The sequence below is a fragment of the Acipenser ruthenus genome, chromosome 27, assembly GCF_902713425.1.
Source record: "Acipenser ruthenus chromosome 27, fAciRut3.2 maternal haplotype, whole genome shotgun sequence".
NCBI lineage: Eukaryota > Metazoa > Chordata > Actinopteri > Acipenseriformes > Acipenseridae > Acipenser > Acipenser ruthenus.
The window spans coordinates 8,426,909-8,498,997 of NC_081215.1; the positions used below are offsets into that span (position 1 = coordinate 8,426,909).

At 38.0% G+C, this 72,089-nt stretch overlaps 2 protein-coding genes across 5 annotated transcripts; both read left to right on the forward strand.

The window, feature by feature from the left end:
* Window positions 1-18,705: 18,705 nt before the first annotated feature.
* Window positions 18,706-37,136, forward strand: LOC117432262 (claudin-19). 3 transcript variants are annotated; one of them, XM_034053929.3, is made up of 5 exons: window positions 18,706-19,517; window positions 27,349-27,513; window positions 29,205-29,289; window positions 29,663-29,809; window positions 33,374-37,136. In XM_034053929.3, the coding sequence occupies exons 1-5, from the start codon at window positions 19,295-19,297 to the stop codon at window positions 33,420-33,422; spliced, it is 669 nt and encodes a 222-aa protein (XP_033909820.1). In that variant the 5' UTR covers window positions 18,706-19,294; the 3' UTR covers window positions 33,423-37,136. The 3 variants fall into 3 exon arrangements, with proteins under 3 accessions (XP_033909820.1, XP_033909822.1, XP_033909823.1); XM_034053931.3 differs by having other exon boundaries at window positions 36,118-37,136; XM_034053932.3 differs by having other exon boundaries at window positions 18,708-19,517; window positions 32,928-37,136.
* Window positions 37,137-43,794: 6,658 nt separating this feature from the next.
* LOC117432223 (claudin-16-like) lies at window positions 43,795-62,626 on the forward strand. Of its 2 annotated transcripts, none has more exons than XM_034053813.3 (6): window positions 43,795-43,955; window positions 48,900-49,029; window positions 51,494-51,596; window positions 57,323-57,487; window positions 58,791-58,982; window positions 59,274-62,626. In XM_034053813.3, exons 1-6 carry the CDS (start codon window positions 43,930-43,932, stop codon window positions 59,360-59,362), a joined length of 705 nt encoding a protein of 234 aa, XP_033909704.1. In that variant the 5' UTR covers window positions 43,795-43,929; the 3' UTR covers window positions 59,363-62,626. The 2 variants fall into 2 exon arrangements, with proteins under 2 accessions (XP_033909704.1, XP_033909705.1); XM_034053814.3 differs by having other exon boundaries at window positions 43,796-43,955; window positions 48,908-49,029.
* Window positions 62,627-72,089: the final 9,463 nt, after the last annotated feature.

Here is a 72,089-nt window from a genome sequence, read left to right on the forward strand (position 1 = left end):
AGGACTAACAGATCAGCATTCTGGGATCTTAGAGGGTGGCTGGAAACATAAGGAGAAGCCACTGATCTTGAACTAAACCCTGACAAAGCTCAGTTAGAAAGGCATACAACAAAACCTTTGTGCAACATTGACTGAGCACCCGCTGGGGGAAGGGGGGTGTATGTGAGTTATTACATTGCCTGTCATATTCATGAAATGAACAGAATTGAAGCACACATGCTTTGTTTGTTTTGCACACAAATGTAAATACTGTATAGAGCCGCGCGGAAGTCACAGTGGAAGGATCCTGTGGCAGTGACAGGTCCTCTTTGTTGCAGAAGAAGAGCCGCAGAAAATCCTTCACACTCTGCTGTCATAATACTGGAAGCTTTGCCACTGGGCAGCAGTGTTCCACACAATCAAAACACTTATGTCACCTAACATCTGCAGATGCTACTACAGTGCCTCAATGCATTTCTAGTGTATTTACCAACCAGACAAAAACACCAGGGACACACACAGTGCATGCTGGGATTGTCTCAGCCGGTGAGCAGCTTGTCTCATATTAAGAACTGATTTGTCAGATTTGTGAGACATTATCAGATTCGTTAGACTTTATCAGATTTGTTGTATAGAGAAACAAAAAGTAAATTCGTCACCATGGCTTTAGCAACTCAAGCTGTATAAGTCTGGTTAAAGTTATTAGGCAATGAATTGGCTACCGGCACTACGTTCAGTGTCTCCAGTATACGGGACACATTTTCTTATTTAATTCAAGCATAAGTTAGATATTAAAGATACCAATAACTGTGCAGTGTTCTGAGGCATTATCCTCATATCTAACTATGTGAAAGAACCCTTTTAACCCTCAGTTCAAACCTGTTTATTGCCTTATAGAGTTAGCACAAGTCCTTTGCAGATTTGTAATCCACTCCCATTTTCTCTTGACCCTCTCTTAACCAGCTTCTAGCCCGATTCACTGACTTGCGTTCAGCCAGTAACAGGCTTTGACCCTGAAGACATTGCTGAGATGAAATGAATCAGGAAGTGTTTGAGAATTTTCTGCAACCTAGACACTATGTTTTAAAATACAAATAAGTGTTTGCTAAAACATGTGTTTCTTTCAAAACTTCACATTTGAGACCTATGTAGCTAATGGAGGTGCAACACAGAGAAGATGTATGGAATTATTTCATTATCTACAGTTCAGTCACTTTAAGCTTGGGATAGGGTAACTCCTGTTTCCTATTTCCCAGTAAACTGAATACAATGCATTGCCAGGGCAATTATAACAGCTTTGCTGGTATTGATTGGAGTTTTTCAGAATCTACCTGGTTTACAAGCCCCAGGTTCTTACTTTCTTCATACTGCCCATTGCACTGAATAGCTGTTTATTGCACTTGTCTGTTTGTAGACAGAATGAGAATTGTTGAGAGGCGTTTTTTGGAAATCTTATTTTCAAAACCAACAATCCATAACCCTGTTAAATGTCACCTTTGAGGGTGGATTATTCTCTCTACTCAGACCCACGTTTACAGATGAAAGCAGCCATGACTGGTTACCACAGAAACCAGCCCAGCATGTGCTTTCACTCCAAGGATTAGACCAAACTCAGCAGGCCCCAGTCTACAATCATTCCAGCTTGTCAACTGTGGAATGTAGTGGAAAAAAAAACAATGACATGGGATTTGGAGCACACAGCAATCACTTACAGCCATACTAAAAAAAACAAGTCTTCCAATAAGTATTAAAGGTGAAAACCAGACTTGGTGCACTATATCAACCAGATCTTTGTCGCCTTTGTCTTATTTGATTGCATATTTTTTATTTTTGAGTGCTGCAGATATGTATATATTGGCAGGTCTTTCTGAGAATCTGCACAGCCGGGGGGTCAAACAAGCTGTAGCATGTGAGGTCTGATCAGTGAACACCCTTCTTTTCATTGTCTAACAAAAAACTGCAGTTTCCCTTTTAAACACAATGACAGCCACTTGAAATAGAGGAATTGATGCGTGGATCATGACTCTGCCAGGCACTGGAATGATCTGTCTTGTTATTCGACCGGTGTAGATCATTTTAGTGCCTGGTGGAGTCATGGACCAGATGTCAAGTCACTGTGCTCAAGTGGCTGTCATCGCTGGATGAGAGCCTCCGGGCACAGGCAGTGCAAGGAACAGCTAGCCATGTGAGAGAGGAACAGTTTGTGGAGCCCAGACCCTAACAGGGATTAGAGATTAACAGTTTCAAAATGTAAAACCTTGCATGATCAAGAAGAATCCTGACAATAATAACACTACTTACGCTTGTTTGACAACTTGGTTTTCTTTTACCAGTACTTATAATGAAGGTAACAGGGTCACGAATGCCTGATTATTTTCCACTGGTTTATATTGCACTTGTATGTTTTATTACATTATTTTAATTGAACGTTGATTTAATTAGTGCATGTCACGATGTGTTTCACTTTAAATGGACTTCCCCATTCAGCTCCCATTCCGATTTTGGATTATTGATAGTTTTAAACTTGCAGAAACAGAAAATGAGTCTGACCCAAGCTAAGGTATGATTGATAAACTGTACCACTGGGAGATATGTTGTGGATTTCCTCTCTCTCCTTCTTCCCTCCCCTGTGTGTGAGCGTTTGTTGCTTTATTCTCAGGGCTTTAATATTGTGTATGCCTTCTTATTAATTTCCTTTATTACTATATTAGATGCATGAAGCACTTTATGCTGAAACGTTAATACTTTGCAGTATACACTTCATTCACATAGTAGAACCTGTGTCTACTGTTTTGCTGCACACGTCATTTTTGATTGTCTATTGTCTTTCATGCTTGTGAATACATATGTACACACCACTAGGGATTGATAATCAATACATCAATTAGAACCTGGCCACATTTCACACCTGGTTTAGCAGGGATGGGAGTCTAACTCTATCTCTGGCATATTTTACAAAGCTTTTTTAAAACAAAAGCAAAACCAAACAAGATACTCTATTTACAAGCCATTCAATACAAACATATTATTATGTCCTATTGAATTCGAGCACTGTACATAGTTAAAAACATGTTTTTATCACAAATCTTTTGCGAATCAGGACACTGAAGTATGGCACAGAATTGCATTACCTTAGCAACACAGCAGGGCACAGTGAACTCTGTAAGCCAGTCGCTTTTTAAACAACTTCTGCATTATGTGGCTGTCAAATAAAGATGTGTTTATGTGTTGTCATAGAGATGGCTGTGAAAAGATGGCTCTACGCTACTTGCTTCTGACTCAGTGTTGTAGGGTCTGTCCAGCTGTATTTAAATGTTGGCACTAAGAATATGTCATCACTAACAGTTTCAAGATAGAATTCACAAGTTTGTAAATTCTTTCGGCTCTACTTATAAGGAAACCCTAACAACAGTTACAATGTAGAAGCTGCAGGAAGCATGCTGGAGCTGCAGCTGAACACAGAAAAGCACTAAGGCAGGTTCGATTTTGAACGTGAGGAATGTGACTCAGAATTAACTGGCACACCTGACCTTGGCCTACAGTTATCTCTAGTCAAACACATCATTGTGAATCAACAATCACTTTTTCTTCAAGGAGCATAATGTTATTAGTCTGGTATTCCTCAAAGATAGGATCTATAGATCTATAGAGCTTGAAATGTTCATGATATTTTACTTTTGGTTGAGAAAATGGATCCTGTTACAACACGTTTCATACACACAGCGCACAGGGATTTAAAAGTAAATGGAGAGTCAACAAGATTTATTTTCTTAGTGTGTTGCAAGTTTAAAACCTTTCTTGGGCCTATCCTTTCTGATGAAATGTTTTTACCAATAAAACATGATAGTGTATATCAGAGGTGATCATTTGAATGGCAGATGTTATACAGTAAAAAAAAACTGTTCATTATTCAACAACAACAACAACAACATTTTATATATATAGCGCCTTTCATAGCAAGTATCCCAAGGCACTTTACAAATTTATGTAATTTAAAAGAAAATTGAACCAAAATAAAAACTCCGTAATAGCAGATTTCATTGCAAACAAAAATCAGCTGGTAAGAGTGTTTTAATGTAATATTTTCCAGCAAACCATACAAAATGTGATTAAATGTTCTGTCAAAGTGTCATTTGCCCACAATAGTAAAATTAGCTTTTACATTTCAAAGAAAATACATCAGTTGTGCTGATCCATTGTGTACAGTTCTGTCAATGTCACACCATGGTGAATAAGCAATTGCAGATTTTTTCAAATTCCTATACAGAGTATAAAAATACTTCTGCATACCTACATAAATAAATGGATAAATGAAAATGTTTGGTATCCTCATAACTTCATCCACCTGAGTTACTGGCTGCATTCTGAACTCTGAATGCAAGTGTTTAATTAAAATAATTTAATATTTAGAGATGGAAACATGGGTGCTACACAATAGAAATAGTTCTTTCAATTCAGAGTTTCTACCTATTTGTTTTAACATAGCAACTGTATTCTGGGCTATTGTACAGAACATTATAGTTTTTCATGTTATTACTAATAGAACAAGTTTATGTTAATGCAGCAGCATTATTCTGTTTCAATGAACAGATAGTTGCTGGTATTGCACACACTTACAGCAATTGCATATTTTTCATTAAGCCAGACATCTAGTTATTTCTGCATACAACATGTTTATTGTCTGAAGATTTGATGGAAGTAAGGCTGGGGTGATAGGGGGTGCTTAGAGCTGGAGAAACAGTGTGGCACAGTTAACTCCACGTTTATATTTTAGTTAGGTTGTATGCAGCATGCATCAGTGAAAACAAAACTAAACCCTGTGCTCCCCTGACTGTATGTCTCACCCCATGGGCTGTGCCATTACCAGGTGAGCCTCTCGGGGGCCCCTTAAAACAATACTTTTTTTATCCCACACCTGTATACAGTGGCACCCAAACCGACAAGCAACATCACTGCACAGTACAATGAGAAAGGGTCTTCCTGTAGAGTGATGCAAAGCTTAGTGGGTTCACAGATTGGCCAGGTAATTAAAAACTCTAACCTCTGCAAGAGAGGGCTAGCTGGTACCCTCTTTCTAAATGTCACTTATTACTGGTGCGTACTGACACTGCCTGCACCTGGATTCTTTGAACATGCCATTGAAAGGAGCATACTTTGTGGTGCCATGATCCCAAACTGGATGAGGTTCCAGAGAAGCACAATCCACCACCTCCAGGCTGGTGAAGGTTTTTTTGAAAACGTGTAATCTACATTGACTGCATTTTTGGAAAACAAGCAAGTCTCCAGTACATCCCACACACGAGTCTCAGAATATTCATTTGGCAGGAATTTGATAGAGCCCTGTCAGGTGCATTGTGGAGTCTGTAGTTGCTTAACAGGTTCCTGTATGCATAGATATACCAGAGCTGGCTTGGCAAGTATATATATAAATGACTACATGTACAGGCAATTATTTCACAAAACTAGGCCAAGTTGTTTAATAATGGATCGGGTTGTCATTGAGTCAGTATGCGATTGCAATGCAATACAAAAACAAAACGAAGCTGCTCAATGTTATTATAGCTTATGGACTTTCTAAATGTTTATTAAGTGTAAACGGTCTACATGTGGGCAGCCTTAGTCACCACTATAGTCACAATTGACAAAGGAAATATTTCATTGCAAAATTACCTCATAACCAAAATGATCCTGCTCCCACTAAAACCATTTCTTCATAATAAAGTGCATTAAAAATATTTAGTCCCACGCAGATATGTCCCAGGCAGGACGAGGCCTGTTAACGATGAGACAGTTAAAAAGGCCACTGCCTCTTTGTACAGTACTGTGAACATGTGCGTGGCTGTGCATAGGTATAGGGGTGATGCAGGTGCTCCAGACAACGACAAACACAAAGTTCACAGTTTAAGGTATTTTCTTTTTCTTTTTAATGATCTCCTTGACTGTATGAAATAATAATGCTGGCTCTACCCAACTATGGGCATTGCCAGCGCATAAACCAAGGGGTTGCAGTCCCGAAATAATAATACAAAACACAGACACAGAACACAGATACAGACACGTCTCCGGACAGTGCGTGCTCTTGGTGCAGGTGCAGTGATTTAAACAGTGGTGCTTGTTTGTAGACAGGTGAAGTGCAGTCCAGGCTTTATCGCTGGCTTGAAGAGGCTGCTCCCGGATTCGTATTAGCCGTCTGGTCAAAGACAAATATACACAGTTACAAAACAAACAAAAATACTTCACTCACGATCTCACAGTCCTTGTTTCCTCCTATTAACCACAACAAAGGAACCAATTACGGCGTCACGTCCCCCTAAAGTACCCTAAGCCCCGCCCCTCATGACTGAAACTTCGCTCACCGTAGTAGGGCGAGGACTCCTGGTACTGTGACGCTGCCCCCTTCCTGAATGGCTGGCTTCTGACTGCCCCTGGAATGAACTGCCCAACCATTCAGTATAAGGCACACAGTTCCTGTTGTACAGCCCTCTCACAGGTCAAAAGGGAGATTGATGATTCAGATGCATTCGCTCTCTGCCACAAGTACATACCCCTACAGCTTAAAGGGATTAGGCCCCTTCACGTGGGTTATAAAGAAGAAAGTCACAGATTGTGGGGTTAATGATTTCAATAATCATGACCTCTCCAGTGTTTCCACTGGGAAGTCTCTGCATTTACAATAAGAAGCTGCTCACTCAGCTCAACAAAGCTCCATACTGTGAATGACTGAGCAATGAGTCTTTTTACTCTCTGCTGTGGATTAAAATGGCATGCTGTTATGCTTGTGTGCCCTTGCACAATACCGCCTCAGGGTAGGCAGAACCGAGAGGAACCTGTAGCTGGTCATGCCTATTTATCCACTCCTCGATTGTTTCCTCTCTCTCTAGCTGAACTCGTCTGCAGTCGTGGTCATGGAGCTTTTAACCTCATTTTGTCTCTCATCTACCAGGGCACCAGATCCATAACAGCTGTGCATTACACAACACAGCCTGTTGCACTATGTTATCTGTGTTTTTGACTAATGTGTATGAATTCTTATTCATTCTGCAACGCAATAATACTTAATTTGAAAGTTTGCATAAATGACAATGTGTTGTTTCAAGGAACCTGCATACCTAGAAAAAGGCTGCTACAATCTTTAATAAAACTGCACCAAAGGGCTGAAACCTGCCCAGATTAATGACCTGTAAAGACCCATATTAACACACTGGCCTTCTAAACCGACAAGTCTCCTCAGTCTGCAGTATTTTATGATGGGCATCTACCCAGAATTGAGCACATACTGTATGGGATGGGATGCATCAGGTGTAACTCCCCTTTTGTTTTGTGTTTGATTTGTTTTGTTATTGTGTTTGGCTTCTGTGAAAAGCAGCTGTGGATCCCGATAAAAGAATCCAGCTAACACACCTTGGGGCTGCTGAAAGGTCATGATTCAAGGACCAGGACCATCCATGCTGACCGGACAGCAAAGATTAAGAAGCCACCGCGTGTTTAATTGGGATCGGAGCAAATCATTCATTGAATCAAAACCGCTGAACACTGTGTGTAGAACCTGGGTCAGGGTTTGAATTGCTATAGGAACAGGGGTTAGTATAGCGAGGAGCGTCAGCAGGACATCCTTTGTAGCGGAGTAGCGCTCACTGAATTCACAGCACCTTTTGTTTGTAGTTTGCTTTCCAGGGGTTTATTTTGCCATTTTGCATTTTCTGTTCCCGTTTGTTTTGTTACATGTATGCCATGCGTTGCCATTGCTGGTAGCGTCACATGGTTTTCTTTGGTTTTCTTTAAATAAATTTTGCATGCCTGATACTGTCAACGCACCTCCGTCTCTCCTAATCTGGCAGCGGATAAGCCACGCCCCCTATCACACACTCAACAGTGTGGACAACATCCTGTTTGGTTACTCAAGTCTTTAACCTGGCATATGACTTGGAAAAATAAATCAGAAAACAAAATAAAAAACTCACTTTTATTGTGGAAAGTCTGGATTGGTTCTCCTAGCAACGGCAAGTAAGCTGACTACGGCAGATCCTGTAATTGTCATTTGGAGCTGCCCTTGAGGCCTACGCCTGTGATTGTTTAGCACTTTAATGGCTTGTTTCTCACACTCATGTTAGTTATTAACACGTATGTCAAGGTTAAAAAGCTGCTTCATTAGCATTACAGCTCTATACCTGGACCTTAGTGGTTTGTGTGCATTAATAAACAGGACTGTATTCAAAAAATGATGTTAAAACAGCCAGTGCCGTCTGTATCATCATGTTAACAGATTGTGCAAAACTACTGTTAACAAAGTCCCTTACCAGCAGGATTATAAAGTGTAGCTCCTTTCTCAGAGCATCGCCAATGCTGTCCTCATCATAATACATTGGTTTAATCTCAAAGCTGATTCAACCCTCATATTAACATAGTCTTTAACTAGGTGGTAAATTGTCTCACTCCACAATAATACTTGCCGACAATTGGAAAATCATTAAATTTACTTCCTTGGCTCCCTGTGAACAGGATGGCTGCAGGGGTGACATCAGACCAGAAAGGAACACACACAAGCAGGTACTGGCGGGGCAAAACTGAAACGCTACGGCGTTAAATAATAAAACAAAGATTTAAACAAACACAAAACAAAAGGGCATGTTGGCCAAACAAACAAACAAGCAATAAACAATAACAAGTATCGTGCTGGTTTAGCAATTGTTTTTTCTCTGATTACTTTATTACCTCCTCTCCCCACTCGTTCTCCACTCTGAACCCTCTTCAATAATGTATTGGAGTGGGTCTTTTATATATGTGGCTGGAGCCTTAATTACCTATTAAACAATGACCTTATTAAGGCTCCAGCCACATTCCCACAAGCTTTTCCGGGATGGGGATTCAACCCCATCCACACCAGGTACACTTTATGAGAGCAGCTTTTTCGCCAGTCTCAAATAGTAAATAACAATGACGGACGGCTATCACTACTAATAATAATACAATACAAATAATATTGTCATATTTACAGAAATTATATAATACAAATAAATCATAAAAATAGCACTCAATATATACATGGGGGCAGGGCTCCCCGTCACACTCCTGTAATAATAATAATTATTATTGATTTTGTTTGGTGCTCAGTTTAGACGAAACAATGACAATGACATAATAATTTGCTTAATCGGAAGCATTATTCATTTGATTGAATTTTTTTTAAATCTTAAAGAGGGCTGACAAAGTTAATGCTGACCAATACATTAAGATAAGTACAACATCCAGGACCAGAAGACAGCTGGATATTTAGTGGCGAATTGGGACAGAGGGTAGGAGACACTTCTTCACACAGAGAATTGTGAGGGTCTGGAGCCAACATTCCCCAGTAATGTTGTTGAAGCTGACACCCTGGGATCCTTCAAGAAACTGCTTGATGAGATTCTGGGATCAATAAGCTACTAACAACCAAACGAGCAAGATGGGCTGAATGGCCTCCTCTCGTTTGTAAACTTTCTTATATGTTCTTATATAGAGTGGTGAGGGGATGGAATGGGTTACCTAGCTGTGAATCACTGGAATCCTTTAAGATCCAACTTGACAAAGTTTTGAGATCAATCAGCTACAAGGAACCAGGCAAGCATTAGTGAGATAAATAGCGTCCACTTATTTGTAAACAGTCTTGCGTTCTTTCGTATGTTCTTAACGTTGATCTTAGCGAAGAGACTGCACGCAGATTGTACATCAGTGTAAAAACAAATGTGTTTCAGTGGATAAAATGTTGTGACTCATGTACAGTGTATAGTGAGAAAGCCTGCCCACATCTGCACTATTTGTCAAAGCGCAAACACCAGCAAGCCTTCCTTGATTAGCCTCACAGTGCAGTGTTCTTCCTCCAGCCTCAGTGCACTCAAAGACAGGTAACTGAAATACCGCAACAGGTTCTCTCTAAATTAACCAGGAATGGAGAGCAGGAAAAAAGGAACAGGTATTTTTAAAAGGGGGGGTTACTTAATATCACTTTGTGATATTTTGCTTAGTCTAGACTACTTCCATAAAATAGCTGACAGTGCCTGTAAATAGGGCCGTTTTGACATACAGGTCCTATCACCGGTAGAAGATATTTGAAATCAGATTTCTTTATTTGAAATCTTCATAAAAACTGTAATGTCCCCATTTTTTCTATATCTAACTTAGAAAGGGGTCAAAACTGGCAGTTTTTATAAATATTATTGGCCAATATATGTAAGCCACTGAAGAAAACGATCTTGACAATCATCACGGTCAGTGATCAAGCAGGAATACTTGCTGCGCTGGATACTAATACTTATACATGGACAGGATGGCACAGCATTATGATGTTGGAGAGATAGTCACCGTCCCAACAATGAATGTGCCTCCTTTGCAGTCTTTGCAAGACCTGTCTGTTTATGCAATGGGAAAAAAAGTGTTCCTTGCTTAAAGTCTCCCTGCCTGGCACCAGTTAATTCCGGTTATCGGACGGATTAGCTCTGAGATAACTAACGTCCATACAGCCATAGACAGGAGCTAAAAGAACCCCACTTGAGAGCCAGGGCACCAGGGGAGAGCTGCTGTGTTGGGCAAAGGAGCTGAAAATGGGGGATTAGAGCTGGAATGTGCCCGGCTAATCCACTTTTATGTTTAAATCCTTGGTTATAGTCTTCGGCTGCATGCAATGAAAAAGAGGACATTCTTTGGAAAGACAAAAACCCACTTGAATTCACTCAGTAAACAATGTTTAATGTGCTCATTTCAAATTCATTACACACTTGGTTTTAATACCAAAAAAAAAACAGTACCATTTTTTTTCCCTGGATGAATGCTCAATTGTTTTTCATCTTTTTTTCTTATAGTTTAATAATATTGATAAGAGATTAACCACTGGAACGGGCTGCACAGGGGTATAGGGGTCAAAGCCAAAATTATAAACCTAATAGAACGTTGGACAGCCTTAGCCAATGAGGATGCAGCATGGGGGTTGCACACTATTGGGAGGGCCTCTTTTAAAATAACACGTTTTCTGACAAAATATCAGAACAATAGGTTTGTAATCATGTTAATGAGTGAGCTCCCTGAAGTTAAGAACCTGAGGGTTGTTCATTATCTGCCAGTTAAGGACCTCCCTGTCGGTCATGTACTTTTCAGGCATTTCACAACACACTTCCTGACTCATCTTAAAGCATTGACATGTATTTATAAATACAAATTACAAATCCAGTATATTGTCAACATATACACACCTCCACACTGCTGCAGAAAAAAACACTGAAATCTCCTCAGCAAGCAGAGCGGTCTGTGTAGCTCGTCTGTAAAGCTTCACAGCATTGAATCCCATTGTTGGAAAGTATTATGATACAAAAACAATACTCTTATTATAGCAGTGATTGGCTTGCTTTAAAATGGCATTGGGTTGACGTTAAGAATCATAAATCCTTTATCAGAATTTTCTTTTTGTATTTTTAATGCAATATTGATAGTCACATTGTTTGAGAGAGGAAGGGTAGCCCCAAGTCATTTTTATAAATCAATAAACTTCAAAGGAATTAGTACTATTGGCACAACAGTGCTATGAGGTAATCTTAAGGGAAAAATGTCATAAATAATTACATCCTTGGAGATAAATAAACAAGGATGACAAATAGGACACTCCAGTTGCATCTGTTGTGGACTCATATGGCCTGTATTACGTAAATAGAATTTTGTTGTTGTAAACACCCTTTTAAACATAGGTGTCATTTACACTTTTTCATTATTTCAGATAGGATAATCTTTATGCATGCATGCATCAGCTACAGAAACTGCCTACCACCCCCCTCTAAAACGCCTAAACCGTGCATAACAATTAAACAACGCTGCAAAGAATTTGAGCATGAGGGGATGTATGCAGCTGTCAGTGATAATGATGTGCAGACTTTGTAACTGTCGACAGATACCGTCGTTAAGTATCATTAGCTGTTTATTGCTTTTGAAAATATGGCTTGTTTGCTTGTACTGTATTTTGTATTAGTATGCTAATTCTTTGTTTTATTTCAAGTGGTGCAAACTTTGCACTGGAGCAAATGCTGTTTTGGTTTTGAATGGATCTGAATGAATTAATCTGCTTTGCTGAGTGTTTAAATACTGAGAAACCCCAAGCTTGTTGTATACTGCTTTAGTGCAATTGTTTTTTTAATGGGTATATTGCTGTATGTGCAATTATTATGACAGCCCCACAATAGTAGGGCAGTGTAAATATATATATAATGAGAACTAAATTATGGTAACTAAATAATGTTTCTGTGCGAGGTCTGTTTGTCAAAATGTAAAAAAAAAATCAGATAATGTTTAATAAAAAATATGTATGTAATTAAAACGTGATGTATACTATACTATTATTGATAAACATCTATTTGAGTTGTTTTATTAATGTGTATCTGTAATAAAACAACATTTGTGAAAAATAAAACAAAATAAAACAACATTTGTGAAAAATAAAATGAAAAATTATACAAAATAAAAATAATTTCACAGGGCTCTATTTACAGTATAAGAAATTATACTGTAAATAGAAGTCACATGATACACAAACAGTAAGTATATGGTCATCAGAAAATGTTTTGCTAGTCAAATTGTATCTTTACTTTAATAAATAAGTGTTTAATGATGATTTAGTTAGAATGTGTTTAATGCATTTGGCACAGTAACAAGGAGATTTAAAAAAAGCTCTGACTGACCAATAAATAAATAAATGTCAAACTGCTTGAGCTAAAACCAGGAAAAGCAAAAGGTATAGTATGCCCTACACTTATTGCAATGTTCTCTTTATTGCATTCAGTTAACCCTGCTGCACCAAGCGAATGTGTCTTTTCCCCAGGAACACAAGCCTCATTATTCTGAGAGACTGCATCAGGATCCGTTTTCAGCCAGCCTTTGTGTTTGTGTCGTGTGAGCTGGGCTTCAAATGAAAATAAAGGACCTTGCAGTTTTTGGATTCTCCACTTTTTTGCTGGTAAATTATGAGATTTAAGCATTCATAGGCTCATGTTTTACAATAATGTAAAAATATATATTATAACAAATTTTAAATGACAAGCAGCCACATGAAGTTTATAAACCAAAGCTCAGGAGGAATGACGGCTGCTACACATTTCATCATCTAATCGTAACCTAACGTAAATCTAATCGTAATCAAAAAACATAGAAATACCCATGTAACTCACCCCTCTCTAGCGTTTGATTGATTCGCATCCCTTTTTTTCACATATGTGCTGGATTTGGAAAATTGGGAAGTACAGATAACTTACATAGCTAATTTGAATGCATGCAATGTTAGGCAGTATTTGCACACATGCAGAAACAATAACAACAAAGTCATGGCTGTTGAACACTGTTTTGTCAATAAAACTGCTTTAGATTTACAGAAACTGGACATATCACTATGCATAGGTTATAGATCATTATTGAGACTAACAGAGAAAGAAAACAATTAAGCAATAGAACCTGAAGAAGAGGGTTTTACTGTCTGGCAAAGGCCCGCCTCGTGCCGTTAAATGGCCGAGCCGAATGTTCTATTGCTATTATAAAATGGATACGTACATTTTGTTTTGTGATAAATCTATTTTTCTGATTTTATGCAGCACTAGTTTTTGATGCTAATAAATACAAAGGTTTACTCAATATTTCATGAGTAATGTGGTTTGCTCAGAATTCCATCTGTGGTCTAGTAGCCTTCAGGCTTCATTCTCCCAGTGGTGGACTATATTGAATAGCCTAATTAATACTTCAATACTAAAAAAAAACAAAAAACTTCTACTTACATGGAGCTGTTCTACCTCGTACACAAAAGCAGACATGGTTTGTGAACTGCTTGTAAAACATGTAAAAGAATAAAAGTACAACTAATTAGAAATTGTGAGTATCCATAGTTTGAACAACATTATTCAAGGTTCTTTACCAAAGATTAGGGACCTAATCCCAGTTAAACCATTACAGTTGTTGAGAGTTCATCTACACAGTAAGTAGGTTTAATCAGTGGAGGCAAGGGAGGCAGAGCCTTCCCAACTTTTCAAAGAAAAATAAATAAATAAATAATAAATAAATAAATAAATAAATACATTAAATATATATATATATATATATATATATATATATATATATATATATATATATATATATATATATATATAATAGCTAGGGCTAGGACTTTATCACGGAAAATTTGGACGTTAATCACAGAGCAGTCACGGTCAATGTGTTCAAAATCACTGAGAAAATGACAGAGGCAGAATAAAGTAACAGGGATAAAATTAACAAAAGCAACAAAAAAAAAATAACAAAATTTAATAAAAGCATATTGTGGCGCCTGGTGCGCACAGGTTCAGCAAAGAAGAGCGAGACACGCAAATGGAATTTCAATGTGTTGCTTTTTTATTTGCTCTGCAAAGGTGACTACTAACTAACTGTAGCATTTATAAGCGCTGAACTAAGCAGAGAATTAAGACGGAAACGGGAAAGGGTAAGCAGACGGGAAGCATAACACACCTTGGGGGTGAGAAATACACACACACGGATAACACAAACAGGGTGTGGGGCTGACAAGAGACATGTACATTAAATTAAGAGCAACCATACAACAATTAAACAACAAGTGGAACAATAATTCAATTAAAAAGAGAAAAGCGAATGCTGGCAGTTAGTATAGCGCACACACACACACACACACACTGAATTTATGAACTGTTAACATAACTTTCAAGAAGTGTTTAGTTTGATTCAGAATTTTTTTTCTTCTCCAAAAAAACAAAAAAAAAAAACAGGACAGCAAAAATTCAATTATTCTCTGTGAATATAAAAAGTTCAAAAACAATGTCTCATCTGCTGTGGTACAAGTTCATTGTTTTTTGTACTTTTCTTTTCATTTTATTCTGGTACAGCAGGTTGTATGTTGAGAGGTTTGTTGGCTTAATGGAACGCTGGTTTTCCCTAAGAACATTTAATAAAATCTGTTCATTTTGAGCCGGGATACCAACACTGCAGACTTTTCCCATTCACATAGACAACACTGTAATGAAGAGTTTATCTCTCCACTCCAGTGTTGTATCTTATTATTATTATTATTATTATTATTATTATTATTATTATTATTATTATTATTATTAATAATAATGTTGAATAAAATATTTACATATACTGTATATATTTTCCAATTGTATTCAATTTTCAATAGAAACCGTTTAAAATGCTGCCTAATCTAAGGCTAATGAATATACCGGTACCTACATACATTACAATTTATACTAAGAAGTGTTTATTATAACGAGTTGTATATTTCAGTCAATTAAATTGCATCCGCATTACACCTATTATATGAAGCTTGAAGCTTCGGTGTTGTTACTTACAGAAATTGTTTATGTGGTATTTGTTGAGAAAAGGGACTATTAACCACTTTCTTAATGGATAACCTGAATCTCTGAGTAATTTCCTTTTACTATTATTATTATTATTATTATTAGTTTATTTAGCAGCCGCCTTTATCCAAGGCGACTTACAGAGACTCGGGTGTGTGAACTATGCATCAGCTGCAGAGTCACTTACAATTACGTCTCACCCGAAAGACGGAGCACAAGGAGGTTAAGTGACTTGCTCAGGGTCACACAATGAGTCAGTGGCTGAGGTGGGATTTGAACCGGGGACCTGCTGGTTACAAGCCCTTTTCTTTAACCACTGGACCACACAGCCTCCTTTTAATTTGACATACTTCAAATTCAATTTCAAAACCAGCGACCTGAAAACACACCTGACGAGTTTCGTTCAATTTTTTGGTATCAGTGGGGAAGTATACATACTTCTGCAACAGTTTACACAGAGAGGGTGCAATGAAACGGACTGTTCTTCAGACTGTTGATTTATGCACCTGTATCGAGTCGCCTACCAGGTATTGAAATGATCCGGTCGCGAAATACCTTAAAGAGAGGCAAACCTGGAGAAATGGAGGAAGTGCTCCATTTCTGGAAGAAGAATGTTTTATGTTACTTTTGAGTTCATCAGTGATCTTCAAAAGATGCACATGTTTAAATCTAAAATGGGCATAAAGTTCAATATCATCGTAACTGTCAAGAGGATGTATGTATGTAGGTCAAGGTGTTTTTTTTATTTTTTATTTTTTTATTAAAAAATTAAAAAACCCTGAACCTTCTGGTGCCCCACTAGGATACAGTCCACCCCCCACCCCCCCTCCAGTTTGAGAACCGCTGGTCTAGATTAGTTGTGAGCTAAATTGCTCCATTGCAGTTGAGCTCGTAGGCCAGCTTTTTCTGAGACTCGTTTTCAGGTTTAAACCTCAGTTAAAATGGTTTATGGAGAACGTTTAACCCACGCAATGCCTCAATTCTAAGGTTTCCATGGTGATACCAAGATTTCAGGCAGCCAGTTGTTTTTAAATCTCCATTGGTTTCAGTGTTTCACGGCCATTAAAATGTCTTTTCTCAGGTCAGGGGTGTGGATTGATTTACAGTACGTTCAGTTCTGAGCCTTGCTTTTTGTTCTTGAGACACAATATTTATTGTAACAAGGCAAGTAGAGCATAAATAAGTAGGGTTTAGTAAGCCACATGTGTCAGCCACATCTGATTGTTGTCTTAATCGTTTCATTGAAACTCACAGACCCAGACTAGTGTTGGACTACCTTACCTACATGAATCCAAAATGAGTGCTTACCGGGGTCTGTGAAGACATCGTTAGTGTTAATGTCTTAAATTTCTGACAGCCTACTTTACTAGGACAAACAAATATTAAGATGGAACACCGTGTTGACAAGTGTGACTTTGAAAATGTATAATATATATAACACATAACACAATATTTACTGTGGACATTTAAAAAAAAAATACAACACAAATTACTTTTAGTCACACTTGTGCAGTTTTACAAATTGTAAGGTAATTTTAAACAATGTCAGTCTTCAGCATGCTGTTTAGCATATGAGATGTGATAAATATTAAAAGATGATACTATTTTAAGAAGGTGCACATATTGAAAAATGGATGAAAAGTAGCCTTGAATTCAGGAGAATTGCAGATATCAATAGATTTCTGCAAATATTCCCCGTGGCCGTTCTATTAAAGGTGATATGACTTCCATAGGCAAAATTCCCATTTTATAGACGTCGTCCTTTCAAAATATAGGACAATTTGGTCAAAACAGAATGAGACCCAAATCAGGACAGAAAAAAATTACTTCTCCGCAGTCTTGGGCAATGTGCCTGTCCTGCTGAAACAAAAGTGCTGTGCTGCAGTACGGGATTATGGAAGCTGTAGTTTCTCCAGCATCACCATTGAAAATGGGCAGATAGAAGAGGCATTCAGAAAAACAAAAAAGCATGCCTTAGCTGTGGCATGCTGTCAACACTAAAGTTAGGAGCTTGCAGTGTTGTTTTTAAAACTGAGCTCATTTAGAGTGTATAATAACCCTTTCAACGCTAACGTAAAGAAGTACGACCCTCAAATAACGAATTCAGTTGTTTCAGTGTCTTGTTTTATTTTATTAAACTATTATATGTGGGTTTACTCACTTGTCCAGTGGGTAGAATAGTCTTTTGCTGTGTGTTGAGTGGAGTTATCTTTCTTAGGACCCCTGTGTAGGTTGTAAAAAGTAAACTTTGAATTTACTGGAAACACTTTTTATTTTTTACCTTTTATTCATGGTATTGAAAAACGTAATCGAATATAATAAAAAACATGTTTTTAAAAATACCAACAGTGGCAGAGCTAAATACCCCAGGGATGATTAAATAAATGGAAGAAGAAGAAGCGAGAGTACGATTACATGTTTCAACACTGTTTAGAGAAATGCAATAAACACCTTGTGTTACCTGCACCTAAACCACACTGCCCACATGATGTTGTATGAGTTGAAGATGACAGTCAATGAGACACAGACACACACTGTTAACATTTGCTTCAGGTGTTTCCAACACACTGGTCTTGTAGACACACAATGGCTATGCCACAATATCCACCTGTACACAACTGATTGAACTATAAAATGACCATATCATTCGGTGAGCCAAAGAGACCCCGATATGTTCCTCTTTTCACAAATACAACAGCTTTAGTTATCCCTTTACTTTAGTATTTTTATACTTAACTTAATTGGTTGCCAAAGCACAAAGTGCTAACAAATATGTATTACTTAATGTGTATCACTTCGTAGGCCATTTTCCTATCTGAAACACAAAAGCAGTCAGCTGGTTTCACAATCCCGATTGCACTAATCTCGGACAATCTTACACCTAAAGTAACACTGGATAGTCCAAGATTAGTGCTAACTGGGGTCTGTGAAACCAGCCGCTCATGGTGAATGTGTAATTAACAACATTACTAATACTGAAGACTAAAAAAAGCCTCTCACTGGTCACATTAAGATTGAATTCTTGTAATAATTATTATAATAATTTGCAAGCATCTGTACCTTTTTTTATGTATTATTATGCCCTGACAGTAAGACTATACTACCCCAGGCCCACTTGAAAGCCTCTAGAATCCCTCCCTGCTGTGCTGTGCTGTGCTGTGCCCCTCATTACAATATTCCTGGGGTCCCAGTTTAGTAAAGGGTCCATCATGATAAATGGGATACAGTCTCTTTAATAATTCCGCTGTGTGGAATTTCTAATTCTTTCAGTGGGCGTATCTTTTCAGAGCTGGTGGCCAATCAGGCATCTCTTTAGCATTCTGCAGCTGTGGAGCACATCAAGGCTGTTTTGTTTGCAGTGAAGTTTTTATTGCTGTTCAGCCCCCCGAGTTCCCTCCAGAGCCATTGGAGTGTGACAAGGAAGCTATGCAGGCACTACACAGCCTTCTCCCCAATCCCGGCTGCCGCTGCAAACATTAAGCACCTTCCAGCAAGCTACCAGCCTGCAGGTAGGGGGCCTCTTAAAGGGCCAGTCGAGGGTTAGGGTTGGTTCTAAATGAGGGGGAATACTGTGATTTGCAGCCTTCTGAATTGCACTGGCCAAAACAAGTTCTCCAAATGACAGACAGCGGCTTAACAACAGGTTGTTTAAAAAAGGGACTAGAAACTTACTAGAAATAAGAGGTGTAGTGTTATTTTTTTTCTTGTTCACTTCTTTGGTGTTTTAAAAAAAAAACTGGAAAAGAGATAATAAATAGTAACAGAAGTGTAACACTACAAAAACACAGAACAAAGCAGAAAAGTGGATTTGCGATTCACCGCTTTTCTCTGGAGCTGAACTTTCTTTCCTTGAAGGAAGGGGGATTCCTAGCTAATCCCAAGCACCTTGAGGATCAGACCCAAGAAGAAGACACGAAGAACAACATTCTGCTTCGAAAAGAAAGAAAATGGCCAACTCTGGTTTCCAGTTGCTGGGGTACTTCTTGGCACTTGGCGGGTGGATTGGCATCATCTCCACCACAGCCCTGCCCCAGTGGAAGCAGTCGTCCTACGCTGGCGATGCCATCATCACTGCGGTGGGTCTGTATGAAGGCCTGTGGATGTCTTGTGCTTCTCAGAGTACAGGGCAGGTGCAGTGCAAGGTGTACGACTCTCTGCTGTCGCTGGATGGTGAGTATCAGTGGTGACGTGTTTGACATTTTCATGTATGAAATCATTCCACATCTGCCTGTCTTAAAATGTCACTGTTAAAGTCACAAATTGGTTATCCAGCCCAAAATGGGTCGATGTTAGAATTATCCAGCAAGCTCTTTAGAATGAACTGGATAACCTGTGACTTTCATTTATAACCGTTAAGATTATCCATAAGTAATAAACACTCAATAGTGCTGACTTTTTAAATGGCATTGAAAAAGGCTTCTAGTCAAAACGTTTGCTGTTGCATTTATTAAGTTTCACTATTATGAAATTTAACCTCAACATTAGCATATACAGAGTGATTCAAAAGTGACTGGACAAATGGAAAAATATCAACAGTATCTGTAACTTGTGTGTTTATCAGTAATAAATATGTTCATTTCATCTGTCCAGCGAATAATAACGTATATACCACATATAGATGTGCGTTCAGTGGAAAAATATTACTTTTCTGATAGTAATTTAAATGTGTCCACACCACCCTGTAACTGTATTTTTAAATGTGAGACTTTGAGAAAAACGTCACCTTACAGAAAACCCCACACCCTGCCTATATCCCTTCAAATCCTCCCTTGCTTTGCTGCACAGAGGGTCCCACAGGTTGCGGTGGAGCAGGCTCCTCATTGGCCAGTATCTGAAACTTCCAGTGTGGCGATGGTCATTTATTTGTTTATTTGCTGATTGGAAGTAGTTGATGTCAGATAGAAAGAGGGATGCAGTATTTTATATGTCTCAGAAAAATATAAAATATTCTGCACTTGTGTAAGCTACATAGAAGTTAGAGTTATGCTGACCTCTGCAAGTGTATACATATTCTGCAGTCACAAAAGAACCAGTTCAAACATTTCCAGTCCTGAATTCCTCCTCTCACAAAACCAGGCTGTAGTTATTGAACACCATTCAGTGCTGAAAGTGATAGCTCAGTTTTCAATCCCTAATTAAGGTCCCTCAAAAGCTAACCACTCAAACAACCTGCCAAATATATATTTTAATACAGTAACTTTTTTCTGTACTGATAGTGCAGTATGGATTTACTACCATCTATTTCAGAAAGGAAACACACACCCAATAAAGTGACTACACCAGAAACAAAACAACTTGATTTAGTGGTTTGTAAGTTGTTTCTCATTCGTTTTAGAATCATAATGTGTGTTCTTTCCTTTCAGAAACAAATGTGCTAATGACGATTTAATAACGTAAATAGCCTTGAGAAGCGATTGACACCCTAATCAGCCCTTATTATTCATCACCTTATTTACAGTTAATTATTGGTGAGAGGTGTTACATTAACTGTGGTTTTGCATAACTTGAGTGACGGTAATGATATTCATTCACAGCATCCTGCAAAAGCTATTTATATAGAAGTGAGGTTAACTCTCTACAGGAAATTTAACTGCACTATTACAATGGACTGGTTTCCAAACTAGCACTCGTATATTGAACACTGGCAATGTGTCACAGAGTGAGATGTACATGTGGCAGTCTGGCCCTGGGATCCCTTTCTTCAGTTTTTTTGACATATGGATTTTGATCAGTAAAAGGCTTTATGGTGGATATGCACAATAGAGTATTAAGTGGAAAGTTGAAAGATGATTGAGACTGATTTGTGAGCACTGGGCTGTCAATATACAATAGACTGTGTATATATATATATATATATATATATATATATATATATATATATATATATATATATACACACAGGAACTGAGCAGTGGTGGGCTGTAAAAATAAAAAAGACTAACCAAAAATAAGTTTTGTTTACTAAGACTAAAAAAGCGGACTGATTAGTAGCAAAAAATAGATAAAATAATAGGTTTAAACAGACTGTACTTCCATTTACCAAAAATATGGATTGTCCTTGTAGTGTTAATTGCCCTTGTAGTCTTTTCAATCCATTAAGAGCCTTAAAGGGATCCTCCACTTTACATTAAAAAAGATATTGAGGAGCTCAGTGTCATATATACTGGAGAGCTCAAGAGCCATCCATGGGACAACACTGGTACACCTGTCCTGTTTCTGATTAGCTGTGTTTCAACCCTGGTACACCTGTCCTGTTTCTGATTAGCTGTGTTTCAACCCTGGTACACCTGTCCTGTTTCTGATTAGCTGTGTTTCAACCCTGGTACACCTGTCCTGTTTCTGATTAGCTGTGTTTCAACCCTGGTACACCTGTCCTCTTTCTGATTAGCTGTGTTTCAACCCTGGTACACCTGTCCTGTTTCTGATTAGCTGTGTTTCAACCCTGGTACACCTGTCCTCTTTCTGATTAGCTGTGTTTCAACCCTGGTACACCTGTCCTGTTTCTGATTAGCTGTGTTTCAACCCTGGTACACCTGTCCTGTTTCTGATTAGCTGTGTTTCAACCCTGGTACACCTGTCCTGTTTCTGATTAGCTGTGTTTCAACCCTGGTACACCTGTCCTGTTTCTGATTAGCTGTGTTTCAACCCTGGTACACCTGTCCTGTTTCTGATTAGCTGTGTTTCAACCCTGGTACACCTGTCCTGTTTCTGATTAGCTGTGTTTCAACCCTGGTACACCTGTCCTGTTTCTGATTAGCTGTGTTTCAACCCTGGTACACCTGTCCTGTTTCTGATTAGCTGTGTTTCAACCCTGGTACACCTGTCCTGTTTCTGATTAGCTTTGTTATTGCTACCTTGTTGGAGCAACAAAGTCATTTAGGTGCACCTTTATTAACAGTAAATGGTTATTTTGCAGTGTTCCCCATGGTAATAGTTTACCATCGTTTACCATGCCTCTATGGGCTTCACTATGCTTACCTATGCTTAGTGTTCCGCATTTTCATTTTTTATCTTTAAAAAAATAAAACCGGTAAAATAATTGTTTTTAATTGAAACATCGGTAATAATCGGGTGGAAAAAAATCTCAGTATACACTTTACATGTGGAATACGATGCGTAGCAGTTCTGGTTTCTGATTAAGTTTAATGTCCCTGGCATGTATGATGAAGCAGAATCTTTGCAAGTCGAAACCACATTTTCCCAAGTTAGCTGGTACTTTGCGAACGTTTGGGCAATCGCTGTGCTGATGGAAATAGTATCTACAGAAGCACAAAACAAGCCAGGTTTATACGGCTTGAAATCACAAAAGGAAAAGAAAATTGACAGAACTGGGCGGTGCAAGCCATCGGGAGACGCGTCAAAAATTACACTGGACATTTTCATCAATACGTTCCATAAGTTTACCAACTAAAGCATCCACATTTTCTGTCGCACAAAGTCACCAATACATACCTCTCTGCAATAAACAGTGGCTGTCCAGCAAAGCACAGCACTCTGACAAACTCATTAACACAGTCATTCTGCGCTCTCTTTTTATTAAAGCACATCTAAAAGTAGCGTGCTTGGATTGCTTGTCTCAGTTCACTTTCTTGTTTTAGTTTAATGTGTCGCTTACTTTCAGTATGTTATTTTATTGTCAGTGCGAACATGTACCTCAATGCAGCAGTATTTGCAGTGTTCTGTGCCTCGTCTGACCCACTTCTGCTATTTTTGATTTTTATATACTTTAAAACATTCGTTTTCTTTTCAATATTCATAAACTGATTTATGTTTTCTCCCCGTTCCTCATCCACAAAAAATATTATATTTTCGTGTAAGTATTTCAATTTAGTTTTTGATCAAGCTAGTAGTTACTATGCCCAGCAATTGCCACAATAATTGATTGGCCAACATAATCAGGTGATAATGTGCTTGTGAAGTGACAGAGAACCACGTTTGAATGTTATTTGATCCTCTGACGTCTAAACGTCTGCTGTAGGGCTGCTTATTATAGAGTGTAGGGCTGCTTATTACAATGACAAAGTCAAAATAAAACAACATTTTAATCAAAAGATTGTGTATTTCCTAGAAAATAGTACCAAGAAAATATTTAATAATAGACAAAAATCAGGTATAAATCAGTAAAAACTGGCATCCAGTTAAAATGTAATTTTTTGGTAAAATTCTGAATAAACTGGAAACGGGGAACACTGCCTATGCTTTACCATGCTTTCACTATATTTTATTACACTATTCTTTTACTATGGGAAACTTTTATAAGGGTGGATCCAACCGAACACAGAATAAATAATGATATTTAACACCTGTCGCCTGAACTACTATCCTGATGTATGATTCTATTAGCATACAGCACACTTGTTTGTCTAGTTTGTCATCCTCTGGACATTCACTAAGATGCTCTGATTTGAACTATATAGCTATTGTTTCTACTGTGCAAAATAACACACACAATGTTATACCTACACTACTGTTGATCTTTGTATTATGATATCATCATTGCATTTACATACTCAGCCCCCTGACAAGTCGGCTTTGTTTGCTCATCATGGAGAGCTATGATGTCATCACATTTGCAACCTACTGTTTCCTCACTGAAAGGGGATGTTCCTACCAACTGATTTGGATTAGCAAAGAGAATGATAGTTTAGAATCCATCCTTAAAGTGTACATAAGGACCTTTTAATTTTATTGTGTTACATGTTCCCATGTGTTGCTATAACTGTTCACGTAAGGTGTGTGTATTGTTTTATTTTATTTTTTTTACATTTTGACCAGTTTTTGTAAACTTTTAAATTGCATTCCCTGCCTCAAGATGGCTTCACATGTACCCGCATGTACCTCTCAGAACTATATTTCCCATCATCCTCCTGCTCACTGGTAGATCCATCTCAGTTACATATATGAGGGATGATGATGGGAAATGTAGTTCTGTAAGGTCCATGCAGGTACATGGGAAGCCATCTTGAGGCAGGGAATGCAATTTAAAAGTTTTAAAAAATGGTGAAAATGTAAAAAAAAAAACCCCAAAAACCCAATACAATTATGTACCCTTGTACACCATTTCAGATTCATTTCACTATACATTTTTACAGTTGGCAGTTGGGACTTATTTCATGCTCGGAGGAGGTGGAGTAACAGGCTTGACGTCACCTGAATGCATGTGAATTCATTGTTTCCAGTTTAATGTGGTACCAGGAAGGGTAACCGTTTCTCAGATATCCTAAACTGGTCTACAATGGTTTCTACAGCTTGTACCAGGTTATTTACATATTCATCCAAATCTACATGTACATGTGCTGCCATTTCTCAGATGTTCATGTTTTAGTTAGATAGTAGCAAAATGTTTGTGAAGTTTTGTGTTTTATGGTTTGAACCGAGCAGCTTATGGTTTTGTTTGACACAGAAAAAAGTCCAGGTTAGAAAAGTTATTCAATAGTGAATTATCCCGACTACTGTATATGGATAAATATAGAAATACTAAAAGAAACTAAAACTCAATGTCAAACATTTTGACTGAAAATCTTTTTCAATGTTTTTGATATAGCATAACATCTGAAGACATTGAAAAACAATTCTAGTCAGAACATTTGTAATTGAATTTTTGTTTCTTTTAGTATTTTCTGAATTCAGCACTATAGATTGTTTAATAGGATGACATATGAATAACAGAAGCTATTCTCTAAATGTATAGTTTAGACGAGCTTTTTAAAATAAACATTATTGTTGTGATACTACTGAAGGTACAGTAATGTAACACACGTCTTTAAAGATGTCTTCCCTACCCAGATTTGGGAAAGTCGTGATCCATTTATTCTCTGTTCCCTTTATCTCTCTTGTTTTCAGTTTTCCTCTCCATTCTCCCTTTGATTCCTAAACTTTAATAACTACATTATTATTTGACGATTGTTGTTTTATTGTTTGAATTGATTTCAATTTGAAAAAAATGAACTATGAAACTATATTCAAAGCACTATATGGGGATTTATTTATTTTCCACAAATTAATAGTAAGCTCTCGAGACAAAAATCATACTGCTAAATCAGATTTTTTGCACAATTAGATCCCTATTATAACGAGGTGCTTGGATGTCAAACGACAATCACAAATAAATATTTTTTAATACATTTAAACAATACTTAACCTTTATAAAAGTTTACCAAGATACATTTGCACAGGGATTGTGCAGATTTTCCCATGCTTTCCCCTTTGTTTTCCCATACTTATACTGTTACAATGTTATTTTTTAATATGCTTTACCATGCCTCACTGGTAAACCATGCTTTCACTGGGCTTTTTTGTATCTTGCTATGCTTTCACTATGATAAACTTTTATAATGGAATCGCTGTGGAATTGTGCATTGTCCCTTTAACAGGCTCTGTAAGCAGGGAACACAGCGTCCCATTGTGAAGCACCCTCCTAATCGTATCTGTATGAAAGACCTCAATACTCCTACAGCATGTGTGAGTGCTGAGGTCGGTCTCAACCATGTGGGTTACAGAGGAATTCCAAGGGGGGGGGGCACAAAACCTTGTATTGAGCCAGAGCATCGCAAGCAGGGGATTGAAATAAAAATAATCTGAACCATCCCCCAGGACTTCCCAGCAATTAAACATAAAATACCCAGAATTACAATTTTCATATGAAACAATGTCTTCCAGATTTCTAATGAACATGTTGGTCCAGTTTCTTTTATCCGTAGGCTTGCTCCTTTTCATTGTGTATTTTTCAGAGGCTCGCACGTATTTGACTGGGATCCCTCATTGTTAAATATAACAGGCATCACCACTTTCAGTTTATGAGTCATCTCTGACCAGCTGAATTGATTGAGTGGGCGGAGATACTTGTATCCAAAGTCAACAATTAGAAAGCTTCAGGTATGATTGACACCTGTTTCATTTGCTAAGATTTTCCTTAGCGTGGAACTCTCTGCCCTGACCACATTTGGTCAGCTTCTAGTCAGAAGCAAAGAATACATTGAAAATCATTGCATTAAGATACAAAACCCCTGCAGCCCTTTCGCTCAGTTAACAGGTTTCATGATGTTTCAATAAAACACTGAGTCAGCTCACAAATAAATACGTTATGTGAGCTCTTGAAAAATAAATGTGGAACAGGAGCAAGCCTACATATACATTACAGATACATTACCACCACTGAGTGTTTCATAGTTATGCATGTCCATTATTCACATTACTGTTTGCTTATCTTCATGTCTTTGGGTAAAATAATGGGAGGTTTGATATTAAAATGACTGGGACTCCAGTCCTCACCACTATTCAGCACAGATGGAGTTAGTGCTGTTCTTCATGCCAATTTCATATAAGGTTTTGTATCCGGAAATATACAGATAGATGTTATTATTTCTACCATATTTCAGATTACACAGGACCATTAAAATGCGTGTGTTCATTGAGACTTGAGATCGAGTAGGATTAATCTGCCTCTTTGATAACAGGGACCGACTCAGGGGTAGATGTACTAAAGTGTTGCGCCTGTCTCAATAGTCGCAAACCAGCTGCTCTCTGTGGTTCAGTGTCTGCACAGAGCTTGTGATTGTGTGCTATACAAGTTCAACGCAGCCGCTGCTCTCTGTGGTTCAGTGTCTGCACAGAGCTTGTGATTGTGTGCTATACAAGTTCAACGCAGCCGCTGCTCTCTGTGGTTCAGTGTCTGCACAGAGCTTGTGATTGTGTGCTATACAAGTTCAACGCAGCCGCTGCTCTCTGTGGTTCAGTGTCTGCACAGAGCTTGTGATTGTGTGCTATACAAGTTCAACGCAGCCGCTGCTCTCTGTGGTTCAGTGTCTGCACAGAGCTTGTGATTGTGTGCTATACAAGTTCAACGCAGCCGCTGCTCTCTGTGGTTCAGTGTCTGCACAGAGCTTGTGATTGTGTGCTATACAAGTTCAACGCAGCCGCTGCTCTCTGTGGTTCAGTGTCTGCACAGAGCTTGTGATTGTGTGCTTTGCAAGTTCAATGCAGCCGTTGCTCTCTGTTCCAGTTCATATCCAGACGTGCCGGGCGCTGATGGTGGTGTCCGTGCTGATGGGCTTCCTCGCGATCATCGTCAGCGTCGTGGGAATGAAGTGCACTAAAGTGGGAGACAACAACCCCGTCACGAAGAGCAGGATTGCTGTCTCCGGAGGGGTCCTCTTCCTGCTTGCAGGTAACAAGCCTGTAGACTTGTTTCATTTAACTGGGGTTCATTATAATGAAGCAGAAAGGAAGAAGTTCAACTGCCAGCACTACCTGGCTAGGGCCAGCCTCCCCAGGTGGTTGAAATGGTCTTCCCCACAGTGTGGTCCCTTATAAAAGTGTGCCGTAGTAAAAGAATAGCAAAGTGTAAGAAAGCATGGTTTACCAGAGAGGTATGGGGACGCATTTTAAAACAGTATAGTACAACCATCGGAAAAGCATGGGAAAACTGCAAACTTACTGTAGTAAAGATTTATAACGGGCTACATTTAACCCCCAAGCAGCATTATTATATTATATCTGGATTTTGGGTCTTGAATAACTGAAATGTACCAAAAAGCCTAAATACTGCTGCCCTGAAACCTGGTGTACACAGACCTGTTCCCAATATAGCATATCTGGGCAATAAATTACCCCAGGGAGAAACTGAATAGGGAATATGTGCTTATAAAGGGCTTATAGCAAATTAAATTCCACATACTAATTCTAAGCACATGATATAGCAAACATCCTTAGAAATACAGCCATATTAGGATAAAGAAAGAAAGACAGCCTTTCTTACTTTCAGGTACCTGTCCATTATGCCTCAACTTGAGGTCAGAATGTGCCACTGGGTGCAAGTATGTCAGTTATTAGGGGAAGCAGCTGGTTAGTTAATAACTGGAAAGATGTATTAACCACTGCTTTTATACTGTGCTTTCCATGTAATTCATTAAATGTCCCATTTACACATTCCTTAGAAAAGTAGCCATTCGTGCTCCTGTGGGTTAGGGAAGCAAGAACATCAGGGACTAACAGTCACCTCACTGTGCAAACGTGGTGCCTACAGGCCAGACGCCTGGCAAGCTTAAGCAGACATCTACATTTCTCCTGGGGCCATCAGCTGTGGAGCTCATGGGCGCTTGGCTTGGCGATGGGATTGGAAGATGCCCACTTGCTGTGGGGAGTTACTTCTGTAACAGAACAAAGTTGAATATTTCAGATTTGGGTGAAAACACAAACAGAACAGCCACATGTCAATACCAGAGATAATAGAGCACAGGCACATACACAAACTGGAGGGTAAACAGAAATACTAAATACCTAAAGTCCAAACAAAACCCAGTGGCATACAAACACAGCTAATAAAAGAAAGGCCAGCCAAAACACTGTCTGCACACTGCTCCCACTTTAAGAGGTCCCACTGCAGGAACATAGTGGTCACGTACTTGATTCACTCAGCCTGATTAAACACACAGTCTTGAAGATTCTTCTGATTCACCTCTAAGCTGGTAGAACAAAGGAAATGGCTTCCAGTTCGTTTTTATAGTATTTGGCCAGGGTTAATTGACAGTCAATAAATCAATTAGCACCTGCCCACCTTCCACACCTGTCTCATTAGAAAGGGGGTTCTAACCCCCAGCCATGCCATATCTAGCACAAACTGAAATATGAACTAATTTTATTTAAAAAGAAACAAAATACACTATTTACACATGAGGCAAACACTGTAAAAAATTAAATAAAAAGAATGTAAGTCAACAGTGGATTTAATATGTAACTGAAGCATGCAAACAGCACGTTGACAGTATAAACTCTGAGATGTTCTGGTGCAATCCATTTCTCAGTGTTCTGTGATGGATTGATTCATTTTTAATCCTGGTGTCTGCATTGGCCCTACAGGATTGTGCACACTGATCTCTGTGTCCTGGTATGCAACACAAGTCTCCCATCAATTCTTTAACCCAAACACACCTGTGAATGCCAGGTAAGGGTCTATTTATGTATTTCTCTTTCCATTGGGTGGATACGGTCACATGATGAAACCACTAAAGTGATGCAGAACCCAGACATGAATTACAGCTTTACACATGCAGTACAAAGCAATGTTAATTCAGTGCTCCCTGTTATAAGACAGCCCTTTGTACCACATAACCAGTTTAAAGGGGGCTTCCAGTTGCCCCTGAATGTCATCCCACTAGCACTTTCATTTTGTTATAAGGGGGAACACAAACAGCATGGCTCACGACTTCAGTATTATACCGGGGGGGCACAGTAATGTAAAAACTGTAACGATTCTAACCTCAAATATAGTGTGAATGACCCTTCCCATATTCCTGTTTTGTGTCCCTTCACTCCAGGTATGAGTTTGGCTCTGCTCTGTTTGTTGGCTGGGCGGCCGCCAGTCTCACCATGCTGGGAGGGTCGTTTCTCTGCTGCTCTTGTCCTAATGAGGAGAGAAGAGGGCAACAGTATTACAGACAATCCCAGCCATCCACAGCCAGGGAGTACGTGTAAATAATACTACAACAAACACTAAGCATAGAGACTGGACATGCACTAAGACATTCCCGAGTCCCCTTTTCCCTAGATTACATCCCTGTTTTCTATTTACTGTTTTATTTCTATTCTGGAAGTTACTGCTGGAAAATCAATGACAATCATCTTGTCACATACTTTCTCTGTCAAAAACACTGAAATCCTCTCTAAGAATAAGCAGTTTATTGTTTACAGTAAGTAAGTGCTTTAGTCCTGCATTTCTATGTCCAGCTTTGAGAGCCTTGGTGGCAGCTGCACAGATAAACAGTGGTGTACTCGCCATGGGGAAAAGGAGACGATAAAGAACTTGTAATGTAAAAAATCAAATCAAATAAGACAGAAAGCTGATGTTTCAGCTCTGAAAACCTTAGTGTGTTCTTGGCTGTGTCACAGTTTGTCCATTCCAAATGACATCTTATGAATTGTTTCAATGGGATTCTATTATAAATGACATTGGTGGTGCTCTATTGCATCTTTCTGCTATTGTAAATTAGATTGTAGTACAGTGATACAAAGTAGGTTTGGTAAAAGTGCTTGGGGTTTACTGAGCCTAGATACAGGGAAATTAGATTGTTTTTATTTTTTAGCAATGTCACAAACATCTAGTCAGTACAGTGCTTTCAATTGACAACTGAAACCCAAACATGGCAGCGTGCCAGCTAATGTCTTCACTATAAAGGGGAAAGCTCTTTCTGAAGGGCTTGATTTCCATGTAGGGTGAACACAACATGTAATGTTAACATTATACAAAATACATTGTATCCAACTCCATTAGTCTTAACTGGTCTTAAACATGCAGCTGGTGTATGCTACCAGTAATACAATCCAATACTCAAATATGTGGATCTCTTCTGCCTATCAAAGCTACCCAGCAGCTCAGGAATAGATAGAATAGACTCTTAGTGGACTGAAAAGACTACAGGGGAAATCTGCAGTCTTTGGCAGAAGCAAGTACAGTCAGCATGCAGCGTAACTGCTGTTGTGTTTAAACAGGACCCAGGCTCAAGGAGTACAATCATACTGAAGCTGTCCTTTCAGTCTGGGTTACCTTATCTCTTTTATTTAAATCTCTATTTAGACAGCTATTTAGTTTTAGTAAACGAAACCAATGTTATATTGCAATCCTTCCTTTATATATGTATTATTGTGGATAATTGTTTTTGAACCAGGTTTGTTTAATGCATTGTAAAATATTGCACGTGTTCCAGCTTTATGTTTCTTAGTTGTTATTGATTGTGTAAAAGGTAGCATTGACTTTATTTTAGAATCCTATTTGAGATGTTTCAATGTATTTAAGCAGTGTGAACTAAATCTGCATTCTAATGCCCATGACCACAGTTTGCACTAACAGCCTTAAATCTGCCTTTCATTGTGAGAGTGGTATTCGTTGTTTAAATCTGATAGAGAATTCTTACGTACTCTGTGGGTTTGATATACATTCCAGGAATTCTAGTAACTTCCAAATGAACAATTAAAGGCTATACAATCACATTTATTTTTGATTATTGGTTTTTGATTATCAAAGCAACTAACAATAGTTTGAGTATCATGGAAAAATGCCCTACATATAAGAAAAATAGTCAAGATCATTCAATATACTGTGTATGTGGTTCATACCAAATACAAGTTGATGTCTGGAGTGTTACAATCCTAACAGCGCATACTGAACTCAGAACCAATTCTGTGGGCACATCCCATATATAGAGGAGACACCAGGAGAGTTCATAGAGTTCTGTAGTTATTCCAAAACGAGGGGTTGGCTATCATCATGAGTGAAATAACCGCAACACTCTATGGGCATTCATGGAGTATTCTGTTTATGTAACAACTATAATGTATGTAAAAGAAAATTTGAGTAGATTAATCAAGCGTCACATCTGCTTAGCAACATGGTGAAACCTGAATCAGTGTGATTCGTCCAGTCATTCGGTCATTGGATTTGATTTAATGCAAGATTCTATGCAGCAGCATAGAATATTAAAAACATGATTCAATGGTAGATCTTTTAACACTGTCTTCAATCCCACTCCAATCTAGCACACACATTGACAATACTTGTAGGGTGTGTCACAGGGTATGAAAAGGATTACAAGCAGATACACATCTAGACATACCATGTGCATCAATGTATACAGAGCACATCACATTGAAGACACTTCTAGTTAAACTTTGTTAAGTTTCTTAAGTGTTTATTTATTTAAATGTTTTCATGGCAGGCATGCTTCGTTAGTGAATGAGATTTTTCTTCTGAACTTTGTTTGGTTCATTTTATAATGGGTTGGGCAATTCTGGCCCTGGGGGGTCATTCCACACCAGATTAAAGAGGTCATGTGAAAGAAGTCATTACTTTAGGATATTTAACTGTTTCTATTAAATCATTTTGAACATAGTTTGAACAGACACCTGCCCATATTGAAATATTTTTTATATATGTTGTACATAATGTTGTTGAAGCTGACATCCTGGGATCCTTCAAGAAGCTGCTTGATGAGATTCTGGGATCAATAAGCTACTAACAACCAAACGAGCAAGGCTGAATGGCCTCCCCTCGTTTGTAAACTTTCTTATGTTCTTATGTTCTTATAGGTTAGACATTTTAAATAGACTGATTCACAACACAGTGCTCCCTTTTCAATTCACTATCTGACTTTCACATCCAGAAATGAAATATTGAAAGACCTTTATACAGTAAAATATAGCCCATCTGCAGTTTATGAATGAATGAACAGGATTTGTGAATTATCGAATCGACGAGCACAGTATTATGTGAACCTATATATTTAAATATACGAAACATACTGTATATATAATGAAAATGCATTATTCCTATATATTTTAAATACTACATGGAAAAGCTATTGCCTTTCCTTGTGGGACAGAAGGGCCAGTTTTGTCCACCCCTACTTTGTAACTTACAGAAACTTCCATCATGTATATAACTAATCCTTTCACCCTTTCTTTCAAACTAAGGGCTTTCCTTGTCTGACATCATGTTCCACTGTCTCCTGCTGCTTCCACTAAAACAATGGCAATGTCTTCCTGCCGCTAACGCTCCTCTCCTGAATGTCTCTTCTCTTTCTGATCTAGGGCTGAGTTGTTGAGTGAAACTAGTTTTCCTGACTGAGCAAACCCCCTGCCTCTTTTGAAGATTATTCAAGTTCCACTTAATTTTTCCGTTTCCTTGTTCCTTCCTAGATGCAAAATTTGGACCCTTATTACTTCACTATAGTATAAAATGCACTCTCTATAGATGTTTCTATCTGCATCTGATAATATAGAAAGAATGCACCCTGACCTATCAAAACCTGTGAAAGAATATGGACTCTAATAGATAATAAATGGCCAATGTCTGAACATGTAACGAACAGTCTAATTAACATTGTGATAACAATATTGTATGCTGTAAATAATGTCTAAATAATGTTATATGTTGTCAGTATTATTACTTTTGGTTATGTTTTAAGTAACTGGTAGTCTAATTTGTTTTAATACATGTATACTTACTTAAACATTTCTTTTCTTTTAAATTGCAGAACAAATGTAAAAATGTCTCCACCAGAGAAAGGGGAGCAGTACTTGTAGTTTGGATTATGCCCAGCCATTGGTCACATGCTGTTTAGTTTTTGCAACAGACAAGACTCTTTGAGGCCAATGTAAAGCTAAATTTGTTATACCAAATAAATAAAAATGCCTACCGCTGTAAAACACCTACATGTAAAATCAAATTCTTGCTATTAGCCTTTTCCTTTCATGAGTATACACATAGAAGCAAATCATGTGTGAATCACTGTGATTCAAACCTGATTAGGGCTAGTGCCACCAAGCTCCTTAAAGATAGAATGGAAAAGGTATAAAATAATGGAGTGTCCTCTTACCCAATCTCATCCATGTTACTGGTTCCCAATTCTTGCCCTGTACAGTATCTGTTTTTCATCACATCATTGAAATGTATTTCAGCACGTTTGCGATCCGGTTCATTGCCACAGCTGAGCTGCTGAAACCCATTTCAAGTAGCTGTAGTTCATGAACCCACAGGGTGTGCTGCTTCAGTGTGAGACTAGCGGTTAGAGAGTGACACTCGTGTATTTCATTTAGTCTCACTTGCAAGGCCTGTGTGCGCTTCCCTGCTGACAATGATTTGTGAGTTATTTGCTGCTGTTAACAAGAGACACTGAGAACTGAATCTCAAAGAACCTTAGAAAATAGGTTGCCTAACTCTCTAACCTTTATTCTCACATCGATGATGCAAAACTTCCATGTTGGAAACTATACTAAGGCTATTTGAAATAGTCTTCAGCAGCTAGGCTTGGGGCTATGAACTTTTCATGCTTAAATATTTTAAACATCACTTCCAAAGATATGATAAAGACAGAAACAAATCAAGAATTGGAAACCAAATACCATGAATGACATTTGGGTAAGAGAATAATCCATTTATAAAAATGCTTTCCAGTCTGCCTTTAATGCATTTATCTGGGGCGTCAAAGCTCATATTTACTGTATGCCCACAACACACTTCCATTTTAGTGACATCTGTCAGCATTTTTATTGTATGTTAATAGGAGTATCCTTATAAATGCCTGCTATGGTAAAATGGTGGTAAATAGAAGTGATGGATGGTAAATGCATGCCAAAAGCATGTATACAAACATGAGGAAGCATGGGAAAGTGTATGACTTGATAACAATGTACTGAATCAAACTTTAATAAGATGTGAATTGTTGTCATTTTTAAATATATGTATGGTAGTAATAGATAAAATAACAGCAGCTAAATCCAATATATATATATATGATGAGGGTAACTGGTGATTTAGATCCCATTATGTATTCACTGTGTCACAGAACAGTGCATTTTGTCTCTGAGCAATATAAACTAACACTAAGACTAATACCCTGAAAACCCCAGAATGTCTTTAATATTTTAGAAAGTGCAAATATGATTCAATGGGAGAGTTTTAGGGGATGAGAAAACAAAATATACATCATTTGATCTGGGAAATTATTATATAGTATATTACATGCTTTACAAGAATGTGCTTTAAAAAACTATTAGGGCCAAGCAACATTTCCCTCTACTTAATTCACCATAACACTAAAATAATGCAGCAGGAAGATATATTGGAAATAGTTCATCTTTATGGCCAGAAGGGATATACTGATTCACAAGCAGGTCTTTATCATCAATTCAAATGGACTAATTCTGCAGCCAAGCCCAATTATTATAATTGTTTTTAAAAGCTTTACATTATAAATGTCTCCTTTATTTTCACCAATAAGCTCCTCTAAAGAGATGAACATCGTAAAGTCAAATATTAGTGGGATGTTTTTCACCTCAAAACCAGTGTGTTTTTTACCTGGTTAAATAAGAAATGATGATTCTGTTAAAGACAACAAATTGTACTTAGTTATCCAATGGAACAAGTTATTAGAGAGAAATGGGACGTCACAGGGGCGGAAAAGGATCTAATAGGAGAAAACTGTGAGAAAAGACCTAAAATAAAATAGCACAATACTGGAAACTGCAAAAAAAGTTGTCTTTAAAATCCTAAATATGTCTTAAAAAAACAGTACCGGTATACAACTCAATAAATTCCCCTTGAACAGCATAGGTACTGTATTATTGTTATTGCATGGTATTATTTATATTGCCTCATATTCCATTACTTTTCTTAGCGTTTTTTTGTAAGATTTCTGACCTCTCAAAACACATCACAGTGAGAAAGAGGACGCCATTTTACATTTAGTAATTTACAGACATTCATGTCAGTGATCAATAGCTTCAGAGGATTTAAGAGACCTGGATTCGGAACAGTCCCAATAATAACAAAACAATGTGAAGATTAAACTATGACAGGATTCCTCTGCTGTTAGTTTATGTGAATAGCCATACATCTCGAAAATTAGGGAATTCCAGAAAAAACCCATAAGGATGGAATTCAAGGATGGTTTCAAATGATTGACAGGCCAGTGATCCCTCTGCTTCCCTGCCTTCTCACCACCGTCTCCAAAGCAGTTCCCTCAAGACCCAACTGACTACCCCCTCTCCAACCCCCTTGCTTAGTGCAATTGAACATATCAACATGGGACAGTGGATTGTGTTTGAGAATAATGATGGAGATCAGAAAAGATAGTAGACGTGACATAACTGTGTTTCCCATGTAACCGATTTCTCCAACAAGAACCGCTGTGGCATGCTGATACACCTTGTTCTTCACATTTACTGTGTGGTTATTCTCCTTTCTCCCCCTATTCTATGATGCCCCTCCTCCCCTCAGGAGTCCTCCCCACACCCTGCCCAGTGGAGACACCAGCTGAGAGGAGCAGCTCTGGTTCCTTTCCAGTCGTAGCTGTCAGAAGCTGCTCCCGGTCCGGCACACAGTTCTGGCTTAACCAGTGCAGGACATCTCAAGTTGTGCTTTTATTACTGTACCCTTCAATGAGAAAGATGGCCTACAATTAGAATGCACAAACTCCACATATTCTCGTTTTTTATTTGAAATATCATGCTAGGAACTGGCTTAATTCATGGCAACACTGTAATCTCTTTTCAGAATTGTCTTTTAAATAAAACTGTATTTACTTTATCCAATAGACGTCACAGAGGTGCATGAGAGTGCACCATTTTGTGAGAATATGACAGGATATTACATTTGACATACTGTAAATTCTAAGTAAAGTAGACTGTTTAATTAAAGCCTTTGTTAGTGTATAAAAACAATTATAATATTCAAAAATACCATTCTCAAATGCAAAATATTTGTGTACACTGTGAAGAAGAAAAGACAATGTTTTCTATTAGGTAATTATACTAACCCATTAGTAATTACATCTTTGTGTCAGTACTGGTTTGGGAGGAAAACACTGAAGGTTTTGCTTTTGCCATACCTTTGTTATAAGTAGTTTATTAGTACTGTAATTATACTGTAGTTAGTATTGTTTCTATGAATGTTTGCTTCAATGCAAGTATCACAACAATGTAGTCCCCACACTGACAGTGGAGCATTGTAACAAACATGTTGCTATAGTATAAATACAGTGTGGGTAATGTACCAGTATTTTAAGATGTATTCAAGAAATCTGTTAGGGGGGAAGGGGCTCATCTTTCTCAAGTGGTGTATGTTGTTTTAAATTATTTACTAAAAAAACAGTGTGTTCTTTTCTTTTCCAGAAGATGTGCCTTAATGATTTATATTATTGTATTATGTGGGGTGTGCTTGTTTTTTTTTCTTTGTTTTTTTTTCTGTTTAAATATTTTGGATTTTAATGTTATTAAAGACATTTTACATGAAAAAGTCTCCTTAGTCCTTATCTTGGTTTAATTTGACCGTAATCCCGGTGCCTCCACCCCTCTTCTCTGTTTTTAGGATGTGTGAACATGTACAAGATATCTGCCATGGTAAAAGCTTCTTCATCCTGGACTCCTACGAATTAGCAACACACCTAAAAAAAACAAAAACCGAGTACCCAGGAGCTGAGGGGTGTTGGATAAATATATTGTCTCATATAAGATCACTTGAGACAGAACATTCTGTTCCTTTTTCTACATGCGCCTTTCTTTCAAATTCATCAACTGACAAACAGCTCAGGAATGTAGCTGTTCTTTAGAAAACTGAGAGAAAAAATATATATATATACATATATATATATATATATATATATATATATATATATATATATATATAGAGCCTATTTTTCATCAATATTTATACACTTAAACAGAGTATACAGTTAAGCGGGTTGGTGATTCCCAAATTATATACAGTACAGTATGAATGTACCTGCATTTGTAAAGCGATGTAAACACAAGGACCCATTGACATTCTATGGGTTTACGTCCACACAAAACTTTAAAAATCAAAACCGAAGTATTTACCATTTCATTAATCACTTAATCACAATAAGTCAGGCTGACAATTACAGTATTTCACTATAATTAAATACAAAACTATCACTTTATAACATTTTATTTAAATGTGCAGTAAATGGAAACTACATGCAGAACGGAAATTATTACGAACTATATATATATATATATATATATATATATATATATATATATATATATATATTCACGCACACATACACATATACACAAACAGAAATTTTAACACATCATAGTCCTTTACAGCAGTCTGTTAACCATTTAACTGTTGCTCAATGTGGCTGATTTTGTGGCTAAAATAAAAGTTGCAAAAAATTAAGAAATAGATATGATGCAGAAAGTCTCCAAAGCGGGCAGATAATTAAAAAAAAGAGAGAGGTACTGTTTAAGAGAGAGGTACACAAGAAGTTGCACAGTTTTGCACTTTCAAGAGTTGAATCATCCACACCCCTGAAGAGCCTCCTTTTCTGCCATCCAGCTGCTTCCCCCCCAATGACTGTCCTGCTTTCCAGCCAGTCGGAAGCTTGACCCTGCAGACACAGTGGGTTACATGGTAAATGTGCCTGACATTCCAGTGCCACATGGGTTATCGGTCAGTTACAGAAACACTTTTTCCAAATCATGCTTCACTACATTTGTGAAAAAATACCCAGAAGAACTGCCATGTGGCACATTTTCTTTAGAACTTAAAAAAACAAACCTTACTCTTCCATTGGACTATATATATATATATATATATATATATATATATATATATATATATATATATATATATATATATATATATATATTAGCTCAAAGAGCCAGCTGCCCTATAAATGTATATAAATGTATTTACCTGGGGGTGAGTTTCCTTCAGTACAAGGCTACAGATAGGAACGGATAGATACGGATATATATATAGCCCAAATTGCCTCTTACAGGATTATTTTTTTAGTATCAAGTAGTACAATGGTACACAGCCCATAAACTCAGAAAAGCTCTCTGGTGGAAAAAGAAAGTATTGGTTTTACACTTCAAGCTGCACCGCATGATAACTGCGGTATACTGTGACATGCTTTGAGGCAGTGGCGGCTGGTGGCCAAACAAAATGGGAAAGCAGAAAAAAGGCATCGGGCTTGGGGTCCCCTTAAGCCACCAGCAGCAGAAAAATCGTACTATTGTATTCTGACTGACAACACTTCTCACATCTTCTTAACATTTTACCCCAATTCAAGGCTGCTCTCCACTAGCCAGCAGAGGAAAGAAAACAGTAGCCCATCATAGTTTATTCTAATAAACTTAACTGTTATTACACACTGCCAGCATATGTATAAAACTTCATTTTATACATATGTAACAGGGCGATGTTACATACATGGATCGTCACTGAATAATACTGAATCAGACACAGAGCAGAGTGTTGACACGCCGCACAGGCATGCAGATTTAATAACAACACAGGCCCGACACTCGGGTACCAACAATGGTAATCCTAGTGCCGGATTTAATAAAGAAAAGAAAAGAAAGCTAAAAATAAAAGTTTGCCCACAAATGGCGCACACTAGTCCCACTAAAAGGAACATCCCACTCCAGGAACCTACTACACTACTAACCCTCACTGTACTTAGTTTGGGATTACATCCGCTAAACTGACCTAATTGTGGTGTCCTGGAGTCCCGGCATCCTCACAACGACTCCTGCCTCTTCAAACAGCCTCGGCTGGGCCGTGCTTTCACGAGCACCGTCTTGGACTGGAAGGGTTTCGTGTAGTAGTTCTCCATGGAGCAGACGCTCTCCTCCTCGATGTCAACAAGCACAAGCTTTCGCTCAGCACCCATCGGTGTAGCAATGGCCGTGCAGTAGACTCGAGCTGTGATGCAGACGTTTTTCGAGCTCCGTGCAGCCTTCCCAGGCAAGCCCCCCAGCCAATCAGGACCTCCCGATCAGCTCAGCACCAGGCAAGCCTACCTGCTCAACTAGTTGCCCAGCAACGCGTCTCCTGCTGCACCCCAAGTGCTTCCTAAAGGCACACATGCACTCAAGAACAAGCGACAGGGTGCTCCCTGTCACAGCATAATTAGGGCTTCTGATTTCCGGTTTTAACCAATAATAACCAATAAAACACCCCTGATATATAAATAAAATGTAATCGGTGTATAGCCGATAAACACCGGAAAAACTCTCTCCTTCTTGACTTGCATCTATCATTGATTCATTCTGAATACTTTAAACCCACCCCAACTACTGATTGGCAGCACATTCCTACATTTCCATCGGAGACTAATTTGTAAAATTTAAAACAAGATTACAATTAGGAATGGAGGCTTGTTCGCAGGATTTAAAGCTGTATTACAGTTAAGCTGCGGAGGATTTTAAACAGAATTGCAAAGCTTTCACACAAACACCCCAGAAGAATGTGCCCATGACCATAAGGGTTTTATTGTGGAAGACAGCAAAGGAAAAAAGGTACAACTTAAGTGTGCAAATACTGTCAAGTTACAACTATACATATTTTTACAGAAAAAAACGCCCAAGCATTTTGGAAAGCAACGGAAATTTATACAGTATATAAAAAGCAAAAGCTATTTACATAAAACTCAAGAATAGCTAAAAATAAGCAGTGAAAAATGAAATTACTAAAAACCAAAAAACAGAAGCCGTAAACATAATATAGCATGTCTGCCTCCTCCGAACGTACTGCGGTGACTGAGTGGAGAATTTGGATCGGATGGCTGCCTCCGTGTAAAAGCTATATATTTATTCTTGCATATTACATATCAGTAACTAGATAAATAAATACAGCTTTTTTATTCAGAAATTCTTGAGCAGGCTGCACCTCTTCTGCCGAGCCCCCATTGCCTTGAGGTACAATGCGTTTCCTGCAGTGCCAGAGATATTTTCCATGGAACCCACTGCACATGTTTGGAATATTATATTTCTTTTGAAACTGCACATTCGAGATCTTCATAGTAAATGGAAGTGCACCCTGGTATTCAATGCCTTGACTGTGCTCTACAAATCCTATTTTCTGTACACACATTGCAGAGGAGTTAGACACTGTTCTAGTGAAGTAGTGAAGTCAATCCCACTGTGCTATGTAAGATATTGAACCGTGTTGATCCAGCAACACCATTGTGTTTGTACAGCATACACAAGTAGTTCTGGTGTCTTCCATGAGCTCTTTCACTGAGGTGACTGACAGAGCATCTTCACAAGTTCACATAGTCCACTTCCTCACACACCTCTGGAAACACCTCCAAGTTAGGTTCAAAGGTCAGGCAAAGCAGGTTACATGTGTGCATTTGGAAGAAGAACATTTAAACACCACCTCCTTATATCTAGCTGAATGTGAACCAACAGCACAGACCTTGTTGAAATCAACACAATGCTCACTTGTAATTTCACACAGAGTATATTAAATAATCTTGTGTCAATGCTATTCTAATGAATCTTCTCCTAGCGGCTGGTGAGTTCATAGTACTGACATCAGCATGAGACCCCTCCTTATCTCTCGACTACAAAACTTGCTGTTTAGTTGAATGTAAAGACGCTCCTCTTTGAAGTGTATGGTTAGCGCTTCATGCCCAGCCCTTTCCTTTCCATACAATTCAATGGGCTGAGATGCCAATTCAGTACTATGGTAGCCAGCAATGTTTTGTTTTCTACTGTAGGTTATTGGCTATTGATAAAGCCCTGATTACCATGTATGCATCGTGATGTTAAGATCATTTGCGATTAAAAAAAAAATAATTCAACCCTACATGCAGATGCTATGAAAATGACAATTTATCAACTAGTAATCTCTCTGGCAAAGCTAGTTTCTTTATTTTTAATTTCTAAACAGTGGGGCAGCGTTGCTGGCTTTGCTGCTTCTTCAGCTTGCTGCAAATGTACTGCTGTGAACTTCAACACAGACATGCTCTTCCTTTCAACTCAAACAGGACACAGGTGCAAACAAATCATTGATGTAAATGTAGACAGAATACCTCTCTTCCTACATTCTTGCATTTAATACAGTAATCATTTATATTCTGGCTGTACTAAGGGGTGATTAAAGTCTAAAACTCAACCTGACTTTGACATCTGAATCGAATGAGGGGATTTAGGCATTTTAGCAAAAGTAGCACCTATTATGTCTACAAATATCAATAACCCTACAATAATCTAGGGTTAAACTATTGCTAAATGTTGAAATTGGGTTTGTGCCGAGTAACAAGTACAAACCAATTCTCATAACGAATGCTGGCATTTTCGGTAGTTCATCATCCTATTAAGTGATGTCTGTCAATCTCTCTAGTGATAGAGAGCCGATCCAGGGGGAAAGAGGAGGGACCATCAGTTGACAGACAGTTTGCGGAACTAAGCATCATTTTGTGTTGCAGACAATGTGTGAGGGGCTCAAACAGATTAAACTCTTTCCAGATACATACTTTCAATTTGAAAAATTTGATTTCTTCAGGATATTATTTATAAAAACGCACTTAGATATTTTAGCCTTTTTTGAGGCAAGTCATTCAGTGTGTGTGTATGCTCAACTGGCAACTACTGTATTTTTTTCAAATCCAGGAGTAGTCAATGCAGCTTTGCTCCCTATTCTGTCCACACTGGAAACTAATCCCATATTTGATGCTGCTTAGTTCTGATTGTAGACACACTAAAGCTGGAGTTGACTCTGCAGTGCAGTTCATCTGTGAATGTGTAAATCATCACTTTACATGCATGACACAATCAAAAAAGTAGTCGAAACTACCCCAGGAGGTGGATTAGTTGGTCCAGTAGTCAGTCGCACTAAAAGACAAATCAAGTGTGAACAAAACAGGTTGCGAGTCTTGCTTCAGCACACTCCCTGCACTGCTCTAAAGTGCCAGTCTCTAAACAGTATTAGTGTGTCTACAATTCAAATGGAAGATTGAATACTTTTTGAGCAGAAGATATTTTCCTGCAATTTCCAAGTCTGCACTCTTTGAAACAAGGGTTCCTGTGACTGTTCAATATACTGGAATAATACTGGAAAACAGGAAATATCTGCAGCAACTTCATTGGGTGGATGTCTCACTATCTACATAGTTACAGTAACACATGTTTGCGCATGTAAACTGTACATGTAATGCATATCAACTGAATTGAGTAATTATTCTAATTTTGCAGCATGTATATTTTGCGGATTTTTATATAAAGCTAAATTCGTGGATATCTCTTGCCAGCACACATTTCATGCTTTACAGTATATACCGAACCATTGTGTACTAAACTTTCCCAATTTAGTTTCCAGCTCTGTCTGTTATGTGTTGTCTCAAATACATTGGCCTGCTGAACCCAGTGAAAACACAATGAATACAAGACCCAATCCATATAATTACTATTATTTGTTTATTTAGCAGACGCCTTTATCCAAGGCAACTTACAGAGACTAGGGTGTGTGAACTATGCATCAGCTGCAGAGTCACTTACAATTACGTCTCACCCGAAAGACGGAACACAAGGAGGTTAAGTGACTTGCTCAGGGTCACACAATGAGTCAGTGGCTGAAGTGGCATTTGAACCGGGGACCTCCTGTTTACAAGCCTGTTTCTTTAACCACTGGACCACACAGCCTCCTACTACTATGACTAATAATAATAATACAATCTTGTGGGTATTTGGCCTTTAGCTTCTTCAGTTGATATGTTAAAGAGGCAGCAGGGTCTATTATAAATAAATTTGTTTAACATTTCAGTTCTGTGAAAAGGCAAAAACATAAAAACTCCAGCCAGACACAGACATACTTATCCTTCTTAGTTAACTTACCATTCACAATGCCTCTAATATCAGTTTAGGAAAATGACCGCAGTATGGCTTGCTATGACCATAAGAACATTGTGGAGACTGGCTGCTGTTTGGCCCCCGGCCACATGATTTTAAACCCATTAACACTGAGGTTATGACCAAAAAGAATCCCGTAATATCAATTCAAAGCACACCCGACTTGCCTCGCAAAACCTAAAAATAGTCTCGGAAAAGCGCTGCTATTTATTTTTAGCAGTGTAAATGGACACTTCATTTGTGCCTTGCATTATTCAGAGCAGCTCCAGGACTTGTAGGCCTTTCTGGATCAATCTAGTTCAGTCTTGCTGTCAATTTCAATTTTTTCTTGTGAAACACTCGCAGTATCACAGCTCTCTTGCTGTGGGGAGGTCAACATAGTTAGTGTCTCTGCTGGCAAAGCTTCATGTAGTACCTAGCCATGAGTCCTGCTTGCTCAAAGTGGAGGTAATCCTGACTTATTTCCTGCTTTTTCATTGTTGTATATTTTTATGCTTAATACTGTTCTTGGTCTTAAATCTGATATAGCGATATCTGTGTATTTGAGATGGATGTTTGAGACAGCAGGGTGATAACAATGCTTTTATTTAAGATATATATATATATTCATTAGATTTTATTTCTGTAACTACTTGTGATACTAGCTTTTTTTTAAGAATAAATTGTTAAAATTAAAAAAAAAATAATACAAAATATACTAGCGGCCACAATATGACAATAATAAAATATCTTTGTACCTTACGGCAGGGTACAGATGATTAAAACCTGGAACTTTAAGTTTTTCTCAATACTACTTAAAAGTATTATTGCACTTTTAGTATGGTATTATATCTCATGTGTTGCATGTCATTATAAACCATTCTAGCTAATAAACCAAAATAGCCAAATTCATAGTATTTTAAGAATAGTTGCTGTGACACATAAATGTGATGGACTCTTTTTGTACTTCTTTTAGGGAATCTAAAGATAATGTTTGAAAAACAAATGGTTTAATCTATCTGGAGGGAATACACTTTTGAAAGTTATTTCAAATCTGTCAAATAAAATGAATGTATTCAATATACTTCAAAGCTCGTAAAAACACTTTGATACAAAGCTGCCATAAAATACTTTGATATAAATGATGACGCTTTTGAGACCTCTTTTTAAAATGATATCAGATTATTGTGCCGCAAAGCTGCAACTCGTGATTTATTTAAATGTATTTTTTTTGTTTTTTTTTACATATGTCTGCTTTAATGAATTAAAGAAGCTTTGGTGTTCATAAAAACTTCACTAAATCAAAAACAGTTTTATTAATAGTAACTGGTTTGTTTCTGTTTAGTCAATGGATTTAAGTCTTGAATATGAGCCAGTGTTATTAAGACAGCATTTTTACATTTAAAATGTCATATGAAAGGCTAGCCAGATAGACTGCACACATTGCCAGTAACTTAAATAGAGTGAACTAGCGCACTGTAAATGCCTTTGTAATTTGTACATATGAGATTCATATGATATTAACATATGACACATTTACAATAGTTTTAACATTTCCCAGATAGCACAGTAGCATTGGGCAGCATAACAAGGAAGACTGAGCCAACCTTGGCTTTCAGCGTTGGCCCACGTAATTTTGCGCCAGCATTGGACCAACGTTATCGACCAACCGTGGATTGACCACGGGCCAACCATGAATCCAATTATTATCCAATCCTGGCAGATGGTTTTCTATATTTTTAATATACATATTTTTTGTCTTTCGTTATGCTTGGTAATGCTCTCTGTGTTGGGTCTAATTGATTAAGTATACAGTTTTGTTTTTAGTTAGCTGAGACATTATACTGTATATATATTTTTTTCTTTTAACTATTTATTGGGACATTTGAACCAGCACGGTAAAATTACTAAATATGCTAAATGAATAATAATAATAATAATAATAATAATAATAATAATAATAATAATAATAATAATAATAATACCATGTAGTAAGTAGGTAACTGAGACAAATCAATAAAATAATGGACATTAAACAGGAAAATGTACCCAATGAACGACCCTGTAAATGACGTCAGCACGATTCCTTCAATATACCCTGCAGGACCATGCTTTGCTGCTCTGCTTGGGTTGAGTCTTGTTGTTGTACTAGGTTAGAATTCAGTGTTTTCTGTAAGCACATACAACCAAGTGCTCTGTCACACAAGATAGCTGTGTTACAGTGCATTACATTGCAGTGCATAACGTGGCTGTGGCTAATTATACCTTTCCATACAGTAATTATTCATATAATTGTGCAGATAAATTAATGACAAAAGCATTTAATTTTTGAAGAATGAAATCAATTTATTTTAAAAAGACTGCTAAAAAATAAATGTGGTTCTGGAAATGTAACTAAGTTAATAAAACAAACACATGAACAAATACAAAATAATGCAGAAGAAGAAAAAAAAGACAAAACAAAATTCATCTGGAATTAATATATTGAAATGATTGCTTCCATACATTTTCTAGGACTAGCAGGGATTCCAACCTGCAAAACATATAAGAAAAAAACTCAAGAATATATTTGTTCCTCATTGTTACTGCTCATGTTAATAAATGCTGCTATTGGAAAGCTGTTCTGATAAACAATATAGTTTCCTGCTAGCGTTGTACTGGTTCAGATTGATACAGTTTATTGCATCTGCCAGGCAGGGGAAACAACAAAAATAAAATAAGCATGTCCCTTTTCTATTTTTAATTTCAGTCCACTCATAATTAGATCATTTAGTGCTACCTTGACCCTGAAGACAACGTGCCTGCCTATCATGATATCAAGCCTGCAGGTTTCAGAGTGAGCTGTAATGAAAGCATGTAAACCTCTGGAATTATACTGTACTACGCTGCAGGAAGCTTTACCGGACTATGAGTGAAATGAACCACTCGCTAACCATGTCATTAATCTGAAAACTATAGCTAATGATAGTCGTATGTGGCAAATAAATATATTTCTGTGGCTAAAATTAATAAAACTAAAACAACTAGCAGCCACACTATGACAATAATATGCTTTTTAAAATCTCTTATGGCAGGGTACAAATTATTAATATCTGGAACTTGAATGCATTTTATGAAAATTAAACCTTCAGAAATATTATGTGGGGGAAAAAAACCTTATGGAATAAGTCTACTTACCTGAACTGCCTCTTGGTAGTCTGACTGAGAAAGAAAAACTACACAGGGATGGGGATACAGATTATCAAAACCAGGACCTTGAATATATTTGATGAAAATGTGTAAAAATAAAGACTAAAACAACTTACCTCAACTCCCTCTTTGTAGTCTGAGGATGGTGTGAAAGACTTTGAGAGAGTCTTGAGAGAGGCCTCGTGCATATGTTTGAATTTATAAACTGCTTATGAGACTGTTGGGCTAAAGTCGGCCCATGGTTAGTTTGCCAACACACAAAAAAAAACTATTTTAAAATAGCCTCCGTATCTGTTGTGTATTTTTCATGTTAGTATCAGAAGATGTGTGTTATTGTTTTCTTTATATAGATTTAGTGACCCGTTCGATTGTAATATCTGTCTTGTGCATACAGTATGTTCTCCTTGGTTGGGCCACTGCTCCGCAACAAACACAAGACTGGTTGGATGGCAGAATGTTGACTCCCAAAACGTGACAGTTAGCCAACCATACCAATCTTAAAACACTGGTGTGTGCTATCTGGATTTTACCACATGTAAACCCCTTACCATTTGGGGATTTAAATATCTTTAAAAATCATGACCTAATATAAAATATGAAAAAAGTAAATTAAATCTATACAATACAATTCAATGTACTTTTATATAGCACTCTTGATGCGAAGCATCCCAGGGCGCTTTACAATAAAAACAATAAAACTAACAAGGAACGGCCCAGCAATCCAGCTCAAAAATAAGCTAACGCAACAGATATGTTTTTAAAATTGATTTAGACATTTCAATTGTGCTAGCATGCCTGATATAATTTGGAATAGAGTTCCAAAGGCAGGGAGCAGAACTACTAAAGGCCACCTTGCCCCTCCTGATTTCAGCTGACTTTTAGGAGCTACCAGGAGGCCAGCATTTACTGATATCAGGGTACGACTAGGGGCATAAGGTACCAACAGTTACTGCAAATATGAAGGCCTGAAGGCATGAAGTTATGAAAGGCCTTATAAGTAGTAAGGAAAATTTTAAAATCAATCATGAACTTAACAGGGAGTAATGTGTTGTGAACGGAGAGTGTGAGGCAGCACTCTGGCTGCAGCATTTTGAACCAGTTGGAAGGGACCAGGGCTTAAATTCTCATGGAATATTTCCCGGAGCCCAACCGCCACGAATCTCCCCATTCAGTCAAGTACTTCAATTCATTATATTGTTTCAAACTAGTTAAGCTCGTACATTCTCAGGCAACCAAACCGATATATTGTTTCAGGTCTGCCGATAGTACTGACTTATTTCAATCACGGAAACAAAGCAAAGACATTGTGTCTAGTTTACACAGCGGTTAACTCATTTACAGTTGTGCATGATATACGCACAAACACAGCACAAGCAACACTCAAGGAAAGAAATGTTATGCTGCTCTCCATATACTGTACGGAAATATTTTCAAATAATTGGTCGTGAAAATAAATGTTAATAATTATTTCCAGTAAAGTTGTATTTTGTATTGTTTTCACTACAGAACAGCCTGAGGCTGAAGTCAAGGTGTTGAAATATTTAGCAGAGCTCAGCTCTGGACAGCTGTGGCTGAATTTAAGCCCTGTAGCTGACGCAGTTTAGAATCAGGAAGGCCAGCAAACAGAGCATTACAATAATCTAGATGAGAATTAACAAAGGAATGAACCAACATCTCAGTATCTTTATCAGATAGAATGGATCTCAATTTGGCAATGTTCCTCAAGTGATAAAATGAGGCCTTTATAACTGAGTTCTAGATCCACAGTGATTCCCAAATATTTCACAGTATGAGATGGTCAATAGAGTCCCGTCAAATGATAATTCAGAAAATGTACAGCCATCTATGATTGGATTTCACTCAGGCACTGAGACAGCAAGATGAAGTGTCCATTTTGGATTATGTTATTGTAATTTAGTTTAACAAGAACAGATCAGCACTGCTTTACCTTTCCGTTGGTGGTCAAAGATGAATTCTAACCAGACGTATGTTACTGTGTTTTGAAAATTACATAAATCTAATTATATCGAAATAATATGTAAATAAATATAGCAAACATTTTAATTAAATGCAATTGTATGGACAATAAGTGTTGTAAATTCAAATGCAATTACACATTCATTACAATGTTACTATGCAATGCATGCAGATACAACATTCTCCTCAGGGAATGTGATTTTGAAGTTGTTGGAATGATTTGTAAGAAGTGTTTTATTTTTGGAGTCCTCCAGAGTTGAGAATGATCGTGGTTCTTCAGTTCATGGCGTTTTGCCTGTCTCTGGTCTCCACGCTGTTCCTCATCGTGGCCACATGGACAGACTGCTGGATGGTCAATGCAGATGACAGTTTGGAGGTGAGAGGATGAAGCACACAAAACCAGCCATTGACTAGAACTTTATGTAGTAAAACAAGGGGTGGATTACTATGGTGTGCAGCAGTGGGGGGTCATAGCATTTACTAAGCAAGAGAAAGAGACTCAGTGATACTCATATAATATGATAAAAGCTGCTGCGTCACTCATTAATTACTGAAAATTGTTTACACTGTTTACAGTTACAGAGTGTGCAAATTTAATTGTTTCTGTTCCCTTACCTTTGTATGATTTGTGCAGTTGTCATTGTGACTGGTTCTTATTGCAATGACACAGTTACTGTCTGTGTGTTTTGACCTTGTCTTCAGGAGCTATTCTTCAGTTCTGGTTGCCTGCCATAGACATGTGCTATGCGTAGGTTAATTGTCCAGAGTGTCTTTATGTTAGTAAGCGGCAGCTCTGTCAAAGGCACAGCAACGTGAGGACAACAAAACAGAAGGAAACATCATCATAAAGTGCCAGACCACTAGATGGCGCTGGCTCTTGTTTCTATATTATTTATTTCTTAGCAGACACCCTTATCCAGAGCGACTTACAATTGTTACAAGATATCACATTATTTTTACATACAATTACCAATTTATACAGTTGGGTTTTTACTGGAGCAATCTAGGTAAAGTACCTTGCTTAAGGGTACAACAGCAGTGTCCCCCATCTGGGACTGAACCCACGACCCTCTGGTCAAGAGTCCAGTGCCCTAACCACTACTCCACACTGCTGCCCTACACAAATCTCTGGCAGGCAACTAAAACTGAGCAGCTGACACAAATCTGGCAGGCAACTCAAAGTGAGCAGGAACGCCTGCACTCCGGTGAAAATACAATGTACAAACCACAGCATTTTAGAACTGAACAGGAACGCCAGCACTCCGGTGAAAATACAATGTACAAACCTCAGCATTTTAGAACTGAGCAGGAACGCCAGCACTCCGGTGAAAATACAGTGTACAAATCACAGCATTTGAGAAAAGGCCATAAGAAACATCCAGCAGGAGTGCAAGCATGGCAAGGGGAAAGTAAAAGATAGAAGAACAAGACATTTGAAGGCAGTTGCTCTTTAAAAATCACTTTCCAATGCAAAGAATGGTTAATAGTGCACATTTCTTTGTAAATGACGGCATAAGAAACTGGGCTGTAATTCGAGGTGCTGTCTCTCAATGCAAAGCTACATAGCATGTCATTGATAATGGACAGCATACTATAAATGATATATCTTAATTTCAGACAGGATCAGCACACAGAGATTCACGTCTCAGTTACTATAAATGATATATCTTAATTTCAGACAGGATCAGCACACAGAGATTCACGTCTCAGTTACAGAAGCCTTGTGTTCGGCAAGCAGCTGCTGAGCAATACAAGTTACAAAGGAACAATGACTGATACAAAATGCTTTATTATGCTTTGGAATTTGGAGCTCATTTCCTCCACCTAAATACTGTATTCATCTCAACAAAACAGTACACAGCACACCATAGAGTCACCAGCTCAAACGATCTTCACGTGTCGTCATTTCAAATCATTGTTCAAGGGTGAAACCTGGCACAAATGTTTATCATACAGATGTAAGAAAAGAAAAATGACCAGAAATGCTGCACTTTATCCAAGCTGTCAGGGACTGTCAGATAGACACTGGAAATACATGCATGTATTCTGTCTTCTGTAGACAATGTCTACCAGTAGCATTTTCAAAAACTTTATATTTCTCTGCAAATGTAATTTCTTGAAAAGGGGGATTGACTCATATTGAAGTGAATATTTGCACTTCATTTGAAATAATGTTAATTATCTACTATACAATCTTGCTGACAGGGAGGCACCCATATATTTATTTGACACACATTTTTACCACTATCTTGATAACTCATCCAATTATCATAAAACGTAATTTGGAAATGCAGAATTCTAAGGTAAAGCTGAGGTCCAGTAGACACAGCTGCCAGCCAGTGCCTTCTTGAGTGTTTCTTATAGTTCTGCCTTACTATTATAATTGAGGCTGTTGATTGTACTTATCTGATAATGGACGTGCACCACTGGTAAATTTATGTCAAGATGAATATGCTGCCCTCATGCCCTCATACTTTTTATTTTAAATTAGTAATAGTTCCTTTTGTGTTATTACTTATTTGAAGTGTTCTTCAGACTCAGGCTTTCTTTAGGGACTGGGCTCAGCAGAGGCTATGGCTTGGATTAGTTTCCAGCTAACATTTGTAAAGAGTTGCACTGGCTACATTAATGTGTCTCTGCCTGCTCTCTTGCAGTCTTTCTTATTCTCTTACTGTTATTTCTTGTTTGTCCCTCTCATTGCCCTTTTTTTGGTATGAAGGATTTTAATTCTATGAAGTTTTTTTTACGCACACATCTAATTATCCTTTACTTAATGAAGTCATTTCTGAGGCTGCCAGTCTTATGAAATTGAAGTTTTCATTCTCTAATTTGGCTTCCAGGTCAGTCAGAAGTGCAGAGGGCTGTGGTGGGAGTGCGTCACCAACACTCAGGATGGCATCCGGACTTGTGACCAGTATGACACGATATTAGCAGAACATCCTTGTGAGTCTTGCTTTCACTTCCTAATCCAGATCAGCTTGTTCTTCTCTATCCCTGCATCATTACATACGTGTGGGTAGCTTACATTCTGCACCTTTCATGAACAGTATATTTACAAGCACCAATCTGTTTATTTGAAAACTTTGTATTGTATATTAAATTGGCTTTGTATTGCTATCCAAGTATAATTAGAGTAGAATAAGTTTACATTTAAAATATTCTGTGTGTTTTTTATTGCATATACAGTATAATTTCACTGGACAAAAAACCTATTTTAATGTAGCAAAATGTGTTCAAATAATTAAATTGTATACAGAAATATTATTTTCTGTTGAAAGAACTTTAAGAATTTACAAACGAGAGGAAGCCATTTTGCCCATTAATGCTTGTCCAGTTCCTAGCAGCTGATTAATCTCCAAACCTTGTCAAGTTGTGTCTTGAATGATCTCAATGATTCAGCATTAACAAGATGACTAGGTATCCCATTCCATCCCCTCGCCACTCTCTCTGTGAAGAAGCGTCTCCTGCTGCCTGTCCTGGGTCTGTCTCCACTTCATTTCCAACTGTGTCTCCTCTGGTCTGGTTTCAGTGTTGCACTTAAAGTATTAACTACGTTTAACTTTTAAGTCCTATCTAATTCAATCAAGTCCCGCCTACTGTAAGTCTTCTTTGTTCTAGGCTAAATAAATTCAGTTCCCTTATCTTATCTTCAGAGCTGCTTTTTGTTGGACTCTCTCCACGGCCGCAATGTCCTTTTGGTAATGTGGGGAGCAGAATTGAACACAGGATTCTGGGTACAGTGTCAGCATTGCATTACACAACCTCATCATAAACTCCTTTAAATTGCACTCTACACTCTGACTTATACACAGTATATTAGGATTGTTTTATGCTTTAGTCTGTTTGTATCATACGCCAAGCAAAGGTAGTTTCAGTTACAGACACAGAAGTGTGCTTCAGTAGTCCCTCGCTAATACAGACACTATTAGGCTGTGCATTCAGTTATGCCGGACACAATGTATGTCTCCAAGTAGTCATTAATTATCAATTGAGTGTGACGCTAGGTCACTTTGCATGATCCAAAGAGACACACTGAAAGAAACGTCTGTTATACTGACACTAAAGAACTGATACAAGCAGCCTCTAATGAATCACTAAAATTAAGAACAGGATTAAAAAGGTCAAATAAACTCATGTCAAACGGTTGGAAAAGGGAGAGAAGCTTTCAGAAATACTGATGGACTCCTGTGGTTCGAAACGCAATTTGTGAACTACAATAATTAAAATTCTGAATCTGAAGTTTTTAATTGCATTTTGCAAAGAAAGTCTGACTTATATCAACAGAAAACAAAAATAGCAGGTAGGCTATGTGTTTTACTTGCAGCCACCTGTACACTGTAAAATGTTCTATGTAAATTAAAAAAAAAAAAGAAAAAATTCTATAAAACGTGTGCAGTATATCAAGGTAGTGTATAGTATTATAATGTGTTAATACGGCACTGTAATCTAATTTGTGTTAACTGTATACTAAGTAGGCTACTGTAAAAAAAGAAAATGCGCTTTTGTTTCCATTTAAAATAATCTTTTACTATTTTTGCATTGTAGGCCTCATGTTTAAAATGTAGCAGCATGATTTATTTTGAGTTACCGGAAGCCTATAGGTTAAAGTAAAAAAAAAAAAAAAGTGCTGTATACTGTATAGGCCTAATCTACAGATTTATATTGTGCCCAATGTACTGTGTACAGAGAACACAATGGCAGCGTTTACAAGTCAAGACCATTTTCCTCACAACCTGTTTGCCATACTTTTCAGGAAATGCATTGCTATGCCAATGCAGATTGCTCAATTCATAGTCATTTAGGAGAGGGGATATTTAAATTTCCGTGTCTGCTTACTAAGTAGGAAAAGAACGACTCTGAATAATGTGAGGAGAGATTCATGTGTTGCCATGAAGATAAAAACATTTAACGAGAAATGAATTCACATGTTGTCACGCACATTCTGAATTACACTGCGCATTAGCTACTTGTTTGTCTGGTTACCTTTCCAACACACACACACACTACAAGCTAGCCACAGCACTTCAGCAGAAACATTTCAATCAGAAAACTGCAAAGCTGCAGGCTGCAGCAGCTCAACCTGGATTCTGTGCTGCGAGTGACACACACATAGGATAAATCATATGTTACTTTCGTTTTAGATTAAACTACTTTTGATTAAACTACTTTTGTTTTTACAGTTTTCTATGTGCATATACCTGTTTACCCACTAGTTTCTTTTGAAAGGTTTTTTTGTTTTTTATTATAGTTTTTCATTTTTTTGAAGTAGTGCTTTATATGTGGTAAGTTAGAAAATAAACCCTTTTATGTTTAATTGTTCATTTAAATACGACGTTTCGGCTGTGCAGATGTTTGATATGATGTGCTTGAATAAAACTTTTGAGTTGTATCCGATTTGTCTTTCATTTTAATATTGATGATGTTTAAAATGTACTGGCATACCGTCGGCGGGTGTAGGTATGAGTATAACCGCGGCAGTTCTAGTGTTGAAGTAGTCCATAAATGTGGTGAGTGTGTGTGTGTGTGTGTGTGTGTGTGTGTGTGTGTTTTGGGGGGTATCTATGTTTTGTATGGCCTTTCTGCTGGAGATTATGTGAGATTAATTTAGAAGAACGGGATCTTGACTGCTGAAACCTTGTGAGCCACAAGCACAATTCCTGCTCTGGTTTACATGGGTTTTTACAGCTATTTGACCCTGCCCTTAAAGTCGCGCTGCCAAAAGGACGTTCTTTTGCTGTTTTACGATGTATTCGCGTGGCAGGTCACACCATCATGACTGTGGAATTGATTTTCAAGTGCATGTAAACCAAGCCAATGTTATTTCAGCACAATGCTTTATGCATTTGAAATAAATTGAGCACTATAAATGTGTGCGCGCGACACCTCTTTATTTCGGAGAACCTGTCTGTCTCCAGCCATATCCGGTTTAGCGAGGAACTACTGTATCCTGTTTTTGGCATTTCAGAAAAAAATATTTTGGAAGTTAGAATTGTAAAAAACATCTTTAATAATAACTCTGATGTGATTCATGATTAATTGGCGTATAAAACAATGTAGGTGTCACTGAACTTATTTTCAGAAATTAAAAATAGGATTTGCTCTTTGTAAAAAAGAAAAAAATGTAGGTGAATGAAGTGGAAATGTAGTGACAAATGCAGGTCTCTGCTGTTCAATAATTACACAGGCTGAAGTGCCCTTTCTGCATCAGCAGCGTGGCACAGTGTGACAGATACTAATTAAAGTGCTGGTGAAAGGGAATTCTCCCAAAGAGAAAGAAGGTAATACTGTAGTAGGAAAGAAATGTTAGGGAGGCTTTTACATTGATAAGTGATATTAAAGTGGAACTCCGGCCAAGTCCAGTCTACGTGATTGTGAAGTGATTGTGAGATGCTTGTGAAGTGATTGTGAAGTGATTGTGAGGTGATTGTGAAGTGATTGTGAGGTGATTGTAAGATGCTTGTGAAGTGATTGTGAAGTGATTGTGAGCCGCTTGTGAGGTGATTGTGAAGTGATTGTGAGGTGCTTGTGAAGTGATTGTGAAGTGCTTGTGAAGTGCTTGTGAAGTGATTGTGAGGTGCTTGTGAAGTGATTGTGAAGTGATTGTGAAGCGATTGTGAGGTGCTTCTGAGATGATTGTGAAGTGCTTGTGAAGTGATTGTGAAGTGCTTGTTAAGTGATTGTGAGGTGATTGTGAAGTGATTGTGAAGTGCTTGTGAAGCGTGTGTTTCAGACTGACGAAAGTGCAGTTGGGGGTGCAGCCCATTAACATTTAAATGAACATTTTAGAACATAAGTTCCAAGCAGTTTTAAAACCTAGTGCATAACCAGGAAGTGTTACAATAAAGTACTTCACAAATACCAGACATTATCAAATACATGATTAAATAACATTTAGCTAGTCGACTCATAAGTTTTTACCTCAGCTATTGGACTCGGATTAGTAGTCATTCTACCCCTAGTTGGGCATCCTCTAAATAAATAAAGCAGCAGGATTTTGCCGGCTTGGCTTACAGAGGGCATGGCAAAGCTTTCCAAGGAGAAAATAAATAAAAACATTTGAGAAAACCCCTTTGAGAATCTAGACAAGCAGGACCAATAAGGCTTCTTTTTGATAAAGTAGAGTGAACATGACTGGGAGAAACTGCATGCATTTAAGTACAAAGTGATTGGAAAGCACACCCTTAAACAGCAATCTGATGTTCATCCCAATCAAGCACACTGGTACTGTAAACAGCTGTCATTTAGGGTCAAATCAGGCAGGTGATATATGATAGTACCTCCATTTCAATGGCCGTTACACAAGAGTACGTTTCAGAAGGTTAAATGGAAATCTGCATTTGTGAGGAGTGTGTTCATTAGCTCCATCTGCTGGGAGGTTTTCTGTATTTCAGGTGTTTGAAAGGATGGATTCTGTACTGAATATCCAGACCTGACTCAGTTGTTCTCTTGATTTAAATCACTATGCAGTCTGTGAGGTGGATTTCAATACAAACACATGCTCTGTCTGTCTCCTCAGGCCATGCTGGCAAAGATGCATCAATGTTTTTAGTTAATCACATTTTCATCTTACTTTGCCAGGATTTTGGAGAATTCAGTTTTAAATTGGTACCACCCTATTATCTGAGATTTATTGTAATGACCGTAATACCCCTGCTCTAAAAACACACCTGAGGACCTAATTTTCCTGTTCTTGTATTGTTTGTGGTAATCGTAATACAGGCTCCCCCTTTATAACGCTGTAGTCGGAAGCCATAGTTAAAAAACTGTGCTATTTGTGTTCCGCCTTATAATGAGAATACTAGTGTTAGTGTAATGGCATTATGGGGCAAATGGGATCCATGACCATACCGCCTTATAACCTGTTCCACAGTATAAAGGGGGAGCACCGTACATGGCGCAATGAATTAGCCCTGAGGGATAAAAAGGCTCACTGACCTTCAGTACTGTTGAACCATTGTGGTGTTGCTGGGGTGAAGGAACATGAATGGGGAAAAATGGGGTCAATAATTAAAAGTAAAGCAAATATTTAGTTGAATGAAACAGAAATCTGGAGTGCTTGGGGTCCTGGGTTGAGCTTTCTAATTTCTCTTCTCGGTGTTGGGAGTGCTTTAGTTTCTCATTTCTGTTCTCAGTGTTGGTTGTGCTGGGGTTTCTCATTTCTCTTCTCATTTCTGTTCTCAGTGTTGGCGGTGCTGGGGTTTCTCATTTCTCTTCTCATTTCTCTTCTCAGTGTTGGCAGTGCTGGGGTTTCTCATTTCTCTTCTCAGTGTTGGCAGTGCTGGGGTTTCTCATTTCTCTTCTCAGTGTTGGCAGTGCTGGGGTTTCTTATTTCTCTTCTCATTTCTCTTCTCAGTGTTGGCAGTGCTGGGGTTTCTCATTTCTCTTCTCAGTGTTGGCAGTGCTGGGGTTTCTCATTTCTCTTCTCAGTGTTGGCAGTGCTGGGGTTTCTCATTTCTCTTCTCAGTGTTGGCAGTGCTGGGGTTTCTCATTTCTGTTCTCAGTGTTGGCAGTGCTGGGATTTCTCATTTCTCTTCTCAGTGTTGGCAGTGCTGGGGTTTCTCTTTTCTCTTCTCAGTGTTGGCGGTGCTGGGGTTTCTCATTTCTCTTCTCATTTCTCTTCTCAGTGTTGGCGGTGCTGGGGTTTCTCATTTCTCTTCTCATTTCTACAGTGAAGATTGTGCTGACCCGTGCGCTGATGATCACAGCAGACATCCTGGCCAGCTTCGCACTCATCATCTTGATGCTGGGTCTGGACTGTGTGCGCTTCCTGAAGGAAGAGCCCCACATTAAACTGAGGATGTGCTACATGGCGGGCTTCATTTTCGGGGTAGGAGGTATGGTGGCTTAGGAATTCTGTGCTTGGAGTTATGGATTACAGATCTATTTAAAAAAATAGTAAATTAAAAGGAAATAATGTATGTCATCTAAATGTTCCTAATATAATATGTAATGTACCTGTTTAATATTGTTGTGTGTATGCTGTATGATTCTTTATTGTTTGAACTATTCCAGCAGGTATATTAGTGTTGCACTGTGCACTGAAGCCCATTTGAGAAGTCTGCGCAACAGTAATATGCTAACTCACCTCACTTCCACAGTAGAGAATCATACACACATAACAGAACATTAAACAGGCAAGAATTACATATTAGGAAAAATATAGATGAAATAAAGTAGCTCTTTAAAATTTCTAAGTAACATGCTTTGACCCAGAGGACACAAAGGTAAAGCAGACTTCCTGGATAGGAAGGCAAGCAAACTGAGAACTTTCTTTAATGTAGTGTAGTAGCAGATGAAAATATGATTTGCTATAGCATATGTAGCTAATGAGTGAAAAACAGATTAGATATGTGGAACTATATTGTTAGCTACAATTACAATACTGTTTACATTGTAACCACAGTGTAACAACTTCACATGTAATTCCAGTGGAAACACAAGAAGTGTTTCCAACTAAAATGTGTATTTTGTTACACACTATGAAAATGGAAGCATAATATGATAGATGATAACATTGTAAATCACGTATGAGAAATCAACCGGCTGCTGTTCTGGTTAAAATTCCAGTACAACTTGTGTGAACTGAGAACTCATCGTTGTAAAGTTTAAAAACAACCACATGTTTAAATATCAGTGTTGCTGTATGTTGATTCTACTTGCTTCTGGAGTACCTGAGATGGTAACACTTTACATGAAGTGCCTCTAGTTACTGTGTATTTACATAGTAGTTTCTAAGTAAATCACTATGTGCACTTAAACATAATTACAATGTTATTATGCATAGTTATAATGTACTTTTTCAATGCCATTTTCCAGTGCTTTACCCATGGTTATACTGTGCATTTACCACAGTTTACCATGATTTGCCATGCTTTACTACACTTTGCCATGCATTTACTATGGGGACCCTTTATACAAGTGTTTTAGGATCATTAAACAGACCCCCACATTTAATTTCTATAATGAATACATTGTGTTAATTACATACTGTGTGTGCAGTATAATCACATTGAGAGTAATGGATTTGAATTAGCTGTCTGTCTCGTGCTCTGTTTCAGGTATCCATGGGTGCGTGCAGTATAATCACATTGAGAGTAATGGATTTGAATGAGCTGTCTGTCTCATGCTCTGTTTCAGGGATCCCTGGGATGATTGGCTCGGTGTGGTATGCTGTGGATGTGTATGTGGAGAGAGCCACTCTTGTTTTAAAGAACGTCTTCTTAGGGATCCACTATGAATTTGGCTGGTCCTGCTGGCTTGCGATGGCTGGATCAACTGGCTGTTTTCTAGCTTCTATTGTACTAACCTGCTGCCTTTATATTTTTAGAGGTAAGTGTATCACATAATGAGAAGAGTTGATTCTTAATACAAGGTTAGGTTTCACACTGTCAGATTTTTATTGATTGGTACTTACATTTTGTAAACAAGGGAAACATAGGGAACACTTTGTTTTGTATTGAATGATTAGCACGATTTATTCTAACAACCTAAAACATCTTCAAGGAAGTTACATTTTAAGCTACTTGTATTTTAACAAGTGTTGAGAAAAGTTGCTTATATAATACAAGCTAATTTATGCATCTTCTTTTTTTTTATACACTCTTGTATTTTGTTTTCCAGATGCCAGATCTTCACGATATAACAGGTCCATATATCATTACGGAAGGACAGCAGCTGGAAAGATATATGCAATGGATTCACGAGTGTAGTTAAAGAATTATTAACTGTAAATAAGACAGCATCAGGGAGGTGATGGAGGGGCTTTAATAAGGAGACTCCTGAATGTTGGCTGCCTAAGAGACCCTTCCATCAGATGAGCAGGCTTGTGATCATCATCAAAATCAAGGGGGACACACACACAGGCTGTAACGTGGGTACACTTCCCAATCGAAATCAAGGAACACACACAGGCTGTAACATGGGTACACTTCCCCAATCGAAATCCAGGGACACACACACAGGTTGTAACGTGGGTACACTTCCCAATCGAAATCCAGGGACACACACACACTGTAACGTGGGTACACTTCCCAATCGAAATCCAGAGACACACACACCCTGTAACGTGGTTACACTTCCCCAATCGAAATCAAGGAACACACACACCCTGTAATGTGGGTACACTTCCCCAGTCGAAATCAAGGAACACGCACACACCCTGTAACGTGGGTACATTTCCCCAATCGAAATCCAGGGACACACACACCCTGTAACGTGGGTACACTTCCCCAATCGAAATCAAGGGACACACACACACCCTGTAATGTGGGTACACTTCCCCAATCGAAATCAAGGAACACGCACACACCCTGTAACGTGGGTACATTTCCCCAATCGAAATCCAGGGACACACACAGGTTGTAACGTGGGTACACTTCCCCAATCGAAATCCAGGGACACACACACCCTGTAACGTTGTACAATTCTGAAGCAGGTTCAAGGAGAGGAATACAACGTTAACTGTATAAAACTACTGAGAAATATAATGTAGGGGGTTCCGAAAGGCTAGTCTGGAAAATGAAAATTATTTTTTGTACCCATCGCAGCTTGTTCATGTTGGGCTACATCCTTCCATTGCCTCTCTGTTGCTTATTCCTGTTGAAGTCACACTGCTAATTATCAGAGCACGTTTAGGTTGTTTGTGTTACTTTGTACACAGTGTGTCATGGAAATAGCTTTGAAAGATAGCTTTGCAATGGTTAGATATATTATTAATGAGGATGTATTATTTAAACTGGTTTCATGTGTAAAAAGCTAAGCATCTTCATAATGAGGTTCATATGTATTTCCAAGAGAATAGTAAAGAGAATATTTAAATGTTATCCTCTTTAATAATAGTTATGATAATACTGTGCCAGGATATTCACTAAGAGCGCGTGCAAATGCAGGGCCTTTTATTGTATTTTTTATTTTATTTTATTTTAATTCTCAAACCAAAACTTTGTCCAAAATAACTGTGGAAACCAAAGGCATTGAAATAATCCAGAATTGTGCTTAATTTTCTCTACTAGGACTGAACATCATTGCTCAGAATACTAGTTCAGAACACTAGTTTGTTTGTTTTTTTGCACCAAAGCCATAAAATATCTTAAAAGGGATTATAGATGACAAAATAATTCCACAAATATGACCTTTTTTATTTTAAAACCTGATGTCTGGTACTACGCTAGATTAAAGAAAGCTCTGTTTCCAAACCATGCTTTCAGAAAGTGTTGCACTTCCTTGGTCCTTCAACAGCTTTATTCTTGTCATTAACCAGCCAGCTGCTTCCCCTATTGACTGACATGCTTTCAGCCACTAACATGTTTTGATCCTGAAGACACTGCTGAGGTGAAATGACTTGTGCAACAGATTTCCTGAGACCAAGTCATGGAAACAGAACTTAATTTAGTACTAGATATCATGTTTCAAAATTAAAATCCATGTTTGCTGTAAGGGGTTTCTTTCAAAACAGCACATTTGGGACCTATTTAGCTAATGGAGGTGCACAATAAGTACACTTTATGGAATTATTTTGTTAGCTACAAGCACTTTAAAAGTTCTTATGCTGAGAAATTATTTAAAACAGGCTTGGAGAACAGTGGAAAATATTTAGTTTTGCGTATGCAAGTTGTTGTCAAATCCGCAAATAACAAATAACGCCTAGTAAATTGCCTTCCATCTCAATAGTGTAATCACAAAAGGTATCAAATAGATTACACTGTTTTAACTTCAGGTGATACTGAGGACAGATCCACAAAGAGGAACACATTACATTTCCATCTACCTTGTTACACAAAGGTAGAAAAACAGGGATTGTTTTGGTATCTGTTTGCATGTTTTTTCAGACAAACAGACTGAATAGGCATGGTCAACCTTACAGCTGTTCATTTTGAAATCCTTTTTAGAATTTTGATACAGCTGGCCATATTTTACTCCAGTCTTTAATCAACTCCTGTTTTGTGAAAAGAGAAAAACACCCACTGACTACAAAACTAGTATCAGACTTCTAAGGCATGGAACTGGAGGTCTCTCAAGCACTCTCAAGTTGTTTGTTTCTCAGTGTTGTACATTACTGTTGCAAATGCTTGAAAATATGGCCCAGTACCTCTTGACTGATTCAAACTAGGTTCCCCAATTTCAAAACCAGGAATGTACCTGACCAAAGTCTCAAAGAAGTTAATATTACCTCTGTAATGGTCACTGGGTCACTTCCTCTATCAGTGCAGTTTAGAAAGACTCATGTCTGCAAACCCAAACTCAAATGCACCATGAAACCAGTCTGTACAACTCAACTTCCAGTATCAAACTGGGGCTGCAGCCAGTTCCATCTGCAGTCAACAGTTCTATCTGCAACCAAGGACAACAATTAACAACTGTATGTGTGTGTGTGTATGCTGTTTTTGTAAAATATCAGTTTATTTTGTCACCTACCTCCAATATTTCTGTTAAAATACATTACAGTCCTTTGGAGTGAGTTGGAGAGACTGGTTCTGCTAGTCCACAATCTCAACTGGGGTCCTAGTTTAAAGGGGTTTGATTTCAGTCTGCTGTCAGTGGAAACAAACTGGATTGATTTCAAAGCACCTCTTTCCCAGTCGCAGATGGAAACCTGTTGTAATTCAATGAATCATTGTGTTGCTGATTTCAGATTCATTTTCAATGGTAGCAGATGGAAGCGTACTGAAGCATTAGATTTAAAAGCCTTTACAGTCTCTACCCTAACAATATGTAACTTTTTAATACTTGAAATATGTTATTTGTACTCCTTTCTTAAATACTGAATGACTATAGCATGTTGTTTATGTTAAGTGTAATATAACTAAACTGTCTATGCTTTGTTGTTGAATGTTTTTTTCCTAAATTAAATAATTTTAAATGTCTCTGGTAATTACCATGTTTAAGATGTGTCTGATGGTTTTAAAAGAAATGTTGCTTGATAAACATGAATGGCAGCATTTGTAAACATCCAGACTTCCTGTATACGTTTTGTATCTGCCCCCTTGTTTAGAGTTTTTTTGTCCTAAAAGTATTAAGGGCCTTGCTGTTATTTTAACAGCTTTTTATTCTGTGTTTCTTTTGCCACCTGGTGGTAGGAATATGAAGTGCTGCTTTGCGGTACCGTCACTACAGGCGTGAAATAACCACCTCGACAGAAAAAACAAGTGAGCATGGCTGTGTTTACAACATTGCTTTCATAGAGTTGAGAATGGCTGAGGGAGGAGGGGCAGCCATAAAACAAAACACATATAAATACAGTAGCGCCTACCGCTAGTTAAAAAATAAACTTCAATGGAATTCGTGGTATTGACACAGCTTTAAAATTTACTGACAGGGTGGGTCTGGCTGGCCTTTTTTTAATGAAAAGGGTAAAGCTTTGCATTAAAAGCATGTATGTGTTTATTTAGCAGACGCCTTTATCCAAGGCAACTTACAGAGACTAGGGTGTGTGAATTATGCAGCAGCTGCATCTCACCCGAAAGGCAGAGACCAAGGAGGTTAAGTGATTTGCTCAGGATCACACAGTGAGTCAGTGAGTGAGCCAGGATTTGAACTGGGGACCTTCTGGTTACGAACCCTTTTCTTTAACCACTGGACCAACATGTAGAATGTCCATACAAGATCCTACTTGTTGCATCCTAATGTGGGAGTACACAATGAGAATCAGCTGTCAACACAAGTTCATATTTAATAACCAACTGTGTTAAAGCTAAAACAGGATAGATTATTAATAAAAACAACTAGTATGTCAGTGAAAAAATAGACTGGGGCTCATTCTTTTGTTTTCATTAAAAAGAAATCTAAAACACAATGTTGTTAAGCCAGTAAATTAAATTAGGAGCTGCAGTTGTTTCATGCTAGTTCAATAATATTAGCAGTTTGATTGAACACAGACAATGCTGGTGGTCAATGCTCTGTGAATATGGCCAGCTGAGTTCAGATTGCAGTATTAAACAGCGAGGTTCTGAACCAGTACCTGCTCTGTTTCTGTAGCTGATATTCTCGTGGTACATCACAGAATAATTGAGCAGCAGGCTTTCAGAAAACCTCTGTTACGTTAGACAAAGCCTCAGGGCACAGTTAAAGTAAAGACAATCGTGATAAATCAAGTCACAGATAAGTCTTGCTGTGTCCAGGGAGTGGCGATGTTGGCATGTGGTTATTGTGTCCTGTCAGTAGCAGCGTGGCTCTGTGAATCTTCCCCTTGTTCATCCTCTTGCGTGTTGAACAGGTTACTGACAGAAGCATTATCCCCACTGCACAAACACAGACCACACCCGCTACGGCAAACCAGTAAGAGTAGCCCAGCTCATACGTGACCCCGGGGATTGCATATGTGGCCTGAAAAAGAAGCAATGGAGGTAAAGGTTGCCTGGGTGGATTGCATTTCCCTCTTTTAAAATAATACAGCTTGAATCTGCTGTATGTGCTTACACTGTGCCTGCATGCTACTCTACCTTCATCACATCCCCGTCAAGTAAAGATAGAGACATGAGGAAATGAAGCGTTCAAAAAGAAATACAACAAATAAATAAATAAGAAGAAGAAATACAGCTGCCTCAAAATGTTTAAACTTTTCTGACATTATTTCACTCCATTTTGATTGTATTCAATAACGTTATTAAGTGGGCCAATCCATATATCCTGGGGCCAAACTCCAGCAGTATTAAGATTGTTAAAATAGCCCCTAATGGGTCCAGTTTACTCAGCTTTTGCTCAGATTACCAGTAAAAAAAGTGTCAGCATAACTTGGATGCAAACTGTAAGGCCCTTTAAATGAACATCCAATGATTCAAATGTTTTTAGCTTTTGAAGTGTAGAAAAAGCTAGTGTACGGAGCTCCCGAATACCTAAACTGATACATTTGTGTTGAAATATATTTATATTTAAAATGAAACCATGTGTTTCCAGTACATCTGCAAACACATCTGTATAGTTGTACTTGAAATGTTTGTAATGAACTGTAACCATATTGATTAATTAGGAATCAGGAAGCACATGATTCAGATGCAGGGTGGGACTGATGAGCTGTTAGACCCAGACATTTTACAGACAAGCAGTCTGTACCGAGTTCCCAATTTATAGCCATACATTACATTCCACTTGTAGCTGTATACGTACCTCTCGCCTGTATTTGATGAAGGTGCCTATTGCATACCACAGCACCCCGACTGCACCAGAAATACCTATATATTTAGGACATAAATGACATTAGAATGGTTACAGCTAACAAAATACTTTCCTAAATCGTATCTGTCACTGTTGTTACCTGTTGCTTTAACTGACATGTACTTTGAGCTACTGTGGTATGAAAGGCACTATATAAACAGATACATTGAAATTGACATCTGGTACTACACTTAAAAGAAAGTTCTCAGTTTGCTTGCCTTGCCTTCCATGAAATCTGTTACACTTGCACTTCCTAGGTCATTTCACCTATGCCGTTTCTTTGGGGTCCAGCATCTTATGACCCCAGTGTTACAAAACAAAGTTGATTTGACTTCAAGTAGTTTTGGTGTAAAAATAACCCTGCTCGATAATATTATATAGTGAGTTATTAAACAGATAGTGACCTGCATAAGAATTTTATTTAAAATAGTAACAACTTTGATAACTTTAACAAAATTTAAAAGAAGGTTTGCATTATGTGAGACAGTCGAGAGAAAACCGCAGTTGCCATGGAGCAAGAAGACAGGAAGTATGTGAGGTATGGTTGGAATTCCTTTCAGTTTGACACCTCATGCTGGTGTTAATGAGCATGTGTTTCCTGTAATAACCGGCCAGTCAGCTGAATAAGCCCATTGAAAACATAGCTCACCAGTTATTATATAATGCATATAAAAAATAGACATTTACCAGCTAGCCCTAATAAATAATGAATAAGGTAACGAACTACCTCCAAAGAGAAAGAGAGTCCCCGCAGTCGCTGTGAGTCTGGCCTTCTGACTCCCAGCATCGCTCATCAGCCTGGTGTTTTCATTTGGAGAGCCTTTGACTTTTGAAAAATGATCCATAAGCATCAATCTTTACATTAGTTTCTCAGCATATACAACATTTGTTTGAATACATTTTACATTATTTTTAATGGGATCACAATAACATGTATGTTTAAATGTTAAAGTTAGGTATACTTATGGTCATGCATGAAATCCAGAAAACTACAGTGTTTGAACTTAATATGAAGTCAATGTGACTTTAAGGGCTGTGGACCATATTAAAGGAAATGACACTAAAGCAATCACAAGTGCAGCCTAACTTATTTGTTAGGTAAAACATATCCAGTCACAATTTTTATTAAAAACCTATTAAGAACCTTTATTAAGAACTTTCATTCACCAATCAGGAAGCTGCATTGCAGGACACTACAATGTGACAGTTGACCACAGAACTTTGATAGAATTTCTAGCATTAAAAAAAAAAAAAAAAAAAAAAAACACTGAAAAGCAAATTAGACATTTAGGGGTAGATGTACTAAGATGGGCCAGTCGCAGTGCAAACATACCGGTTTGCATTTCCGTTACGACAATTCGCAAAGTGCACATTTTGTTGTATGTACTAAGAAAAAATATGTTAATGAAGAGAGCCGCAATATACTAATTTAAATATTATTTGTGTCATCTCAGCGAGATCTCTAGCGAGAGTTGTGCGGCATTTTTTTTTAAGGTCTGGTGTCAGGTATAGGTGGGATTGACAGCCTTGGCAGGAGAGAGGAGAGGAGGTCAGCCAGATGGAGCACTGCAGCCAAAGAAGGTCTGGGTAAAGAAGGGTGGGAAGGTTTACTGCAGGGGACTCTCAGGTTGGAGGGGGAAAAAAATAAAAGGTGTTGTCGATTTATGGAGAAATGTATAAATAAATTTGTTAGAATTATTTTGTTAGAATTCCACATGAGATGGATAAAAGAACTACTTACATGTAATAAAATGATGTATCGCTTCAGCACGTCTCTGCCTCCCTTCTTCATAGGTGTCATCTGATGGGTGTGTTGCTACGGGTGAATCCGCTTCAATCTCCACAGTCAATCTGCCAGGTATGGCTATACTATGCAGTATACAGCACACCGCAATTATATTGCATACTGTATTGGGCCTGTACTGGAGTGCTTCTCCACTGTGGTCCAGGCAGCGGAGTCTGCTCTTAAGCAGCCCAAAGGTGTGTTCAATCACACCCCTGGTGCGTATATGTGCCTGGTTATAGCGCTCCTCCGCGGGTTGGGTTTTGTACAGGCGTCAGTATCCACGCTTTTAAAGGGTAGCCACTGTCTCTTTAACACAAACAAATGTAATAACAATCAATACTATTAGTAATCATTTTATAGCACCTTTTATGCAACATAGTAACACATGCAAATATATACGCTCAAGGCATTGTACAATTTAAAACAAAGGCAGTACATAATTATGCTGACATGCCGGTGTAAAAATACGTTTAGTCTCCTTGTAAAAATAGGTGTTTTAGTCACCACCACGAACACATTATTTAAATATTGAATGCACTTCCCTAACAGTCAGCTATCTCCATATTCCCTTCCTTTAAGTTTGCTACAAATGCAGCTGTTCTTAAAAATGAAAGAGTCATGAACTGACCCGGGATACTTGGCTACTACATTTGTAATTAGTAAGTGGGAATCGCAAACCACCTGCACATTAATAGAACTGGTGTGTTTCCTATTCCTATACAGATGCTCAGAATGAGATGGAGGAGTTAGCGGCACATGTGTGCAGTCTATTGCTCCCAATATGTTGAGGAAACCAGAAATTTCACAGAAATTTGTTTTCAAAGCATATAAGTCTGCCATGCTTTTAGGGAAAAACAGGTATTTGGATGTTCGACTCAAAAATGCATTGCGCACAACCGGCACAGCACAAGAAAAAGCGGGCTAGGAAATACCTAGCGTAGCATGGCTTCTCTGGGTGATGGGCTCCAGGTCATCTTTTAAATCAGACAGCAGTTAAAATAATGCTAACAGCATTGCGTTTGTTTAGTACATTTCACACTACACTTCTGACAGGTTTGCATGTGGTTTGCAACGATTGCGACAGACGCAACACTTTAGTACATCTACCCCTTAAATCTTTAAACAAACAATAAAGTCACTGTTGACCAGTTTCTAATCACATTAAAACCCTGATACTGGGCATCAGTCCTTGAGCCCTTACCTTCCCTGTGCCATCTACCAGACGGCAATGCCCTCCAAGCAGGTTTCTATTACAAGCAGGTTTATATTAATGTATGGTTGTTCCAGAATACTGGTCGCAAATCTCCTGGCAGTTGGCATGTGCCCTTTAATCAGGAGTAAGAGTATTTGTGAGGTGGTGACAGACACTGCTTGCAGATGGAGCATAACTTTGCATGTCTAAAATGAGTGAAGCTCACCAGGGAGCTCCCCCAGGTATGAGGGAGGGATGTCACAGGTCCAGATGTTTGCCATGTTATCAAACAAACACTCGCTCCAGAGACCGCGGCACCGGAAGCTCAAGCCCACCGATGCAAACTGGTCCTTCGCATCTTGCTGGGAGACAACAGCAAAAGGGCTTTTAAAGACAGAAATGAAATGATAGATATGGTAGATACAGGGTGGAAATAAGACACCTATTGCATAGCAGTTTCATCCATTCCAGGTTTTACTACGAGCTTCATTAGCCCCAGTGGATAGTTAACAAGCTCAGGTGAACCAAGAATGGACCAAACTGCTATGCAATGGGTGTCTCATTTCCATCCCTGTAAATAGATGAGGAAAAGCGTAGCTCTTAATATGACAACACTTAATTTGTGCAATATATGGAATTAAAACAGTAAAAAAGTAAAATAGAAATATAAAAGACACCTATAGTATACAGCTCTCCCTTATAAAAGTTTACCACAGCAATTTTACAGTTTGTTATGGTTTTAGCATTCATATTATCATCCATATATATGACACAATCATTAGTGCTACCTTTATAAATAATAAACAAAGTCTTCCATATGCATTATTTACTATGGTTAACTATACCAAAGTTAAATGTGATTTACGATGTTTACTTATCTTTTATTACTCATTATGGAACACATTTCTACAAACACACTGCTAATGCACCCAAGTGTAGTATGTGTGCACGCTCTATATTATTATTTATTTCTTAGCAGACACCCTTATCCAGGGCGACTTACAATTGTTAGAAGATATACATTATTTTTACATACAATTACATGATTTAATCGCTCCTCAGACCGTGCTTTCAGTGTTCTGCAGAAGCTGGGTCTGACATTTCGTGCTTGTGTGCTTTGATCTTTATCTTAATGTGCGTGCATGTTCACAGCTTCATTCTCTCAAGATGGGGGGTTCTTTTCAATGTCTGGTGGTAAGAATGCTATAATTCTGCAGTGACCTGGAAAAATGCGGCGCTACAATTTTTTTTTTTTAACAAAATAAAAGTTTTAAGAGATCTAGCATCAGGTACCTTTTAAATATCTAATGCTGCTTTTCTGTTCAAAATGTTGCTCAGCAAATGCTTGATCTAAGGAAAGTAATCCTCTGAATTCATCTGTTTAATTTAAACTTACATTTCGTACATTGTACTTGTAACATAAACAGAATACTCTGTGACAGTTAATGCAGTGTTTTGGTTATTTCTAGTGTTGGGGAAGTTACTTTTCAAAAGTAATCTTTTGCAGTTCTTGAATGTAACTAAAAATAACTATGTTATATTTTCACATAGAATGTAATCGACTACTACATTTTGTTACCGGTCTGAAAAAGGATCCATTACATTTACAAGTTAGTGAAAATGTAATCAGATTACAGTAATGTGATGCAGTTAATGCAACACTTATTGTTAAACAGCCCACTCTTCTATTTGTGGAATAACTACAGTACTCCATGAATTTTCATGGTATGAAAGTGTGTAAAAGAACAGCCAAGTCTAATACGGCATAGTGAAGCATGGTAAAGCATATTAAAAAACATAGCAAAGCTGGTAAACTAAGGTAACTGAACAGTATAACCATGCAAAAAGCATGGGAAAACTGCAAAATCACTATGCACATTTACTGTGCAGATGTATACGACTGACTAGCTTGGGATAGCAATGCGTTTGGCAAGTAGTCTTATTTTGTAAGGGTTCAAGTTGACATTCTTTTCTCAATCAAGCTTTTCAAGCATAATTGTATATCTGCTTCAGGCAAAGCTCTACTGTGATTGTAACAGCCTATTGGGACCTTAAACCAAATAAGTTGTGACTTATCGTTGCAGCACAGTGGAAATGGGTTAAATGTGGTAGGCAGGATCACTGGGGCTGAACCACAGAGCAAACAGTGCATTTCTATTGGCCGATCTGTGTGTCATCACATCCAGCAGACCGGGTTCTCTTACAGAGGCTGTTTGGGCTATTTCCATAAAGATGGCGTCTGTGTACAAGTATTACTATTACCTATGGAAGCAGCTCATTTCATTTTATAGAATGTAGTACAAGCAATTCCTCACCAGTCTTGTTACATCAAAGACACTTTAAGCATGAAGAAGACTCTGCACCAAGTGAAAAATGACCAGCAGTCATCAGTTAACATAACCATATATTTAGGTTTATAAAATATGATTTGGAAATACTGAAACTAGACACCCTATAAAAGCCACTCATCTTTACATGGTAACTTTTTAAAAGGGGATACTTCTCAAAACTACTGTTCTAGACCCTGACAGTGATATCAGTAATCTTCCTTTCAATCATATTTCTCCAATTGTATTTCCTTACCCTCCAGCAGTCAGTTTCATTTGCCAATATTAGAAGGATAATGCCAGAGAGTCCTAAAACGAGCCCCAATATTTCTGTCACTGTGTCCCCCATGTCTCTGCCATGCTGTCCTTGTAGTGTTGTAACATCTTGCTCCAGTTTGTGAAACAAATCTGGAATACAGGCCACAAGCCACAAGAAAAACGTGTTAGGCTGTGACTGTAATACGTTTCACACATTATATGAGTTTCTGATTGTAACTTTACTGGAAATAGCACTCTTAAAGCACATGGTGCTAACAAAATACTTCCAGCTAACAGACAGCAGGTTCCATGAAAAATGTCCCTGGTACCATGGTAAACTTGCAGTATATGCATATTGCCATAATTTCAAAGGTCTAAGATTTTCTTTCATGAAAAACGCACACATTATTGTAAAGGTAACTTTGGTTGTAATTTATTTGAAGCTGTGATAGAGAAGAATATTTATCGAAGGCTCCTTGCAGATACTTCAATGTTTCCCTTCCAGTCAACTTCCAGAAGTACAGTATGGAAAAGAGTGCAACATGCATTTGCCAGTTTTATTGTTTACAAATGCTATGAAAGAAATTTAAAATCAAAACCAAGCTTGACATAGCGTGTGCCCTCTTACATGTAGGACAAGGAGATCTACAAGGTGATGGTAACACATATTAGATCAGATTCAGTGGAATTATTTTGTTAGCTATAAAAAGACCACCATACTATACCTTTTAAAATCAGTTACACCTGACATTAGCAGCATGGTCAAAGTTATAAACTGTATAAAAGTAAATTAGACCACACTGTTTTACTACAAAAAATATTTTTTCTTTAAATCTTACGTTTATATTTTCTGAACCGGAAACATTAAAAATAATGCCTACCTTGTCTGATGAATATTGTTTGCCTTCCAGAGTTAATTTTCCCAGAACTTATTTGGTTTTCCACATATAAAATCACAAGAAACCCTCCTTCAGGACTTTCTCAAGCCATTTAAAAAACAGATTTGTGCAAACATTCTCAATTGCAAAAGAATTAAAAACATTTCTTCTAGCTTTCTGCAAGTGACTTATCCACACAGTATGACTGATAAACGGACCCTGAGTGTGTGCCAGTGGGGCTCAGATTGAAAGCGAATCAGTAGTGGCATGTACATCTAAATGATGAAATGGACAGCACTGTGTAAAGTTAGATGTACATCTAAATGATGAAATGGACAGCACTGTGTAAAGTTAGATGTACATCTAAATGATGAAATGGACAGCACTGTGTAAAGTTAGATGTACATCTAAATGATGAAATGGACAGCACTGTGTAAAGTTGGATGTACATCTAAATGATGAAATGGACTGCACTGTGTAAAGTTAGATGTACATCTAAATGATGAAATGGACAGCACTGTGTAAAGTTAGATGTACATCTAAATGATGAAATGGACAGCACTGTGTAAAGTTAGATGTACATCTAAATGATGAAATGGACAGGACTGTGTAAAGTTGGATGTACATCTAAATGATGAAATTGACAGGACTGTGTAAAGTTAGATGTACATCTAAATGATGAAATGGACAGGACTGTGTAAAGTTGGATGTACATCTAAATGATGAAATGGACAGCACTGTGTAAAGTTAGATGTACATCTAAATGATGAAATGGACAGCACTGTGTAAAGTTAGATGTACATCTAAATGATGAAATGGACAGCACTGTGTAAAGTTAGATGTACA

What these genes read in the sequence shown, in the direction of transcription:
- LOC117432262 (XM_034053929.3), top strand. Translation starts at nt 19,295, where the DNA reads ATGGCCAACTCTGGTTTCCAGTTGCTGGGGTACTTCTTGGCACTTGGC. An exon ending in AACACACCTGTGAATGCCAG is followed by an intron (nt 29,290 to 29,662) that starts GTAAGGGTCTAT and finishes CCTTCACTCCAG; the next exon opens with GTATGAGTTTGGCTCTGCTC. An exon ending in CAGCCATCCACAGCCAGGGA is followed by an intron (nt 29,810 to 33,373) that starts GTACGTGTAAAT and finishes TTTAAATTGCAG; the next exon opens with AACAAATGTAAAAATGTCTC.
- LOC117432223 (XM_034053813.3), top strand. Translation starts at nt 43,930, where the DNA reads ATGAGTCCTGCTTGCTCAAAGTGGAG. An exon ending in GATATTAGCAGAACATCCTT is followed by an intron (nt 51,597 to 57,322) that starts GTGAGTCTTGCT and finishes TCATTTCTACAG; the next exon opens with TGAAGATTGTGCTGACCCGT. An exon ending in CTTCATTTTCGGGGTAGGAG is followed by an intron (nt 57,488 to 58,790) that starts GTATGGTGGCTT and finishes GCTCTGTTTCAG; the next exon opens with GGATCCCTGGGATGATTGGC.